Here is a 72089-nt window from a genome sequence, read left to right as displayed (position 1 = left end):
CTAGCGGATAACGTGGCATTAGAGATCTGAAAAGGTTGTGTACATTTCTTACGACCTCAATCATCACACCGTCTACTACTGTTTGTGATCCGTTCTCAATCAACCAATGCCTATAGCCCAGTGGATATATCACTGCCCCTCAGACATGGCATCGAAACAGCATGCAACTAGTTGTTGCGATCGGATTTTTTAACATATGGAAGATTACGTTTCTCTTTCTAAGACACAGTGGTAGCACTGTCAAGAAAAACGTATGAGATATGTCCACCCATCGTTGATTTTCGGTCAGTATTATTTTGTATCGCTAGCGATCAATTATTGATGAAGTATTATACTTCGTAGTAGTAAGGGATGCGTGATAGGTACACCTGGAGCATCAGGTTTATAATGTATCTGTTTTTGTTCCATATGCAAAAGGAAATGGCTATGTCCAGTCATAAGGAATGTATAGATTCGATGTAAAGTGCTGTGATGGCAAAGGGAAGAGTATGTCAGTCACAAGAATGGTACAGATATTTCTATTTACAGAGCCACAACAGGGAGTATTTCTGATACTTCACTCATTCTCGAATGTCATTCAACTGAGACCTCTATCATAACATTTAGTTGTAGGTACAGGGATAAAATATATTTGTGGCCGGTTTCCTAGGGTGATGATTCTATCTGCGCGTGCTTGATGTGCAGTGCTGGTGACCTGTGCGGGCATGATTCACGTTTCCCGTTAACGGTAGAAGCCCTCTAAATGGAGAGACCTATTGGAGTGCAGGAATGTAGGTGAATTACCCGTGTTGTCCTCTAGACAACCGAATAGCGAACTAATACTTAGTATGTGTTGGATAGCTTTGGTGATCACGTGGAAATTTGGTGAGATTCAAAATGGACATGTGTTTGCACTGAGCCATTATCCCTTCCCATGTAAATTGTTCAGTTTACACTTAGTTGAGAAAAGATCGAATGTGGCATGCACATCTAGCAGCTGGAAGACACGTTTGCCAGTTCTCTAGATATGGGAAACTCCTCAGTTGACTTTGTAAACTATAGGGATGATTTGGAATCTGCTACATCACCAACATCGGTATTTGCCAGTGGAAATATCTGTTTCCTCTATTTGTTTCGAGTTCTCTCATAAATGTCTTAGGAGACAGGATGGCTGCCTAGTTACTCAACGGTCTAGAGCACGCTCTACCTAGCTAAAGTTTGGGGTTTGTTGAGAAATAATTCCCAGTCTGCATCTTTGGAATTATGTTGAGTGGGTGATTGGTAGGATACTGCTGTGTGCAAACCATGCGAAAATATATTTATTCTTGTAATCCCAGAGTCTGGAGATGGGTGTAGAAGAAAGCAAGCAGGGATGCAGGTCTGGACCAGAAGCAGTAACATGTTTGTGTAGAGGGGGAAATGAGGCCAAATTTGTAGAACAGTTCTGAGAGTGACTTCAGCCTGCTGAGGGCTCTCTTGTCACCCACCAGGAATGCATGCCTGCCAACCTCACAGGGAAATATCTTGTGCTGTGAGTATACGTGCTGTGCTCTCTGTCTTCACAGTGTATGTATGAATGGTGTGAAAGGAGTGATTTTTGTATGGCGCAAGATACGAATTGCATGTTTACTAGATTGATACAGTATGTGGTGATATAATGATGGGCCAGAGATCAGTTTCACGTTCTAATATTCAAGCTCCTGTCCTTGGTGGGAGAGCAGTGTAATTGAGTAAGAGTGTTTTAGTATTTGATGATATATACGGGCACTTTACAGTGTTTAATTGTCAGTGCAACATGGCTATATGCATAAAATAGTTTTTTGCTGCTGAAAGTCTTGTCTGCAGAAAGAACAAGAGAAGGTAGATGGTGCTTCGACAAAGACGGCGCCAGTAATGCGGACGGTAAATCTGATAAGAGCCAATCATAATCCTCCATTCATTCACAAGACGTCCTTTGTGCTGGGATATAGGAACTTCTACACTGTGGTGAGAACGTTTGTGTATGTTGAAAGCATGAAGGGTAACACGTGATGGATGGGGTGCCACATTAGGGTCTCGGCGTTATTCCGCACTATTTTCGTAAACAAGTTCTGTTAGGGCAATAATTTCAGTGCATAATAGCTGAGACATCAAGAAAGCGAGCATTAACTAATTCTGGGACACTATACAATTTCCGAAAGGTCCAGTTGGCTCTTATTTTACAAAGCCATGTGACATCAGAATAACATTGAGAACCTTCTAGATGGAGAGTCGCCAAGCAGATGTTTCGCAGCAGTATGTCAGTCATTCTGGGGCAGGTATGGATGGCTGGACGCAGCTTGTATGTTCCGTTAGGATTGCTAGGGGGAAAGCAGCCTGTGCTATTCTGGAACAGGTTTCTATAGCGCTGTCTGTGACATCAGTATCCACAGATATAGTGGAGGAAATGGTAAACACATATGTCACCTGGAATCGTATCGCATATGGGGTCGCTGCGAGCATGAATTGGAGTTCTGTGGCAAGGTGGACAGAGGTGTGTGCTGTACCTCACGTAATTGGCTAGGACGTGATGGTAGAGTAGGAGTTGCTGCAGAATCAGACTGTTGCGAGCAGCCTGGTTGCGAGCAGCCTGAATCCGCTAGGCTGGGGGAGGCGACCCATGGACACCAGCACAATGCTGTAGCGGCCGCGGCCTAGGTGGGGTCGGGGATGGTGATAGCAGCGAGGGCAGCTCCGACGGCAGCGGGGGCAGCTGCAGTGTCAGGTGTCGAGTCGCAGGTTGTGTTTTTTATTAACGATCTTTTGTTTAAACTGTATTCCATCGATTTCATGGACCAATAGGATGCTGCAAATTAAAAAAAGTACCCCATACACTGAAAAATATCGATTTAATGAAATTGCTTAAATTTTTATGTCAACATAGTGTTAGCAGTATAATAGTTAAGGGGAGGTTGTGCATGAGTGGGTGACATGGAGCAGAACAGCAGCTTAAGTGAAGAACACTAGTTAAAATGTATAATTTTTATATGAAACACAGTACAAAAGTTTAAGGGGGTGGGTGGCAAAGAAGAATGCATCATAAATGGCGTTCAAGAGCAAGTGAAATTCGGAAAGTGTACCAGAAAATGGTGAGAGGACATAACTAATTACTTAATTTGATATCAATGGCTGTAGAATAGTTTAAGGAAATGTGGGTGACATGGAAAACCACTTAACAGAACAATGGGTTTAATGCCATCAAAGGGCTCAACTTTAGGTTAAGACACCCAGAGTACAGTGCCGAACATTGCGTTATGCGTCATGTTTGCTCAATGTAATTACTTCTTACAAGACCTACATGTTTCCAGACAGCAGAAAATGATGATCAGGAGAAACCCAACCCCAACAAACTGACTTTTTTTTTATAAATAAACAATATACCACTGTATATTTTGTTATGAGGCCCTTCTTCTCCACCACAAGAATGCTATCTTGGATTACGTTATGGAGGGGATGACAGTGCCCTCTGGTGGTGGTACTGTGCACTAGAGCCAGACCTCGTGGTGAACACACTTGATAGTGGTACTGCCTCTAACTGTTTAAATAAATAGTGCATGCAAAATAAAGACTTATGTCCAGCACAGGTCGAGTCCTCTCCCCACCATTTTCTAGGATGAGGTGGTGGTTGGATGACTTAGGTTAGTGGAACTGCCCTATCTTCCTGGCCATTTTCTTAGGTTAGTGGAGGTAGCTCAGTTGACCTTTCTTATTCAAATATCCCGCCTTTTCCAAGGACAAGGTGGCTGTTGGGTGACTTAGGTTAGTGGAGGTAGCTCAAGTGCCCTTTCTTTCCCAGCATTTTCTTAGGTTAGCAGAGATAGCGTAAGTGACCTATCTTCCTGCCAAAATTCATACTTGGCGACAGTTCCTAATATGAGGTGGCGGTTGGATGACTTAGGTTAGTGGTGGTAACCCTAGTGACCTTTCTTTCCCGCCATTTTCTTAGGTTAGTAGAGGTTGCATTGTCCTGACGGAATTTTCAGCTTCCCACCAGGTGGGGGGCGTGGCAGGGGGGGGGGGGGCGTGGCAAGGGGGAGTGGCACTTTCCCGCCATCTTTGATAACAGTACTTGTCTCATCAGCTGATGTCACAGCCTCCATATTGGATAACGTAACGAGCTGTAGCCAAGTGTACACGCTGCCATCTTGGATGAAGTCATTGCCACCATCTTTGATACATCTGGCCACAATGCAGAGTGCGCCAGAACGCAGGTTGCTCCAATAGTTACGTCAGCATCAGCTGTCTCAATAGCTGCCATTATTCTTCCCTTCAAATCAACAGGTTGTGGCTTAGCATTTGGTTTGATTTTCTGTAACAATTGCAGTCTGTACATAAGCAGATAAATTGCGCAGGTCGCACCAGTGTTTAAGAAGGGTAGTAGGAGTAATCCATCGAACTACAGACCTATATAACTGACTGTATTCAAACATTATGAATCACCTCGAAGGGAACGATCTATTGATACGTAATCAGCATGGTTTCAGAAAACATCGTTCTTGTGCAACGCAGCTAGCTCTTTATTCACGCGAAGTAATGGCCGCTATAGACAGGGGATCTCAAGTTGATTGCATATTTATAGATTGAAACTTCCTGGCAGGTTAAAACTGTGTGCCCGACCGAGACTCGAACTCGGGACCTTTGCCTTTCGCGGGCAAGTGCTCTACCATCTGAGCTACCGAAGCACGACTCACGCCCGGTACTCTCAGCTTTACTTCTGCCAGTATTTCGTCTCCTACCTTCCAAACTTTACAGAAGCTCTCCTGCGAACCTTGCAGAACTGGCACTCCTGAAAGAAAGGATATAGCGGAGACATGGCTTAGCCACAGCCTGGAGGATGTTTCCAGAATGTTTCTCATTCTGGAAACATCCCCCAGGCTGTGGCTAAGCTATTCTCCGCTATATCCTTTCTTTCAGGAGTGCTAGTTCTGCAAGTTTCGCAGGAGAGCTTCTGTAAAGTTTGGAAGGTAGGAGACGAGATACTGGCAGAAGTAAAGCTGTGAGTACCGGGCGTGAGTCGTGCTTCGGTAGCTCAGATGGTAGAGCACTTGCCCGCGAAAGGCAAAGGTCCCGAGTTCGAGTCTCGGTCGGGCACACAGTTTTAATCTGCCAGGAAGTTTCATATCAGCGCACACTCCGCTGCAGAGTGAAAATCTCATTCTATTTCTAGATTTCTGGAAAGCTTTTGACACCGTTCCTCACAAGCGACTTCTAATCAAGCTGCGGGCCTGTGGGGTATCGTCTCAGTTGTGCGACTGGATTCGTGATTTCCTGTCAGGAATGTCGCAATTCGTGGTAATAGACGGCAAATCATCGAGTAAAACTGAAGTGATATCAGGTGTTCCCCAGGGAAGCGTCCCGGGACCTCTGCTGTTCCTGATCTATATAAATGACATGCGTGACAATCTGAGCAGTTCTCTTAGGTTGTTCGCAGGTGATGCTGTAATTTACCGTCTAGTAAGGTCATCCGAAGACCAGTATCAGTTGCAAAGCGATTTAGAAAAGATTGCTGTATGGTGTGGCAGGTGGCAGTTGACGCTAAATAACGAAAAGTGTGAGGTGATCCACATGGGTTCCAAAAGAAATCCGTTGGAATTCGATTACTCGATAAATAGTACAATTCTAAACGCTGTCAATTCAACTAAGTACCTGGGTGTAAAAATTACGAACAACTTCAGTTGGAAAGACCACATAGATAATACTGTGGGGAAGGCGAGCCAAAGGTTGCGTTTCATTGGCAGGACACTTAGAAGATGCAACAAGTCCACTAAAGAGACAGCTTACACTACACTCGTTCGTCCTCTGTTAGAATATTGCTGCGCGGTGTGGGATCCTTACCAGGCGGGATTGACGGAGGACATCGAAAGGGTGCAAAAAAGGGCAGCTCGTTTTTTATTATCACGTAACAGGGGAGAGAGTCTGGCAGATATGATACGCGAGTTGGGATGGAAGTCATTAAAGCAAAGACGTTTTTCGTCGCGGTGAGATCTATTTACGAAATTTCAGTCACCAACTTTCTCTTCCGAATGCGAAAGTATTTTGTTGGGCCCAACCTACATCGGTAGGAATGATCATCAAAATAAAATAAGAGAAATCAGAGCTCGAACAGAAAGGTTTAGGGGTTCGTTTTTCCCGCGCGCTGTTCGGGAGTGGAATGGTAGGGAGATGGTATGATTGTGGTTCGATGAACTCTCTGCCAAGTACTTAAATGTGAATTGCAGAGTAATCATGTAGACGTAGATGTAGATGGGAGTACCCAGCGCAGTGTCGTATGATACTTTAAGAACAGACTTCTGTGGTGATCTCTGGAAAGCTTGTCAAACTCTCTCCTTATTTTCGTCACTCCTTCTTGGCTTGCTTGCATGGTACTTCAAATCCACACTCTCCCTTTCCATAACGCCCTTGCTCTTTTTTTTATGAGGAGCCGAGAGGGTGGTGGTTTCCGATATCTCGTTCTGAAAGTTCTCTGAACTTGGCTGTCTGACTTCTGAATAAACCAAGCCACACACTGTGCCTTTTCCTTGCTCCTACCACCGAGCAACAATAAATAAAAAGCTTTTTTCAGTCATGTTGCTCTTTTCACCTGGAAAAGCAAACATTAATTAGTTCCCTTACTTAAAAAATTTTTGAGTCGCTCCATTAGACAAACTATACCCTTTTTCTCTAGGTTAATTGCAAATCGAGTTATACGTCACTGAAGTTGTATTGTGCCTTTTTGTACACGCTGCACTACTTTTGTAAAACGAATTGTATCGCATGGATAGCTTCGTCTGACACTCGCCGAAGTATGTAGACAGCTTTCCTTCTACACATTATTCTGTTATTATTAGCTTCCTGAGGGAACAACACAGAAAAATCTGCCCATTATGTGCTCGTACTCATGATCACGAGACTTATCAAAATGCATTGTCCTTCCTAGATATATGCAGACTGGCTACTGGTACCTCACGCATATAGCCACGGCATCACAGATTTTGATGCAAAAGTTCCACTACCCTATATTATGAGTAAAGATAACAGTTTGAAATTCGCAGGAGAAATATGTCTTCTATAATAACTAATTGCCTCTGTAATACTTTTATTTATTTACTTATTTATTTGAGAACGTACTACGCGGTTGTTGGTGACGAAAGTTCAACAGCAAATGTGCTAGTGAAAGCATGAGAGGATCAACGATGTTGTCAGTGACCATCGATTTGTCAGACAGAGTCGACAGCCGAGAGTGACGAGAAAATGTATCACTCACAATTTTTTAAAAGATACTGCACTTAACCCTTAAGCGTGAATCAAAGTACCGAGAAACTCCACTCTATAGATTTGAGCTAAAAGCCGTGGTACAGAAGTTCTACCTTCATCTGAAATTTGTCTCTATATCTCGTTGATATTGAAGAGGACAGATGCCCTTTACTCCTCAAAAAGTACTCAGAAGTTAGTGAACCTACAAAACTGTAAGACTGAAACGTAGCATCAGGAACTCCCACGAATTGCTGAATAACTCGTAAAATTGCGGCCATTATCTTATAGCAGAATGGTTTTAGATAAACTGAGTTTAGACGATCAATGACGGAACTAAGGTACCTGCTAGAATAAAACATTGTATTTTTCAGTTAAATACGAACGGTGAATAAAGAGAATAAAGAGCGTAAATAATCTTCAAAATCTAAACGCCTGTAGTCACGAACAACCGCGCCTCACGTATCAGTACATGAATTTTGTTTTGCTCTGCACCGATAGATTCGAATCTAATGATAAGCATTAACAGGGGAGATGTAATAGGCATCATTCTTGCGTCATCTTGTGTGATTTATTTTTGCATGACAGACTCTGGAATGATAAGTGTATAGAATATCGAGAGGATCATCCGTGATAATGCAGATATTATTTTTTTCTAATTAAATCCGAATGACAGTAGCTTGCCATCGCCAGGTGTCTTATCTCCCCTTATACAAGACATGTTAAGTTATCTTTGTAATACGTGTGTTCTCCGGAGCCATTCTGGTTTTGTTGGGGCAGCGTGACGAGGTAAGTGACCTACCCCCGCAAAGTGACCTACGTAACGCTCGGGGTTCCAGCTATTGCTATGTTTCGTGTGAGAAGAGCAAAACACCAAATGGAGGCAGCGTATACCAAAAAATGTTCTGATAAAGCTTTTTAAGATATAGTTCTGGCAATGTGGGCTCAGTTTTGGGATCGCACAGCAAATATTTCGGCTGGAAACATGGGCTATTTGCATTTGATAGTTGATCTGTAGGAATGGAAACAAGGACATAGATATCGACATGTTCAAAATGGGCACCATGTATGACAATCCAGCAGTTATTTGTGAAACATGAAAAAAAACAGAAAAACCCAATCAAATGAGTGAGTATGCATGGTATTGCAGCTAACTGAATTCGAATGTGGGCAATTGATGGTGTTCGTATGGTGGGTACTACCGCAATCAAAGTAACCTAAGTATTTTGTGATTCAAGATGCACCGTATCTAAGATCTATACAGCACACAAGGAAAGCGGTAAAACATCATCCGCTAAATCACAATTCGGACGAAAGTGTGTCTCGAGTGTTCGTGAAAGACGGTCGTTGAAGAGGATTGTGATGAAAAATTAGAGGAAGGCAGCTGCAAAAGTCGCTGCTACTCTGAATGTTGCATTCGTGAAACCAACCAGCACCAAAACAACACCAAGTGAGCTCCATAATCTCCATTATTGTAGGACAAGTTGGAATATCAAAACCACACATCGGCATTGCAAATGCTCGTAACAGGAAATCGTTCTGCCGGAGCCATAAAACCTTAACAATGGAGCATTTGGTCGGATGAGTATTGTTTCACAAAATACATTAATATTCCACCATGTGGAGACCCATATCCTATTTCTCTAAAGCGAAGTCAGCAGTTTCCACTCACACAACAAAGCTGCAGATAATAAACTGCCGCTCTACATGACACAGTGCTTCTCTACTAAAGTCACACAAATTATCATAGAATGACTCTTGATAGAATGATGTCTTTCATGAAGCATCTAGAAAAAAATTTCTTGGCAATTAAGCACACAAAACAACCTTATCCAGAAACTGCAGTATTAGCTGAGAAGCACCAGCAGGTACACATCGAACTTCAGCGCTCAGTTTTGTGTTTCTTCTGATGAAAATTGTTCTCCAGAGTGGTTGAGCACTCCTCGCGTAAATGAAATAGATACGCAGCTCAATACAACCATGAAAATCATTTCTGGTTGCATAAGAACTACTCTATTATGCTGACTTCCAACACTCAGCAGCATAACTCCTCTGTCAAGGAAAATAGTCCAAAATAATTAATAATGTTCAAGTTCCAAACGATGAAGACATTCTCAGGTTGAGAACAAACCAACTTCGTTCCGACAACCCACCCCAGCGACTGGCCCAGCAGACTGCTGATTGTAACTTCATCACTGTGAGCGAATGGCATGAAATCTGGAAAAAAATGCGCCACCTGAAGTGCAATACCTTATTGATCCACTATAGGGACCCAAGGGCTTTGAACAGGGCCTTGAACTCCCGCACATTGAGTGGAAGAATATAAATCGCATACGAACACGACACAGAGGGTGTGCATACAGCACGGACAAATGGGATAAGTAGCCCAGCCCAAGCTGTGACTGTGCAGCACCGAACTCTGCCATCCGGCACGGCGCCAACGAGCGTATACTGAGAGCTAACCACGGTAATCCAAACGACTTTTTCATGGCTGCAGCATCAAACCTTGACTATATCAGAAGACTGGACATTAGAAAACAACACAAGTTTTTAATGTATTACTTGTATTTATGTCTGTGTACGTACTTTTTATGTACACTCCTGGAAATTGAAATAAGAACACCGTGAATTCATTGTCCCAGGAAGGGGAAACTTTATTGACACATTCCTGGGGTCAGATACATCACATGATCACACTGACAGAACCACAGGCACATAGACACAGGCAACAGAGCATGCACAATGTCGGCACTAGTACAGTGTATATCCACCTTTCGCAGCAATGCAGGCTGCTATTCTCCCATGGAGACGATCGAAGAGATGCTGGATGTAGTCCTGTGGAACGGCTTGCCATGCCATTTCCACCTGGCGCCTCAGTTGGACCAGCGTTCGTGCTGGACGTGCAGACCGCGTGAGACGACGCTTCATCCAGTCCCAAACATGCTCAATGGGGGACAGATCCGGAGATCTTGCTGGCCAGGGTAGTTGACTTACACCTTCTAGAGCACGTTGGGTGGCACGGGATACATGCGGACGTGCATTGTCCTGTTGGAACAGCAAGTTCCCTTGCCGGTCTAGGAATGGTAGAACGATGGGTTCGATGACGGTTTGGATGTACCGTGCACTATTCAGTGTCCCCTCGACGATCACCAGTGGTGTACGGCCAGTGTAGGAGATCGCTCCCCACACCATGATGCCGGGTGTTGGCCCTGTGTGCCTCGGTCGTATGCAGTCCTGATTGTGGCGCTCACCTGCACGGAGCCAAACACGCATACGACCATCATTGGCACCAAGGCAGAAGCGACTCTCATCGCTGAAGACGACACGTCTCCATTCGTCCCTCCATTCACGCCTGTCGCGACACCACTGCAGGCGGGCTGCACGATGTTGGGGCGTGAGCGGAAGACGGCCTAACGGTGTGCGGGACCGTAGCCCAGCTTCATGGAGACGGTTGCGAATGGTCCTCGCCGATACCCCAGGAGCAACAGTGTCCCTAATTTGCTGGGAAGTGGCGTTGCGGTCCCCTACGGCACTGCATATGATCCTACGGTCTTGGCGCGCATCCGTGCGTCGCTGCGGTCCGGTCCCAGGTCGACGGGCACGTGCACCTTCCGCCGACCACTGGCGACAACATCGATGTACTGTGGAGACCTCACGCCCTACGTGTTGAGCAATTTGGCGGTACGTCCACCCGGCCTCTCGCATGCCCACTATACGCCCTCGCTCAAAGTCCGTCAACTGCACATACGGTTCACGTCCACACTGTCGCGGCATGCTACCAGTGTTAAAGACTGCGATGGAGCTCCATATGCCACGGCAAACTGGCTGACACTGACGGCGGCGGTGCACAAATGCTGCGCAGCTAGCGCCATTCTACGGCCAACACCGCGGTTCCTGGTGTGTCCGCTGTGCCGTGCGTGTGATCATTGCTTGTACAGCCCTCTCGCAGTGTCCGGAGCAAGTATGGTGGGTCTGACACACCGGTGTCAATGTGTTCTTTTTTCCATTTCCAGGAGTGTATTATTGACTGTGTTTCACGTGTAACGCTGTATGCTAAATTAAACAAATAGGATAATAATACAGGAACCTAAATACCTGAGTAATTGTTAAGCTATCACTGCCAGAGCATGATTTAAAATAATATCCCCTGTGCTTTAATCGAAAATGTGCCTGCTCCTACCTCATCACTAACAACTCGCCCCTCCTTGCTGCTAGAACTTATAAACATTAAGAGGCGAAAGTTTGGCTGATACTTCAGTAACTGCAGAACTGCAGATGGTGTCGACACTGCAAGTGCTGCCCACTGCCAGCACAGAGGTTGAATCTCTCTCCACGCTCACCGTTCAGCCGAAGAGTGTTGCTACCGCTCGGTCCCCACCAAGAGTGCTATTGTGCTTCACTTCCTGTTTAAGAGAAGTTTCCTTCTTTGCATCGCAATCAGGAGTATCTCAGGAACGCCGCTCCTCTGAGTTCCCTACGCGAAGACCATCAGAAATTACTGGTAGCCCAATCAGACACAATGATAGAAACACTGCCAACGAGAGGCCGTGTGGCAAACATTTCCCACTCTCTTCCGAAAAGTTTGTTTCTTCCGAGAAGTTTGTTGTTTCTTGATATAATCTCTCAATTTTTCAGTTTAAACAAATTCAACGTTTCTGCCCCTGTGAAAGGCGCCACCAGTTCTGCCAGTCTCGCCAGTTCTTAAGGCGACGCCCAATCATCGAGTGCACTGTTTCCCATCTTAAAAGCTCGGGTCGATAACCTCCAAGTACTGGCACCAGAGTGTCGGTGATGAAATTCATGAGCGATCCACCTCCTTCGCAAGATATTACCTGAAGTCCAAACTATTGGCCAAATTTTAAAATGTGGTTCTCTGCTCACTGGATCGGCACCGTCCGCGATACGGTGGAATTCGTAAGCAAGCACAATGAGTGAGCAACTGCCCTTCTACGGCCTCCGCCAGATATTATCTGCACCCAACACAACTGCCCAAAAACTCTGGACATGTACTGTGTACTCGCCACCGTCCAGATTCTCTGGACACGATCTTTGCACTTGGTAAGGAGGCACCATTCACTATACCGAGAACACTCACGACCACGGCACGCTTCTCAGAAGTCTCCAGGTAAACGCCGGTCCCTGTGCACTTCCGTACACAGGGAAAATTTGCTGCCGAGAGCTGAGTGAAAAGTAGCCAGATACCAAAAGCAAACCAGAACGCAATTAAATACACGGTTCAGTGACATTAATGTGACCATCGCCTAGGTTCTACATCAGCTTGCAATAACCACTCGCCGACGGCAGGTGGGAGCACTAGCAGTGCAGGAGTGGAGGATACATAGTCTGTCGCCGCTATCCAAAACCGACATCGAGGCAACTGCAGTTCAACACAGACCATAGACGACGGGAGTCAACGACCACCGTGGACATGTTTTATGGGCAAATAGGCGTGCAACTGTCGAGCAACTAACTGCCCAGATGAACCAAGAGGCTACCAACAGTGTCTCCTCAGCGTCCATTCAGCGAAAGGTGCTGCGTACGGGTCTCCGCAGCAGGCGCCTGGTTCATGCACCCATGCTGAATGCTATTTTCGGCGAAGAAGGCTGGAATTTGCACCTCAGTACCGCAACTATACTTCCACTGAGAGGAGCCATGTGGTCTTTTCAGGTGAATCACTTTTGATGCTCCATCGGACTGATGGCCGTTAGCGTGCATGGCTGGAAATGTCTGAAAGCGAACACACTGCAACAACCGTGAGAAGGGTCCAGGCCAGAGGAGGGAGTGTTCATCTACATCTACATGGATACTCTGCAAATCACATTTAAGTGCCTGGCAGAGGGTTCATCGAATCACCTTCACAATTCTCTATTATTCCAATCTCGTATGGCGCTCGGAAAGAATGAACACCTATATCTTTCCGTACGAGCTCTGATTTCCATTTTTTATCGTGGTGATCGTTCCTCCCTATGTAGGTCGGTGTCAACAAAATATTTTCGCATTCGGAGGAGAAAGTTGCTGATTGGAATTTCGTGGAAGATTCCGTCGCAACGGAAAACATCTTTCTTTTAATGATGTCAAGCCCAAATCCTGTATCATTTCTGTGACACTCTCTCCCATATTTCGCGATAATGCAAAACGTGCTGCCTTTCTTTGAACTTTCTCAATGTACTCCATCAGTCCTATCTGGTAAGAATCCCACACCGCGCAGCAGTATTCTATAAGAGGACTGACAAGCTTAGTGTAGGCAGTCTCCTTAGTGGCTCTGTTACATTTTCTCTGTGTCTTGCCAATGAAACACAGTCTTTGGTTAGCCTTCCCCACAACATTTTATATCTGTTCCTTCCAATTTAAGTTGTTCGTAATTGTAATATCTAGGTATTTAGTTGAATTTACTGCTTTTAGATTAGACTGATTTATCGTGTAATCGAAGTTTAAGGAGCTCCTTTTAGCACTCATGTGGATGACCACACACTTTTCGTTATTTAGGGTCAACTGCCAATATTCTCACCAATCAGATATCTTTTCTAAATCGTTTTGCAGTTTATTTTGATCTTCTGATGACTTTATTAGTCGATAAACGACAGCGTCATCTGCAAACAACCGAAGACGGCTGCTCAGATTGTCTCTCAAATCGTTTATATAGATAAGGAACAGCAAAGGCCTATAGCACTACCTAGGGGAACGCCAGAAATCACTTCTGTTTTGCTCGATGACTTTCCGTCAATTACTACGAATTGTGACCTCTATGACAGGAAATCACAAATCCAGTCACATAACTGAGACGGACGATATTCCATAAGCACGCAGTGTCACTGAGAGCCGCTTGTGTGGTACAGTGTCAAAAGCCATCCGTAAATCGAGAAATACGGAATCGATCTGAAATCCCTTGTCGATAGCACTCAACAATTCATGTGAATAAAGAGCGAGTTGTATTTTGAGTAGCGCTGACCGACTATATTTATCCTAGATGTTTTCTAAACCCACGTTGATTGTGGTCTGGGGAATGTTTCCTTGGCATTCGCTGAGTGATCTCGTCGTTCTGGAAGGCAAGTGGTTCTACTCAAGTATACATACACCTATCCTTGGGAGCGATCTCCCTTCCGAAAAGTTTGGTATTACCTGAGACAAACTCTTAATTTTTCAGTTTAAACAAATTCACAACAATTCTGTGTGAGACCCTCAGCGGGGAAAACGCTGTAAGTCCTAAACAATGCGAGAGAATCTCTGCTTCTGCCCATATCATCGGGGACCATCTCCAACGTGTCACACGCCTCGCAGTGTATGTGCGTGGTTCGAAGAGCATCAAGACGAGTTGATCAGTTCACCGTACTCCCCTGGGCAACAACCTCCCCTGATTTAAACCCAATCGAGAATCTGTGGAACCATCTCGATCGGTATGTTCGCGCCATGGATCCTAAACAGGGAAACACCGCAGCTGGTATGGCACTCGTGTCGGCATGGCTCCACATCCCTGTCGGTACCTCCCATAACCTCGCTGACTGTCTTTCTGCTCGTCTCGCAGCGGCCTACGCTGCAAAAGACGGTTATTCAGGTTTTTGACAGGTAGGAACATTAATGTCAATGGATAGTATATGTAGTTAGAGGAAAATTGTAACATCTGCAATCACCATGTAATATTTATTTCCGTATCAAACCTGCATTGTGCTAACACAAAAAGGGAAAAAAATCTCTTTAAGTTTTGACTGAGTAACTAGTACCATTAATCAACATGAAACTGATGGGCTGGCTTTATCCTGACGCGTTTCTAATTTTCTTTTAAAGACAACATCACAATGAAAAAAATGCCTTTTGTTTTAATGACAGCCATCCCAACTCGCTTATATACCGGTAACACTCTCTCCCCTTTTTCTGTATCACCATAACACGAAACGAGCCGCCCTTCTTGTACTTTTATTAAGTCTTCCGTCAGTCTTCTCTGGTTCAAAATGGTTCAAATGGCTCTGAGCACTATGGGACTCAACTGCTGAGGTCATTAGTCCCCTAGAACTTAGAACTAGTTAAACCTAACTAACCTAAGGACATCACAAACATCCATGCCCGAGGCAGGATTCGAACCTGCGACCGTAGCGGTCTTGCGGTTCCAGACTGCAGCGCCTTTAACCGCACGGCCACTTCGGCCGGCTCTTCTCTGGTAAGTACCCATTTTGCATACCAATACTCTGACAGTAGGACGAACTAGCATAGTATAAGCAGTTTCTTTAATGAATTTTTTGCGACTTCTGAGAGTTCTGTTAATAAGGCACTCTTGATCCGCCTCCCCTAAATCATTTTGCACATGATTGTTCCAGTTTAAGTTGTTTATAACTGTAGTCCCTAGTGATTAAACTGAATCAACTGCGTCTAAATTTTGTGTCATTCCACATGGAACAGAAACTATGGAATTCTCTCAGCATCAGTCGGGAGAACAATGGTTAAAATCCGCGCCCGGCCATCCAGATTCAGGTTCACCATGGTTTCCCTACATCGCGCCAGGCAAATTCCATGAAATGGGAATGGCACAGCCGATTTCCTTCCCAAAAAGATGTGTGTGAAATCTTATGGGACTTAAGTGCTAAGGTCATCAGTCCCTAAGCTTACAGACTACTTAACCTAAATTATCCTGAAGACAAACACAAACACCCATGCCCGAAGGAGGACTCGAACCTCCGCCGGGACCAGCCGCACAGTCCATGACTGCAGCATCTGAGACCGCTCGGCTAAACCCGAACGGCGGTTTCCTTCCCCATCCTTGATGCAATCAGAGCTTGTGGCCTCGTTGTCAGTGGGCCGTTTTCCTGATCATTCTTCCTTGTCTTATTACGCATGTGAAGGATCTCACCGCCTCTATTGTTCAGATTCAGTTCCCACTTTTCCCAGAATTCAGATGTCTTGGCTAAATATTTTTAATTCGTTGTATTCTCCTGATAAACGACATTATAATCTCAGAGCGTATCCTAAATCATTTATAGATCCAGAAAGCAATGGGGCTATCACACTTCTCTGGGGAAAACCAGATTTATCTTCGGTTCCACTGTAAGCGTTCTCGTCAGTTACTACGTTCTGCGACGTTTATGACAGAAAATCGCGAATCCATTTCAGTAAACAAGCTACCTTGCAATTTTCCTAAATCGCGATAATTCTGAATGTGAGACTACATTTAGTTCCTTTCCCAGTACTCTTTCGATATGAGCAGGTGATCCATCATTGTAAGCCTGCCTGTCAGCCACGGAATGTGTGAGCTGGTGGGAGGGGCAATGAACTACGGACGACGGAAACACTTCCATTAGTTATTAGCTTTCTATTTGCGAATTGCGCTTGGCCACACAAAGACAACATCTGTAGTAAAATGAGTGGAAACAGAAGATAATTCGTGATGGCTAATTTAATGTAGTAAATGCGGGAGTACATGATGCGCATTCTATTTATTGCCTAGAATAAGTAGACAAGTCTGGCAAACTACAAGCCGAAATTATTCAATTCAGTAGTTTATGTAGACACAAAACCATTTTGATGACTGGCTCGAAGGAAAATCTAAGAAAGTCAGCAATATTTCTGCTTAAGAGGCGCAAAAAGAAATTAGGTGCAAATTATTGTAGAGTAAATACCAAGTACTCAACCTCAGGAAGCAGAATGTGGGTAATCGATAGTAGTATATTATAATTCGTAAGCTGATAAAGTTGTGCCAGGAAGATAATGAAAGGACGAAGATACCCATCACGGTTTAGTGACAATTTTAGAAAGTTGCAACGAAAACATAACAGATTCAGGCTTTCCCCACAATAATGCGGTCAACTGAAGCACGAAATTGTCTGCAGCGGCACCAGAGGGATGAAGGTGCGGATCCATCCGATGGCCCATGCCACAACGACGTTTGCCACGGTGGTACTGTAGTTAGAGGATATTGGTCCATCATAGTGAAATACCACTGCTCAGGGGTGATCATGATGTTTTTCACAAATGACAGACTCTTTGTTATACAGGGAGACTCCGTTATGATGTTACAAACTTTCAAGAGTGGTGGAGAAGAGTAAACGTACCAGTTTGACGTAAGGAACCCTACACGGAAGCGACCGACTCGAAAGGTATAAGCGAAATCCTATTTAAGTTCCCTGCAACATTCACTCTAAGGCCCTATCTTTCGAACCGTAATGATGTACAGATTTCCCGTTGGATACTCCCCAATGCCCTCATATAATTTCCGCTGTCGATAGATTGACGACGGCGCTCTAGCTTAACGTCAGAGAGACAGAAAAACCTAAGTCTACAGTGCGCTAATAATGAATTCCGTTTACCTGGGCAGGTTGCATAAACTGCTACATGTACAAAAGTTCTTCAAAAGTGCGCCCACGAGCGTCAAAGCAGGCATAGCATCATCGAGTATAATGACTCTTCTGGAGAATAGAAATCTACTCTGTAGGAATCAGCATGGGTTTCGAAAAAGACGGTCGTGTGAAACCCAGCTCGCGCTATTCGTCCACGAGACTCAGGTGACCATAGACACGGGTTCCCAGGTAGATGCCATGTATCTTGACTTCCGCAAGGCGTTTGATACAGTTCCACACAGTCGTTTAATGGACAAAGTAAGAGCGTATGGACTATTAGACGAATTGTGTTATTGGATTGAAGAGTTCATTCTCAATGGAGAGAAGTCTTCCGAAGTAAGAGTGATTTCAGATGTGCCGCAAGGGAGTGTTGTAGGACCGTTGCTATTCACAATATATATAAATGACCTTGTGCATAACATCGGAAGTTCACTGAGGCTTTTTGCGGTTGATGCTGTAGTATATCGAGAGGTTGTAACAGTGGAAAATTGTACTGAAATGTAGGAGGATCTGCAACGAATTGACGCATGGTGCAGGGAATGACAATTGAATCTCAATGTAGACAAGTGTAATGTTCTGCGAATACGTAGAAATAAAGATCCTTTATCATTTAGCTACAATATAGCAGGTCAACAACTGGAAGCATTTAATTCCATAAATTATCTGGGAGTAGGTATTAGGAGTGATTTAAAATGGAATGACCATATAAAATTAATCGTCGATAAAGCAGATGCCAGACTGAGATTCATTGGATGAATCCTAAGGAAACGCAGTTCAAAAACTAAGGAAGGAGGTTACAGTACACTTGTTCGCCCACTGCTTGAATACTGCTCACCGGTGTGAGATCCGTACCAGATAGGGTTGATAGAAGAGATAGAGAAGATCCAACGGAGAGCAGCGCGCTTCGTTACACTATCATTTAGTAATCGCGAAAGCTTTACGGAGATGACAGATAAACTCCAGTGGAAGACTCTGCAAGAGAGACGCTCAGTAGCTCGGTACGGGCTATTGTCGGTTTCGAGAACATACCTTCAATGAGGAGTCAAGCAGTATATTGCTCCCTCCTACGTATATCTCGCAAAGAGGATAAAATCAGAGAGATTAGAGCCCACACAGAGGCATACCGACTATCGTTCTTTCCACGAACAATACGAGAAGGGAGAACCGATAGAGGTACTCAAGGTACCCTCCGCCACACACCGTCACGTGGCTTGCGGAGTATGGATGTAGATGTAGATGTAGATGTAGATCGCACAAAGTTCTGTCGTACTCATTCTAATAACTCGGGTGTTGTCTGGGTAGTGTAGCAGGTAGCAAAAATACTTGCCAGGAGATCATCTTCAGTCTCGATAGGCGTCTCGTACACACGATTTTTTTGCGTGGCCTCACACGAAGAAATCAAGTGGGATGAGATTATGTGAATATGCTGGCCCTGAAACAGAACCTCCTCCTCTGCCTATCCAGTTTTCAGGGAATGTCTAACCGATGTGTTCACGAATCCTCAGTCCGAAGGGAAGTGGGGCTCCGTACGTTGAAACCACATCGGCTGACGAATAGAAAGAGGGATATGTTTCAGTAACCTCTGTAGTATCTCCGATAAAGACTGTGTATACTGTTCCACTGTCAGAGGTGCCAGAACAATTTTCGCTTATAACTTTCGACTCACTTGTTTCCGGAACAGGGTCTATTACCTCAGATTGATACATTTACTCTTCTCCATCATCCTGAAAGCCTGCAACATCATCACGCCTGGCAGAGCCTGAGGGTTCGTCCTCTTGGCTGCAATAGACACCAGAGGTAGTTGTTGTTGTCTGGACGACAGTGGACTGTGTCCTGTCTGCAGATGTCTGCCGGTCTTCCTAATTCATCTAAAGGTGTTGGAGTTGGGAGCTTCCTTCATTGGCTAGTGACTTTCCCGTGATACAGGTGTTTTACAAGACCTCTTGGTAATAAGCTTTAGGACAGACCTGGTGGCAAGCAGTAGTTTCCTGAGCAGTTCTAATACCGGGAGCGGGAATTCACCAATGAAAGGTCAAAATTTCTGTTCATGAGGTTGACATAGTAGAAAAATCTAAATGTTAAAATTGGTCGGATGGTTTAGAGCTCGCAAAATGGAGGATTCATCTGCGTGAAGCAGAAGTTTCATAGGTCCTGTGGGCGAAAGCAGTGTTCTAAGTGTGTTAAGAATATCAAGTTGAAGTGAAAGATCCTTAGTGATCCACAAAATTATTCTGTTGGTGCCCCCAAGCGTCCGTGGCCGTGAAATGTCGATTAGCCAAATCCGATGTTATAGGAGAGTAATGTCTTACTACGTGCGAAGGAGATTGGGCAGAACAGATTTCGCACGAAGCGAATGGCGTTGTAGCTAGCTGGAGGTGGCGTTGATGAAAAAAGAGTCGGACTTTCGCGAAATTAAATTGTAGCCAACAAAGTACGATTGTTCCCAAGGTAACTTGAAGAGTCGTGTTTTTGTGTGTTGCTTGACGTATTGACTTTCAATTATTATGCTACTTTGTGTGGGTGGAAACTGCTGGTATGAGGCAGGTGGAGGAAGTGTATCGACAGCTAACAGTGTGCGCTGTTCGTTCCAGTTCAAATGGTTCAAATGGCTCTGAGCACTATGGGACTTAACATCTGAGGTCATCAGTCCCCTAGGCTTAGAACTACTTAAACTTAACCAACTTAAGGACATCACACACATCCATGCCCGAGGCAGGATTCGAGCCTGCGACCGTAGCAGCAGCGCGGTTCCGGACTGAAGTGCCTAGAACCGCACGGCCACATCGGCCGGCGTTCGTTCCAGTGGTCAGGCAGCGGAACCTTGCTGTACGCAGCTACAGTGTGTAAATCTCTACTCACTGTTAAACGTCTTTTAATGCTTGTTTTGCTGCTGTCGGATTGTCGTACTCACGTATGAGAGCTTTGCATCGAGAACGCGCATCGTTACCAAATTAAACCTGTCCATGTGCCTTATACGAACACATGTCTCTTATACTTCTCGAATATGTTTCTCCACGACAGTTACTGATTCACAAATACAGCACTGTTTCAAGCACAAATCTCATAACCAACCCCCCACTTCTTTCCTCGAGTTAACTGAATTCCTGAACCCTTTTCTTCTACTATGCGACTTTCGTCTGTTAGCTATTTTCTACATCTACATCTACATCCATACTCCGCAAGCCACCTGACGGTGTGTGGCGGAGGGTACCTTGAGTACCTCTATCGGTTCTCCCTTCTATTCCAGTCTCGTACTGTTCGTGGAAAGAAGGATTGTCGGTATGCCTCTGTGTGGGCTCTAATCTCTCTGATTTTATCCTCATGGTCTCTTCGCGAGATATACGTAGGAGGGAGCAATATACCGCTTGACTCTTCGGTGAAGGTATGTTCTCAAAACTTTGACAAAAGCCCGTACCGAGCTACTGAGCGTCTCTCCTGCAGAGTCTTCCACTGGAGTTTATCTATCATCTCCGTAACGCATCGCGATTACTAAATGATCCTGTAACGAAGCGCGCTGCTCTCCGTTGGATCTTCTCTGTATCTTCTATCAACCCTATCTGGTACGGATCCCACACTGCTGAGCAGTATTCTAGCAGTGGGCGAACAAGAGTGCTGTAACCTACTTCCTTTGTTTTCGGATGCATTTCCTTAGGATTCTTCCAATGAATCTCAGTCTGGCGTCTGCTTTACCGACGATCAACATTATACGCTCCTGGAAATTGAAATAAGAACACCGTGAATTCATTGTCCCAGGAAGGGGAAACTTTATTGACACATTCCTGGGGTCAGATACATCACATGATCACACTGACAGAACCACAGGCACATAGACACAGGCAACAGAGCATGCACAATGTCGGCACTAGTACAGTGTATATCCACCTTTCGCAGCAATGCAGGCTGCTATTCTCCCATGGAGACGATCGTAGAGATGCTGGATGTAGTCCTGTGGAACGGCTTGCCATGCCATTTCCACCTGGCGCCTCAGTTGGACCAGCGTTCGTGCTGGACGTGCAGACCGCGTGAGACGACGCTTCATCCAGTCCCAAACATGCTCAATGGGGGACAGATCCGGAGATCTTGCTGGCCAGGGTAGTTGACTTACACCTTCTAGAGCACGTTGGGTGGCACGGGATACATGCGGACGTGCATTGTCCTGTTGGAGCAGCAAGTTCCCTTGCCGGTCTAGGAATGGTAGAACGATGGGTTCGATGACGGTTTGGATGTACCGTGCACTATTCAGTGTCCCCTCGACGATCACCAGTGGTGTACGGCCAGTGTAGGAGATCGCTCCCCACACCATGATGCCGGGTGTTGGCCCTGTGTGCCTCGGTCGTATGCAGTCCTGATTGTGGCGCTCACCTGCACGGAGCCAAACACGCATACGACCATCATTGGCACCAAAGCAGAAGCGACTCTCATCGCTGAAGACGACACGTCTCCATTCGTCCCTCCATTCACGCCTGTCGCGACACCACTGGAGGCGGGCTGCACGATGTTGGGGCGTGAGCGGAAGACGGCCTAACGGTGTGCGGGACCGTAGCCCAGCTTCATGGAGACGGTTGCGAATGGTCCTCGCCGATACCCCAGGAGCAACAGTGTCCCTAATTTGATGGGAAGTGGCGGTGCGGTCCCCTACGGCACTGCGTAGGATCCTACGGTCTTGGCGTGCATCCGTGCGTCGCTGCGGTCCGGTCCCAGGTCGACGGACACGTGCACCTTCCGCCGACCACTCGCGACAACATCGATGTACTGTGGAGACCTCACGCCCCACGTGTTGAGCAATTCGGCGGTACGTCCACCCGACCTCCCGCATGCCCACTATACGCCCTCGCTCAAAGTCCGTCAACTGCACATACGGTTCACGTCCACGCTGTCGCGGCATGCTACCAGTGTTAAAGACTGCGATGGAGCTCCGTATGCCACGGCAAACTGGCTGACACTGACGGCGGCGGTGCACAAATGCTGCGCAGCTAGCGCCATTCGACGGCCAACACCGCGGTTCCTGGTATGTCCGCTGTGCCGTGCGTGTGATCATTGCTTGTACAGCCCTCTCGCAGTGTCCGGAGCAAGTATGGTGGGTCTGACACACCGGTGTCAATGTGTTCTTTTTTCCATTTCCAGGAGTGTATGATCATTCCATTTTAAATCACCCCGAATGCGTACTCCCAGATAATTTATGGTATTAACTGCTTCCAGTTGCTGACCTGCTATTTTGTAGCTAAATGATAAAGGATCCATCTTTCTGTGTATTCGCAGCACATTACACTTGTCTACATTGAGATTCAATTGCCATTCCCTGCACCATGCGTCAATTCGCTGCAGATCCTCCTGCATTTCAGTACAATTTTCCGTTGTTACAACCTGTCGATACACCACAGCATCATCCGCAAAAAGCCTCAATGAGCTTCCGATGTCATCCACAAGGTCATTTATGTATATTGTGAATAGCAACGGTCCTATGACACTCCCCTGCGGCACACCTGAAATCACTCTTACTTCGGAAGACTTCTCTCCATTGAGAATGACATGCTGCGTCCTGTTATCTAGGAACTCCTCATTCTAATCACACAATTGGTCTGATAGTCCATATGCTCTTACTTTGTTCATTAAACGACTGTGGGGAACTGTATCGAACGCCTTGCGGAAGTCAAGAAACACGGCATCTACCTGTGAACCCGTGTCTATGGCCCTCTGAGTCTCGTGGACGAATAGCGCGAGCTGGGTTTCACATGACAGTCTTTTTCGAAACCCATGCTGATTCCTACAGAGTAGATTTCTAGTCTCCAGAAAAGTCATTATCCTCGAACACAATACGTGTTCCAAAATTCTACAACTGATCGACGTTAGAGATATAGGTCTATAGTTCTGCACATCTGCTCGACGTCCCTTCTTGAAAACGGGGATGACCTGTGCCCTTTTCCAATCCTTTGGAACGCTACGCTCTTCTAGAGACCTACGGTACACCGGTGCAAGAAGAGGGGCAAGTTCCTTCGCGTACTCTGTGTAAAATTGAACTGGTATTCCATCAGGTCCAGAGGCCTTTCCTCTTTTGAGCGATTTTAATTGTTTCTCTATCGCTCTGTCGTCTATTTCGATATCTACCATTTTGTCATCTGTGCGACAATCTAGAGAAGGAACTACAGTGAAATCTTCCTCTGTGAAACAACTTTGGAAAAAGACATTTAGTATTTCGGCCTTTAGTCTGTCATCCTCTGTTTCAGTACCATTTTGGTCGCAGAGTGTCTGGACATTTTGTTTTGATCCACCTACCGCTTTGACATAAGACCAAAATTTCTTAGGATTTTCTGCCAAGTCAGTACATAGAACTTTACTTTCGAATTCATTGAACGCCTCTCGCATAGCCCTCCTCACACTACATTTCGCTTCGCGTAATTTTTGTTTGTCTGCATAGCTTTGGCTATGTTTATGTTTGCTGTGAAGTTCCCTTTGCTTCCGCAGCAGTTTTCTAACTCGGTTGTTGTACCACGGTGGCTCTTTTTCATCTCTTACGATCTTGCTTGGCACATACTCATCTAACGCATTATGTACGACGGTTTTGAACTTTGGCCACTGATCCTCAACACTATCTGTACTTGAGACAAAACTTTTGTGTTGAGCCAACAGGTACTCTGGCCGAGTCCTTCTCGCTGTTTATCCCCTAAGTGGCTGCGTGACGCCGCTCAATGTGGGAACTCAACTACGACGACTACTTCACACTAAGGATGTTGGATATCGCTGAAACAACCTGTTTTCGGTTGAATCGTGTTTTCTTCCACGCCAGTTTAAACCGACTCTTAAAACTGCTCAAAATAACCTATTTCTGAAATAAACAATTTTCTGTTCTTTTTTTTCTATTGTTTCTTAAAAAAACGGAGAACTCCAAAAAAGATTGAAAAAAATAGGCTCTCCAAGTTTCAAGATACAAAGCATAAAAATATCAAATTAATAGTCAAATAAACCGAAACTTTGGTCGTCCACCATTCCTTCTCTTCTGGAAAACTAATAATTGAATCGCCATTGTTCTCCAAATCCTTTCCAATTTTTTGAATCTCTGCTCAAAAATCGGGTATCATACGACTGGCACTATTTAGGTATTACGAATAGTTAATGCTAGAGGCTAAAACTGGGGTTGAAGAATTCCGTTTTTTGTGTTAATTTGTGCGTTTTCAAGGGCTACAAGCAGATAAAGGCGTATTATGTAGACTCAGACAGCAGATTAGTTACTTTCTATTTTTGTTGCAAGCTATGAATGAACTGTTAATTTTTAATTTCTTAGACTTTCACGGTGATTTTGTGACATCTCGTTGAATCGGGTGTACTGCGGTGTTCTGCGTTTTTCTAACACAATATTTCGACGTCGTACCTCAGCGTCTTCATCAGGTGCTTCCTGTGACCCCGATTCAACGAGGCGTTAATTTTTAATTTATTAGTTACCATAATTTCCTTCTCCTTTTATTATTTCATAGAAATATCTGACAAAGTTTGAATCATGACACACGGCAACAGGGACACTATTGTTTCAGTAATGCTGTACCAATTCTTATGCCACGTGTTTGTTGCTCGTTTCTGTCGGTATTGTTATTAAAATACTGCTGATACCTTTTCCCAGTCTCTGTGGTAATCCAAAACTGCAAACCAATGCAGATTTTACGAATAAAAATTGCTCCATTTTTTTGGTGCACCCACTTGTAACCTGGTGAAGTATTTAACCTCTGTTCTCAGTCCACATGTTGGCAAGTGTGAACATCATGTCTCTAATTTGGTGGATTCTATTCGACGATTGAAATCTTTGAGGCTGAGTTCTTCAGATTTATTCCTGAGTTTTGATGAAGTATATCTGTTTACACGAGTCCCTCTGGAAGAGTCCCTGAGTTTGATTAGTGAAAAACTGGATGAAGAGTTGGTGAAGCTTTGTCGTCATGTGCTGACGTCCACGTAGTTTTCATTTAACGCCAGCATTTTTGAGCAGAGTGACGGAGTGGTTGTGGATAGTCTTTTATCACTCACAGTCGCCGATTTATTTAAGGAAGACTTCGAGGAAATGGCACGGAGGACTTCAGCTTTGCAACCAACGTGCTTCTGAAGGTATGTAGATGATATGTTTTCGCCTGGCCACATGGATATGATGCTCTCATTTTTGGACCATTTCAACTTTTTCATTCTGACATTAGATTTGCCATAAAGATTGAAAGTGATTGGATGCTTCCATTCTTGGAAGTGATGGTTTACAAAAAAACAGACCGTTCTGTGGGACATGGTGTTCACCAAAAGCCGAGCACTGATCGGTATCTGCATGCTAAGAGTTGTCATCCACTATATCAACGCAGTGGGGCGCCCTTAGGACCCTGGTACACAGAGAATATGCCACTTCCGACGCAGACAGTTTAGTACAAGAACTTGCTCATTTGATGGCTGTTTTTAAGGAAAATGGATACACTGAGAAGCAGATTCGTCGGGCCATGCAGTTTGGATCATACCCCGAGTTGCATGAAGAGGAGCATAGATTGGTGGCCTTTATTCCTTTTTCTGGGGGCATTTCGTTTAAGACTGGAAGAAGTTTAAGGAGTTTTAACATTAAGAGTGTGTTCCATCCACCTTCCAAGATTAGGCCACTACTCGGCTCCGTGAAAGATGATTTGGGGCTCAATAAGACTGGCATACACAAAATTCCGTGTCTATGTGGGAAGGCTTACATCGAATGTTCGATTCATACAGTTCAGGACAGGTGCGTGGAACATTGTCGTCGTACGAGGCTACAACACCCGGGAAAATCGGCGGCAGCATAACATTGCGGAACATGGGATGAAATTTGACGAAACTGTGATAGTTTTCCACACTTCCTGATTTTAGAACATTATTTATAAAGAGGCACTTGAAATTAGGTTGGCGAATAATTTGATTAATAAAGACAATGGGTTGGCTCTTGACAGGAAGTGAAAACCTATACTGTCACGCATCAGACTAGAACTTTCGTCGGTGCCGCTAGTCCAAGAGTTCGAAAATAGTTTTTTAGTGCTGTAGCCGCCGGTATTCTACTAGGGGCAGCGCCACATGCCCTGCCTTGGAGGGAAGCAACTATTGTGGGCGGCGCATGCGCCGTGTAGGGTACGGAGGCCTATATAAGACGTCGATTTGCAGCCTTGGCATCACATCTCGAGGGTGGGATACCCTTACTTCCAAATACACTACTGGGCAATAAAACTGCTACACCACGAAGATGACGTGCTACAGACGCGAAATTTAACCGACATGAAGAAGATGCTGTGATACGCAAATGACTAGCTTTTCAGAGCATTCACACAAGATTGCCGCCGGTGGCGACACCTACAACGTGCTGACATGAGGAAAGTTTCCCACCGATTTCTCATATACAAACAGCAGTTGACCGGTGTTGCCTGGTGAAACGTTGTTGTGATGCCTCGTGTAAGGAGGAGAAATGCGTACCATCACGTTTCCGCCGTTGAAAGGTCGGATTGTAGCCTATCGTGACTGCGGTTTATCGTATCGCGACATTGCTGCTCGAGTTGGTCGAGATCCAATGACTGTTAGCAGAAAATGGTATCAGTGTGTTCAGGAGGGTAATACGGAACGCCGTGCTGGATCTCAACGGCCTCGTATCACTAGCAGTCGAGATGACAGGCATCTTATCCGCCAGGCTGTAACGGATCGTGCAGCCACGTCTCGATCCCTGAATCAACAGATGAGGACGTTTGCAAGACAACAACCATCTGCACGAACAGTTCGACGACGTTTGCAACAGCATGGACTATCAGTTCGGAGACCATGGTTGCAGTTACCCTTGACGCTGCATCACGGACAGGAGTGCCTGAAATGGTGTACAACGACGAACCTGGTTTCACGAATGGCAAAACGTCTTTTTTTTCAGATGAATCCAGGTTCTGTTTACAGCATCATGATGGTCGCATCCGTGTTTGGCGACATCGCGGTGAACGCACATTGGAAGCGTGTATTCGTCATCGCCATACTGGCGTATCAGCCGGCGTGGTGGTATGGGGTGCAATTGGTTGCACGTCTCGGTCACTTCTTGTTCGCATTGACGGCACTTTGAACAGTGGACATTACATTTCAGATGTGTTGCGACCCGTGGCTCTACCCTTCATTCGATCTCTGCGAAACCCTACATTTCAGTAGGATAATGCACGACTGCATGTTGCAAGTCCTGTATGGGCCTTTCTGGATACAGAAAATGTTCGACTGCTGCCCTGACCAGCACATTCTCCACATCTCTCACCAGTTGAAAACGTCTGGTCAATGGTGGCCGAGCAACTGGCTCGTCACAATATGCCGGTCACTACTCTTGATGAACTGTGGTATCGTGTTGCAGCTTCATGGGCAGCTGTACCTCTACACGTCATCCAACTCCGTTCGACTCAATGCCCAGGCGTATCAAGGCCTTTTTTACGGCCAGAGGTAGTTGTTTTAGGTACTGATTTCTCAGGATCTATACACCCAAATTGCGTGAAAATGCAATCACATGTCAGTTCTGGTATAATATATTTGTCCAGTGAATACCCGTTTATCATCTGCATTTCTTGTTGGTGTAGCAATTTTAATGGCCAGTAGTGTAGTAAGATTCCTCAGCCTGGGCTACTCTCAGGGTGCAATCAACGTTTTTGGAAAAGCCCCTCCCCACCATCAGCCACTGCCATCTGTCCGTCCGTCCATCCACCGGCCGCCGCTCAGTGCTTGACACCGCCCCCGTCCTCCACCGCCCGGTTCTTGTTGCTGCCGCCACCATCCGTCCACCCGTCCACCAGCCGCCGCCACCCCACCAGCCGCCGCTGCCCGGTGTTCGCCGCCGTCGCCGTCCGCTGCTCTCCGTCGCCTGGTGCTCGCAGCAGCCGCCACCCAGTAATCGTCACTGCTGCCCCACATTTTAGTTATTTTCCCACTTCGGCGACTCCTCTCACCAGTGAACAATGCATTCCATCTTGGACACCCCTCCCACTACCACCATCATTTACACCTCCCCTTCGCCTGCACCCACTGTTACCTCATGCAATGCCTCCTCTGGGCTAAACCCGTCTACTCCACCTCCCCTCCTCACGGTCCCATCCACTTCTATCTCTGCCTGATTCCTGTATCCCCACCTGCTCCTGCCCCTGCACCTGCTCCTGCCACTGCCTTTGCTCCTGCTCCTGCTCCTGCCCCCTCCCCCCCCAACTGTCACCTGCCAGGAAGACTCTCCCCTCCTCTCCACTTACCCTGCTACAGCTGTTCCTGCTTCCCCCACCAGAGTAACCACCCACTGCACCATACAGTGCCCCACCTCCGTTCACAGTGCTGCTGCCTCACAAGAGGGGCCTGTCTCCCACCACCTACCAATCCATCGAATCCCTCACCCCTCCTCCCAGGCCTCATCCGCAAAACACCCTCCCAAGCCCCCAAGCAGTGACCTCACCTCCACCCCTCTCCTTCTTTCCACACTGATATCCTCCGGCACCTTCACCACATCACCTTTGGCTGCAATGCATCCCTCACCCCTTTCCTTACATCCCCCTCTCCTCGTCGACCCAAACCCCTCGGCATCCGCCAACCCTCACTGCCACAAAACTCAGCCCTGTGATCACGGAGGCAGAGGTGTTGGTGGAACTCACCACCCACCCCGCCGTTGAAATCAGCTCAGTCCGCTATATTTTCAACTCCTCTGGCCCTACCATCTCATGCATGCCTTTAGCGAGTCCACCTCCTCCATAGATCACCTCCACATTCAGGGAGCCCCGATTTTCAACCACTGCCACCTGTCCTGTTACCCTCCTCAACCCTACTGCTGCCAGTGCTGTCTCCTGTACAGTGACCACCTCACCCAAAAATGCAAGAACCCCCCCCCCCCACCTGCCCAATTATAAATCCTCCCAATTCCCTTAAACAGTGTCCTAACCTCACCTCTTCTCTTTCCTGCAAGACCTGCGCTGAACCCCATCGCACCCACTCCTCCAAATGCGAAGGCAAGGCCCCTCCAACCAACCCTTAGCTCACTATCCCCATTCGCCCCATCGACCAGCCTATCCACCTCAACAATTCCCTTTGCCCTCCCCCTACAGCTGAAGACATCAACTGGTTCCTAACCATCAGTCTGCAGCGTATCTGCCCCTTCTCACACCCCCACACCCCCACACCCTCCAGCATATCTCCCTTGCTGCCTGCTTGATCTTCCGTTTGAATACCTATGACACCTACGACTGCAACCAGGCCACCCTTTCCCTTCACCCACCTACACACCCTCGTATAAGCCACTCTCCTCAAAAAAATGGTACAAATGGCTCTGAGCACTATGGGACTTAACTTCTAAGGTCATCAGTCCCCTAGAACTTAGAACTACTTAAACCTAACCAACCTAAAGACATCACACACATTCATGCCCGAGGCAGGATTCGAACCTGCGAACGTAGCGGTGACGCGGTTCCAGGCTGTAGCGCCTAGAACAGCACGGCCACCCTGCTGGCCCACTCTCTCCTCCCACCACTTCCTTCCCCCCTCCCACCTCTTGGTGCATCGACAGTATCATCTTCTCAACCTAAACATTCACTCACTCCGTGTCACAAAATACTTCTTCATGCATATCCTGTCCCAGCACCAAGTCCACCCCTTTATCCTTAATGAAACTTTCCTCCAACATCATCATGTTGTCCACACCTCTCCCTATCTCCTTCACTGCACTGACAACCCCCTTCCTCTTGCACAAGACGGGGTCGTTATTAGCCACCTGAAGCAGTCAGCCACAGCCCCTGCTCAACTATCTGACTGAACACCTTGTCCTCAGCACCTTTTCTCCCTCCCTCACCATCACCTGTGCCACTATCTATATCCATCCTGCAGCTCTTCCCCCCTATGACTTCATTTCCCATGTTGACTGTACCTTCCCCACCTATGTGATTGCTACTGACCTCACCATCCACAGCTATGACCGTGCCACCCTCTGGCAGTGGCATCAGTTCCTTTCCACCCTCCATGGTGACCTTGTTCCTCTCGCACAGCGCACCTGTCTTGAAAGTAACTCCACCCCAGATGTCACTTTAATTTCCCCCACCCTCTTTGGTCACATCGCCACAGACATCCTTGTCCCATTGGTAGTGACCACCTCCCCACCCTTCTCACCATCTCCTCTGCCCATGGCCCCCCTCCTGCCCCTGTCCTGCTGCCCTTCTGAAGTCCGTCCACAATTACCGCCGTGCTGACTGGGATGCCTACCAGGAATCCATTGCCTCACAGGTCGAAAGATGCCCCCTTACCTTTCACCATCCCACTGACATCACCCATCCCACTTCCTTCCTCCAGATGACCATCACTGACGATGTGGTGGCCCATGTTAATACCAAACTCATCCGCCCTCACTGCCCTATGCTGTCTCCTCAGGCTGTCCTTCTTATCCATGAATCCCTTAGGCTCTACTGCTCCTTCCTCCACACCCATTACTGGGATACACTCCTCCACCACCAGCAATTACAACAACACATCCACAACCTCCTCACATCAAAGAAATGCTGGGACTGGCGCCAGACATATACATGCCTCAACTCAACCTTCCCTGTCAACTCCTCCAAGCACTGGTCTGCTTTCCACCACTTTACTGGTAGCCATCCCGCCCCACATTACCCGCTTCTCCATGACAGCTGCTCCTTCCCTGACAACCTCAGTGAGGCTAACTATTTTGCTCCCTACCTCTCAAAGGTCTCCACCATTCCTGACAATACCCATTTTGATTACTCCCTCTTCCCCACCATTCTTGAATGCACTGATATATCTCTCCTGCCACTTTCCCCCAGTTTTCTGTACTTGGATCAGTCACCTTCTTTTAACATAAACATTCACATTACCGCACATGACATCAAACATGTCCTCTGTTCCAAATGCAACACCGTGCCTGGTCATGATGGAATCACCTACTGCCACCGCAAGGAATCCTCTCTGTTCTTCCTGGCTGCCCTTGCTACCCTGTACAACATCCCCCTCTCCATGGGCTTTTACCCTGACCTGTGGAAGACTTCCCGTGTCCTGCTGTTCCCTAAACCCAACAAACCCCCCCTCTGACACCTCTTATTATCGTCCCATCTTCCTCTCCTCCATGTTCAATAAGGTCTTGGAGTCCATTCTCTCCCACCAAATCAACACCACTTTAACCAGCACCACTTTCTTCCTCTTACCCAGTGTGGCTTCTTGCCCTCCTTCTCAGCCAGCGACCAATCTCCTGTCCCTCCAACTTAACTCCCATTGCTCTGCTATCTTTGTGTACCTCGACCTCCAGAACGCCTATGACTGTTTCTGGCATCCCATGCTCCTCTTCAAACTCCAGACCAATGCTTACCCCATGAATTTCGTCCATCTTGTTGCTTCCTTCCTCTCCCATCGTCCCTTGTATGTCACTATCCACAATACCAACTCCCATACTTTCTATCCCACTGCCAGCATGCCCAAGGCTCCAACCTTTCCCTCTCCTCTATCTCGTGTGTATACTGCCGATATGCCCAAACCTCCCCCACATCTTCATCTCCTCCAATTTGCTGATGACACCGCCTTCCTGGCCCTTTATTCTACACTCCGACAATCCCAACGTACCCTTCAGAGCCACCTTGACCAGTTCTCTGCCTGGTGCAAGCAATGGCTTCTTTGCATCAATCCTTCCAAGATCCAGGCAATAATCATAGGTTGTACCACCCACTTCTTCTGGCTTCAAGATTTTTACATCACCATTTATGGTCATCCTATCCACCTCACTCCTACCCTGAAAAACCTTTGCCTCACTCTTGACTGTCACCTCACCTTGGCTCCCCATCTCTTTATGATCCAAAACAAAGCCCACAATAGACTCCATCTCCTGAAACTCCTGTCCAGCCAGACATGGGGACTGCATCCTTCCACCATCCTTCACACCTACAAATGCTTGATCTGCCCCATCCTTTTTTATGTCAGCATCACTTGGATTTACACCCCTCCTAGATTCGATAAAGCCCTTCAAATCCTAGAGTGCTATGCACTCTGCCTTGCCTTCCGTGTCACCTTCTGTCCCCCATGCACATCCTCTACGACCTCATCCCTTTCCCTCACCTCCTTCTTTTCCTCGAACAAATCTGCACCCTATACATATCCAACTGACTCGATCCCCCTTCCTCGCCAATCCTAGCCCATTGTCACGCCTGTACCATTGTGTTCTGCCCTCTCTTCATCTTCACACCCTCCACCTCCTTTCCCAATGCAACTTTCAGCACCTACCTCTCCTGAATGATAAGCTACCAACTCTAACCCCACCTTCCTCCTCCTCTTCTTCCGCAGGGCTCTCTCTCCCGTCCCCTTCCCTTTCCCTGAGCAGTTTTCCTCCCTCCTACGCCCTCCCCTTTGCCATGGCCTGTTTCTGTGTCTCTACTCCCTACTGCCTTGGCTACCCTCTTCATATTCCACCCTGCTTGCCTCCTGGTGTGCCCCCTGCCACCCCTCCCCACCTCCAGCACCCCCCCCCCCCCCCACTGCACCTTCCTCTCCCCTCCTTTTCCCTCCTCTCAGGCCTACAGGCCTACCATCCCTCGGCAGGTCCCTACTAGAGGATTTTATTCTTCGTGTGTGTTCCATTGCTTGTAGTGGTTTTTTAAGTGTCTCTCGCTCTGTGTGTTTTTATACTGTGGCCTACTTCTAACTTGTGTGTGCGACTTCAGTGTATTTTAAGTGCTTCACAAATCGCCGACTGTGTTATTTTATCTGTATGTAACCTTTTTATCTGTCTCCCAATAAACTTCCACGTGTTAATGTATATTTTAACTTCCATTGTCTCCACTTACTATGTATTTATATCCCCCTTTTTCCTCCTTTTTTATGTATCAATTTACTCTTTGATTATTTGTATGCCACTTGACTGAAGAGCGGATTACAATAAAGAAAAAAAAAAAAAAACATGGCATCAGTTCTCAGCTGGACTCAGCAGCAGAAGCAGCATTCTCCCGAAGATGGCGAAAGTTGGATCGCCGAAATATTGAATGCAGTTGATTTTAGGATCCAGCAACAAACCCGAAGAGACTTTCAAGCACTGATAACTTTACCTATTTTCTGTAGTAATGTCTGATGGCATAAATGCAATTGCTGGTTTTATAATGTTACTTATAATCTGTCTTGATTGCAAAAAATTTTTATTCACATGACCGGTTTCGGTTCCTCTAGAACCATCTTCAGATCTGCAATTTCGGTTACAGGAGTAACCTGTCCAACCACAGAAAAAACAGCATGTGAAGTTTGCTGTGGTTGGATGGGCTACTCCTGTAACCGAAATTGCAGATCTGAAGGTGGTTCTAGAGGAACCAAAACCGGTCATGTGAATAAACATTCTTGCAATCAAGACGGATTATAAGTAACATTACAACGCAAATTTTACGAATAAAAATTACTCGTTTTTTAAAAAACGATTTGTGAAATTAAGAGCAAGTTTAGCGCTGCTGCTATGGCTAATTGATACTTCAATTTTTTACTCGGTTGTTGGTAAAAATAAAAAAACACTTGTTCTAACTGAGACCAAACAAATACCGAAAATACCGTTTATTTGAAACTAAAATACGCGTATCGATTTTAACCAGTCCGTTTTTCCCATTCCAAATTTTACACATCAAGATGGCGTGTGAATTGGGTTGCCGTATCTAACACTCTGAGATGGGGTTGCAGAAATGAAGTAACAAATTATTTAGTATATTAACTTTTTATTCAGAACACAATTACATGAAACTTGTTGCGGCAGAAGTACTTAGTACACCATAGTTTTCGGAAATTTCACCATTCCCAGCACGTCTTTTTTCCCTCTTATGTATTTCTAAAACTCTTTGCAAGTCAGCTTGTAGTTAAACTAGCACTGTAAGACTGATTCCACAGTCCCTGCAGCAGTCTATATCTTTCATAAGTCCACTTGGTCGACATCAACGAAAATACTCTATCCACAGTGGCGTTGTGTGCGGGAATAGGAAAGAGATATTCACATTATTTTAGCATTTGGCATTTGTCTTCAGGATTTTTGGCCAACGGCCTTGCCGCAGTGGTAACACCAGTTCTCGTCAGATCACCGAAGTTAAGCGCTGTCGGACTTGGCTAGCACTTGGATGGGTGACCGTTCGGTCTGCCGAGCGCTGTTGGCAAGCGGGGTGCACTCAGACCTTGTGAGGCAAACTGAGGAGCTACTTGATTGAGAAGTAGCGGCTCCGGTCTCGTAAACTGACATACGGCCGGGAGAGCGGTGTGCTGACCACATGCTCCTCCATATCCACATCCAGTGACGCCTTTGGCCTGAGGATGACACTGCGACCGGTGGGTGCCATTGGGCCTTCCAAGGTCTGTTCCGACGGAATAGTAGTAGTTTAGGATTTTCGATTTCCTTAAGAAAGTAGATTCATCTTCCTTTCACAGAGTGTTTGGACTCCCACTCTTCCAAGTCAGGCTTAGTTTTTAAAAAAAACTCTTCAGATCCTAACATTCCTGAGAACAATTGTCACATAAAATCTTCACACCATTTTTAGTCGGGTATATAATAGTGTTTTCAATATCACCCAATATTGGGTTTTAGATAGTGTCATTCAATCAAGTACTTGACTTTTATTAAAGAAATAACCCATTTCTCTAAGTAATCAAATGCTGTGGAATAGATAGCCATTGTCTATTCCTCAAATTTCGAAATGTAATTAATTATTTCGTGGTTAGGGTTCTCATTTCTTAACTTAATCAAATTCATCTTGGTTTTTATGTCAATAAAATTGGCAGACTTCCTTTCATTCAGCTATCTCTGAGTGTCAGTTAACATATTTCTTATTTCAATTATCGACACTTTATTCTTCTCCGTGACTTTCATATTTTTTTTCAAATAGAGCCAAGTTCACTGTAAAAACATGAAGTACATATCACTGATCAGACTACTGAAAAAAAATCTGGAATTATTGTATGTGGCCTGTCTTCGGCGACAAAAAATTGTTTTAATGGAATCCAAAGCTTAAGAATTCCCTCAACTACGGGCATTAACGACAGCCATCTTGTTTTTGAGAGAGACAGAAGAGTCTAATGATCGAAATCAACGTATAAGCAGGATTCTTTTAGCTTCTCTGTGCTAATCATGTATACTGAAAGATAATCAAATATTTTCGTGACGATTGTTTCAATTTCAACATTTAAGACTCCAGCAGTGCTTCATGTAATATTGTGTAGAATATGGGCAGGGCATCCAATTACCTCCACATTTATTCCTGGTTCTACTTTAATTCAGTGAAACACATTCCACTGGCCGCGTCGATTAAGTCCTCTGAAGTTGATATTGGTACTGTCTCCAAAAAAAGGCGATTAATTTATCTAATGTAATCTGCAGTTATCTTAAAGAGCTTAGACAGAACTTTGCAATTGTCTCAGATGTTTCGCTATTCAGGGAATCAAGCTTCAACAGCTTCTGTTAGTTTCCGTCAGTTTCAGTAAAGTACTGAACAACTAACGGAAACATCTTTTCACCCTTATGGTTCGATGCGTCAGTGCCTATACCGTAAAACGAAACTTGTTGCAGTCGTTTTATGCATTTTGACACGGAATGTGGTGCGAGAATATTTTTAACAATCGCTGTAGCTTTGGCCCTAGTTGCAGATTGCTCTGCGGCGAATTTGGAGTCACGGGACATTGTGGCATTCAGTTTTATGATGCAGTCAAGGGAACTGAAGGATTCATAATACCTGACAACTTTATAAGCTGCTGTTAGTTCTGCAGCAGCAACGAACAATTCTTCCTGGATATCTACTTCAGCCATGAATGTAGAAATAGGCTTTGATGTCGGTGCTTTCACTAATCTGTTTGTATTATTCTTTGCGGAAATGTGACGTCTCACATCTGCTTTACCTCTGTGAGTTACTGATATGAAACAGCTACAAATCTCACACAACGCTTCCTGATCCATACGTCCTTCTTGACAAAAGGCCACACTCTTTTATAATCATCCGAAAAGTGACACATTCTTTTTTCATCCTTAGGTATTTTCGTAAGCTATGATAAGGTATGATAAGGTTATTACACGGTAAACAATCGACAATAACACTTAAGTCTTCGAAGTACACGTCACTATACACTTCACGGCCTGTATAGTAACTTGCACTCGTTGTTCATATTATGTTTTGAAAGAATCGTCTCATCAGATTGCTATTCAAATGGGGACTGCCAGATTCTTCTTTTTTTTCGTTTATTGAATTTCGATTCCTGCCGAAATGGGCGGGCTGGCAGCAGCTTAGTACGCTGCTCTTCAGCCTAAAGAATTTTTAAAACATAAGAAGAATATAAGAAACAATATAACTAGGCTATAAAACGGTGACTTACATTGTGGAAAGTTAAAACATAAAACAAAGGGTTGGCGATGCCAATAAAATACAAAGGAAGCAGACAGGTAAAATAGTAGACAGACAATTTAAAAAACAGGGCGACAGTCTGTTTTCTGTTCGCAAGAGATATAAAAATCACACCCAGCGACAGTATGATGTCCGTTCACAACACTTCAGAAAAGACACACAACACTTAACACTCACTGGAAACACTGCACTAAAAAGTCGGCACGAAGATGACACACCACAGCTAAGGGCAGATGGAGGGGGGGGGGGGTGCTGGACAGGTGAGGGGAAAAAAGGGGGAGGAGAGGAAAAACGAAGGGGGAGGGGAACCGTCGGAGGGAAAGTACTCAGAAGGAGGGGGGGAAGGGCAGATGCGAGAGGGAAAGGGGAAAGGCAGAGGAGGGAAATGCAAAAGGACTTGGCGGAGAGAGGGGAGGCAGAGAAAGGGTAGGTGGGGAAAAAACAGGATGGAAGCGAGGGGAGAGGGAGCCCATGGAAAGGAGAGAGGAAGGGAGGTGAGGATCAGAGTTGAGAGGAGGGATAAATGGAGGGAGAGAGGGCAATATCCAGGAGGGGGAGTCGACAGAAGAAGGAGATGAAGGGTGTAGAGATAGAGGGTAGGGGGGACACAACGGTGAAGGTGCGGCAGAGGGCGGGGGTTGGAGAGGAGAGGAGCAACCAGGGGATGAGGGGGATAAAGGCGGCGGGAGGTGTAGAGTATGCGGATGTGTTCAAGGAATAGGAGCAGGTGGGGGAGAGGAATCAGGTCGTAGAGGATCCGCGTGGGGGTCGCTAGATTCTTCCACATGGTGCTGCTTAAATAGTTCCAGCACCGTACCACTGGAGAAACCTGGCATTTTCTCGAATGACAACTCTCAGTCTACAAGACGCTTGCATCGTCGATACAGAATACACAACACGCAACGCCATCTATGAGACGATCTTGTCAACATAGACTTGTTCACGTAAATAATACTAACTGCTACATTTCGATGCTCCACTAACAGATGGTGTTACTGCAGTACTTCAGCCAAGTTCGTAACATTATTTTGCAAAATAGGGACAAATTTGGGTCTAGTTGGGATGTCGGGCAAGAAGGTTAATAACGGTGACGGTACCGATACATCGGGACGGATGGCAACGCTGCGTTTGACCACTAGCGCTGGGGCATTGTTGTCATAATGCAGCAAGACAAGGCTCCCTCAGAGAGAAGGCGCGCTCGGCTTCGAAGTTCCAGAATCCATTAATACGTAACGGGTGCAATATCGATACCTTACAACATCAAAGATACCAGTGCTCTTTACAAGAGTTAGAGGACATTTTTAGGCTGCATTCATAGTGGCACTCAGAACGGTCGTCAGACGCTGTCGCCTGAGGTTGCCCGATGACGTCGACCGACAGCATGGTCGCGATGCATCCGATCTCCGTCAGTATTTGGCGTGGTCGAGGTGGTTGGATTAGGTTGCAATTTATTCCATGTATGCTGTAAGTTAACTTTTCATCTCCAAGGGTGGGGCGGACACGACAGCGCCTCTGTGCTCGGAGACGAGTGCTGCAATGCGGCGTTTACAATTAAAAAGATGCCGAATGAATGTAAATGAGCTACGTCTGTCTTGAAAAGAACGTGAAGAATACTGTACACTCTGACCTCAGTTTTTGGAATTAACAGACAGATCTACGAATATATGATATGAAGTGGCAAATGCCACACTACAAAAATTAAAAACTTTTTAACTTTGTGACTCCACCTTCCTCCTCCCACCACCGATTAGCGTCAGAAGAGACCTCTACCTTTGAATCTAACCTACCGCATTTGAGGTTTTTCAAATATATACATATGTATTACGAAAATATGTAGTTTCAATGAGTCACCGCATCAAGGATCTCTCCCAAACACGTCGTTCCGAATGCGGTTTACTATACTACAATGGTGTAAAGCTTTTGTCATTGAGGTTATGAACACATAATTTTCAATTTACGTGGCAAAATTAGGTGATGTTACCATCATACGATGCATGTGGGTAAGCAAGTACTATGTTGGCGCATAAGTTCGTAGAGTTTTTGTTTTGGATGTTGGTATACGGGTTGCCATAGGTTCATTTATCGACTGTCGTTTTTTTATTTGTAGTTCACTGTTGTTATTTGAGTTTACGTATTGTCATTTTGTCATATGGAGATAGTGAGTGGAGCAGTGGATGCTAGAAAATGGAGTACCAAGTGGAGAAATCGGAACATTTCCGACATATTCTTCTGTCTGAGTTGAATAGAGGGGTGACAGTAGCAGAGGTAGCCAGAAACATTTTCGCCTTGGATAGAGCACGGCGAGAAAAAGATTTTCTCGTTTAAGAAGGATCGTTTTGGCATTAGTGACTCTACTTTCAGGAAGGCATTCAGGGTTTCATGAAGATCGTTTAAACACATTAACTCACAATGATCACTTCAGCATACCCGAGAATTGGCAAGTGTGATACACTGTCATCATTCCACCATCATGAGACGTTTGCTTGTTATGGGAAAGGTCCAAATATCGTGTGTATGTATATCGCATGCTCTAAGCTAAAATCACAAAAATCAGCAGGTAGCCATACGTGTATCTCTGCTTGCTCGTCATCCATGGGCTTGTGAACAACACAGAGATCAGCGTCGGTGCGATGCACTACGAACTCCTTACCCTAGGTGTAAACATCACGGTTGAAATTTAATATCAACAACTGAGACGTCTTGCAAACGCAGTCGAAGAACAACGACCAGAAAAGACTACATGAAGTGATGCTACTCCACGATAAAGCGCGCCCACTTTCTGCCAGACCGACAAAAAACATTATACAGGCACTAGATTGGAAAGTGACTCTGCACCCACCTTATTCAACTGATCTTGCACCCACGGATTTTCACCTTTTTCGCCCTCTAATGAATAAACTAAAGGAACTCCCTTTCCGGATCAATATGTACTCTAATCGTGGCTCAACGAGTTCTTCGTCTCAAAACCTCTTGATTTCTACAGTCGCAGAATCGAAAAGTGAACCCAGCGTTGGCAGACAGTTGTAAATAGTGAAGGAGAGTATATTATTGATGACTCAAGTCTCTGTTGTGTGCCTCTGTCGTGTTCATTAAATTTGCGGAAAAACACTACGAAATTACGCACCAACCTAATATTATTTAATTAATGAAAGGTAGATTTGTGGTTTCACAGCAGCTCACTTTATTCTAAAAATCGTGAAAATTAGTGCAATACTGCCAGTATACTCAGATAGTCGGATTCTAGTACTGGAAACATCAACGCTCTTCAAACACTTGCCCAGTGGGTTTGAGGAAGGAAGTAACAAGGTTTCTGGTGCAAATATTACTTCAGATTGAGTGTAACTTTTAATAAACGAAATCAACTCTATTACAGTGTCTCTTAGTGCATTCGCACGAAGCATAACTCCAAAACTCTGTGTAGAGTGCATTTAACATTTCGTAGCATCTTGGGCCCAAAACAGCAAGAGTGAAAATACTATCTTTTAAGTTCATCTTTACGTCATCAGCGATATCCAAATATACAGGCGGATGTAATATCGCCTTTTTTTTTTTTTTTTTTTTTTCCTCGCGAGTCATCAGTCTTCCGATTGGTTTGATGCGATCCGCCAGGAATTCCTCAACCGTGCCAACCTCTTCATCTCTACATCCTCACTTACTTACTCGATGTATTCCAATCTCGGTTTTCCTCTGAAGTTTTTCCCTCTACAGTTCCTGGTATTACCATGGAAGTTATTATGTAATGTCTTAACAAATGTCCTTATATCCTGTCCCTTCTTCCTGTCAATGTTTACCATATATTCCTGTCCTCGCCGATTCTCTAAAGAACCTACTCATTCCTTACCTTACCAGCTCACCTAATTTTCAACATTCTTCGGTAGCACCACACCTCAAATGCTTCGATTCTCTTCTTTTCTATTTTACACAGCAACTTCCCCCCGTGATTTTAGTATAGCGTACACAAACTATAACACGGTAGTAAATTGATGGAGCTGACTTTAGTACTCAGCTGATTCATGTGAAAAGGTTACCGACTTGATTATGCACGCACGACAGGAGTTAACAGACCTTGAAGACGGAATGGTTGTTCGAGCTAGACACATGGGACATTCCAGGAAAGACAAACCAGACTCCAGTTGATGGCGACAATGCACTCGTGCCGACTGAACAGAAGGCAGATTCTGGTACGGAAATGTCAGGATCTGGAGTAGAAAATGTAAATGCCTTATCTCAGGGAGTACATGTACAATCGTAAATTAGCGAACCGGTCTTGCCGCCAGCACACTCAGCTTCCCATTAGACGATGTGATTGCGAGAATTATTGCGAGTTTTACGCAAATTGTCAAAGAACATAGTTTTGATATGGCCAAAGATGCAATCTGAATATTTTCGGCAACAAAGTTAAGCTATTGCGAAAGAAATATCGGATAGAATCGAAAATAAACTTCAACGGCAATCTGATGACTGGTAATAAATTCAGAGAACAATGTGAAAATTTAAAACAGCGAAATATCTCAATCACGAAATACCAGTGTAAAATAATGGATACAAAGTTCGTTGCCCTAATGGAAGATATAAAAACACGGATCACTACGACATTGGACGAAGTCAAACAGAAATTTCAAATTTACTAAGACGTACAGCGTGGTAGCCAGTGTCGTAAATAAATTATCAGATGATGTCACATAAAACACAAGCAATATGAAATAGAGACTAGTCTCGAACCTCACTAGCTAGTGAAAGTTGGGCAGGGTCAGAAGGCGACAAGATCTAACTGCTCAGGGAGAAAAATGGGTTTCCAAAAAGAGATACGGAAACAACGAACAACGCTAACAAGAAATAGATCCTGCAGTGCAATGCGTAAGCGCGGAAGTTGTCTCCGAGCCAGGAACCGCAAGCGAAATTATTTGCACAGAACTTGCCGAAATGCGAAAAATTTTAGCAGCTAATGGCGAGACGATGTTAACGCACAAGTATCCGATCTCAAAGAACAGGCCGAAAGAGTTGTTAACACACCGCGTGACACAATAGACGCCCATGCACATGCCGCAAACATACGGGAATGTACCGATGTACAGCTCGCAAGTACAAAATGAAATAGGATATCATGGGGCATGTGCTGGATGCATTTAGCGATTCTACGGGCGCTTTTGGAGGAAAGCCTTCTTAAGCACAGGCACTGTCAGGTGTTTATTCCAGGAAAAAAGTTTCCACATCAGGTGATATTTGTACGCAAGGTTCAAATGGTTCAAATGGCTTTGAGCACTATGGGACTTAACTTCTGAGGTCATCAGTCCCCTAGAACTTAGAACTACTTAAACCTAACTAACCTAAAGACATCACACACATCCATGCCCGAAGCAGGATTCGAACCTGCGGCCGTAGCGGTCGCGGGGCTCCAGACTGTAGCGCCAAGAACCGCTCGGCCACTGTACGCAAGGGCATGTTAACAAAGACGTGCAACTAACGACATAAAATTCAGTTTGCCACCTCGTACATGCAGGGTGAATCCGCATTATGGACCGTGGCAACGGCAAAAATTCTGTTCGACGCGTGAACAATTCGAACAGACATTCTTAAACAAATAATGGTCAGCAAATTCAAGCGCGTCTAAGAAGTGAAGTATTCAACCTGAAGACTTGCAATGCCAAGCAAGAAAGTCTTCGGAAATATTTTGAGAAGTACATTGGAAAGAAACGGTATTATGATAGTCTCATGCCGAACAAAGATGTGATGGGAATTGTAAAAGACAAATTGCCAATCAATATTCTGGAAAAGCTAACACACGCACCCGAAGACACCTTGGAAAACTTTTTGTCTCTCGAGCATTCGCTTGATTTAATTTAAGAAGCGTGGAAAGTCTGAATGGCAACCGCAATGACAGCCCAACATAACGCGAACCATTACCAACAATGGTAGCAATCACGGTGGAAACGGCAACTGTGCCACGCCCACTGGCGAGCGCAGGAATGACAGTGCGCACGCAGGAAACCAGAATGGTTCTCGATTTGGGCGTTGAAATAATAATAACCACAGATATCACCACGGGTGTAAAAATAACAGGCACTCGCAAAATCAGGCATACTGGGGTAAAACCAAAACCAAACCCATGTTCAGTGGCAGCCTAATTTTCAGGGGCCACTGCTGGTAAATTTTTCACTGCCGCCTCCCGGGTGGCAAGAACAGCAGCATCGAGCCAAATATAATAACAAACCAATACAAGTAGTTGAGGTTACGGATCAGCAGTCAGGCGTCAAACTAAAAGCGGCCCTATACTGCTGCCGGATATCGACCGCGCAATGGAATGGCGGGGAAATGAATAATGTTATAACGAACAAGTTTCGTTATAACGAAGGAACTGACATAAGGGATCACTTACATAACGGTCCAGTATCGAATACAGAATGTTATCAAGAGCAAGTTCAGGCAGCAGTAAACGAAGCAGTAGATGAAATATGAACCACCGTCATTATAGATACAGGGGCGAAATTATATGTACTTGCTTCAAATTTTTTTAAGAATACTTGTGAGACCAGAAAGGTTCCGATTTTGCTTGTGCAGAATTGTGTTATCTCCGGAGCCATTGCTGCACGGACACAAAGGATTGAAAAGCAGGCACAGATTGAAGTATTATTTGAAAGCGGAGCCATATATTGCACGTTTTACTCGTTATGGTCTTGGCAGTGTTCTGCCTGTTAGTTATGGAATTTATACGAAGGGGGGATGCACAGATCGACCTCAGGAGTGGAGTCTGCCAAATAGGAGTTGGAGGCAACGCATTTACTTTGAATTTGCTGCGCACTAAGGTATGTTAAGCTAATTTTTTTCCAGAACCTTAAATTGAAGACTACTGGTAGCAAAGTGTTGTGGACAGACAATCATCTTTGTGACTACATAGCAAGGCCATATCTAATCAAGTTAATGACGATATACCTTTCTAATAAGATCTTCACTAAGACACGAGAGTCAGAATACCTTAGCGAACAGCAGAAAGCTGAGCTGTCTGATTTGTTATTATCTTTCATAAATATGTTCTCTTGTAAACCTGGAGTCATATGAGGATACGTTTACAAGATGAATGTTGTTCCACATGAAACATTTTCACGTCAACCTTATTCTATTCCACGGTCGAGAAGGGAGGCAGTTAAACGGAAAATGCTAAAAAACGCTGGGCTAGAATATTATAGAAACATCCATGTCACCTTACAGTACGCCAGTAAATAAAGGAGGTGGAAGAGTGCATCCTGTGCTTGACGCTCGAAACATAAACAAAATTATTGAAACAGTGATAACGCGGGCTGAAGTTTTGGAAGAACAACTACAGAAGTTTCAAGGAGTAAAATATCTATCCACGATTGATTTACCAAGATCAAATGATTGTACCACCATCGCGATCTGTAAAGATTTAGCCAGTAAAGATATATGTTTAAGCATTTTGAAAATCTTGTGAATAACCTGTTCTTGTATAATTATTTTGCCATGTACGTATCTGTATGTTTTACTGTTTTTTTAATCTTATATTAGGTGTATTTCGTGTGGTCATAAATTGAAAAGATACTATTATTAATAATGCATAAAAGATTGCATGGCTATGCTATGTTGACGAAGTGTGTCTCATCAGCAGAAAGCTGAAAATCTTTAGTATGAAGTGTCATAATGAAGGAAAATATTCATGTCATAAACATTAACCAAAATGTAAGTCTTTTATTCTTATCAGATGAAATAATTTTGATAAACCTGGACTAATGAGAGGAACCTAGAACATGCCTAATACTGACAATTCTTTCATTGTACAAAAACGAGGTGCTAGGCACGAAACAAAACGAAAGACTTCTGTGAAATGCTGATTCCAAATAATAGTATGTTCATATGACAGTGCACAGTATGCACAGAATTTCATGGTTAGCTTTAGAAGCTAGGAAGCAGGTGCTATATTTACGATAGAAAATGTATAACTTGCTTCTCATTTTTGTGATTTGTATTAAAAATAAGATGTTACTGTATTTTTCTTTGTATATTTATTGCATTTTTGTGAGATGTATATGTATGTCATGGTATCTAAGCAGGGATGAGCCACGCTTTATTTAAGTGAAGGATGAAATCGATTAGGATTTTATTCTTTGCCATGAACGTTTGTGTCACTAGCGTTTTGCTGACGCTTTGTCGCTTAATTTTTCGTCTTCTAGTGTTAGGAGCCTTGTGTCGCCTATTAGGCGATGTTACATAAATCTGTGTCCTACCCTTTTTTTTCGAATTAGCTCAATATGTAAGACAGTGGAGCAAGAAAAACTATCTGACCGTAGGATCATACACAGGAGAAAACGAATATTCCAAAACCAGAGCAAAAAAAAATTGTAAATTTTTGTATCCAAGTTTCACGACACGAAGTAATGCAAGGACGAAACTAAGTTCTCTGCGAACAATTGTGTAAGTGAAGTTGCACAGACTAAATAGCCGTGAGAAACGCAGCTTCGGAATGCAGAACAGACTGTCAAAGAAACTTAAATGTGACGATCTGCTACGCGAAGTGAAATAAACCAAGATGTGACGCGAAGAGATAGTGATGAAAAAGTAAACTCAGTATCCCGGTATCGACGGTACGATAAAAAACACGCACACATTCATGAAACACTCTTACGTATGCAAACGTAGTGCTTCTATAAACGTTCTCCGGTCAATTTTGCCGCCGACAACACTGTCTAGTGCTACAGAGACTATACTCCATTCATCATAAGAACAACCTGATGTAAACAAACACAAACGCAATGATTATATGAAGATGGTATCTGTTTCTTTTTTCAGATCATGTATCATACAATATATATATATATATATATATATATACATATATTTGTTGAGATCACATAGGACGCCTTCCAGGTGAAAAACAGTCATGTGTAATTACCATCAATAACAAACAAAATGAAAAGGGAATTACAGAAATTAAATAAAACGCCCTCCTGGCAGTACAAAATGGCATCCGCGTCCCGCCAACTTGTGGGTAGGCTCACACTGAATCTCAAGCCAGTCAGGCGTGTTCCAGGCACGTCTTCACGAAGAATATTGCATTTGCCGGTACATTGGACTGAGTCCTGGTATGACACAATCTCACTGAAATCACCTTCTCGTACCTGGGACACCCCAGCTGCAGGGGGGGGGGATCGAAGAAGGCACTACCCAAAAAGTTGGCATAGTACTGACGGTATCGCGGACGGTGCACGAGAAAAGTAAAGCTATCTTGCAGGAACGTCCAAAAGTCAAGAACACTCTTATCACCTTCACAGAACAAATAAGAGATGGAGAGGCCTTTTATCCAGATCACAGCATTGGTCTTCGTACGTGGGAAGTATGTCTCGTCTGGGAACAGAAGAGATTTCGGTGTAATGACATGGGGAGCCGTACGTAGAAAAAAGGCAAAAATCTTCTGAATCAGCTGCCACACCTCTGCAGAAGATCCACACATCAGTCAATGTTCGTCCGTATCAAGCGTGTGTTCTTTCGGACATGTCTTGATATACATCAACGGGAACAGTTGAAAATGTGTGCCCTGACCGGGACTCGAACCCGGAACCTCCTGCATACATGGCACACACTCTATCCAGCTGAGCCACCGAGGGCACAGAGAATAGTGCGACTGCAGGTATTTATCCCTTGCACACTCCCCGTGAGACCCACATTCCCAACTTAATGTCCACACACTACGTTCGTAGTGCCTCTGCTCATTACACTCATTACTCGCGGCAGACAATCTTACCGAGTCCAGTAAGAGTTCGGGCAATGCGTGTGCATCCAGCACAAAAGAAGAAGGTCAATGGCCAGTTAGCCTTAACTATATGAACGCCTGTCGACAGCTTAAGGTCTTGATTTAATTATCATTTCATTCTAAGAGAGCTGCATGGTATCTGTTCTTTCGGACATGTCCGAAAGAACAGATACCATCTTCATATAGTTAAGGCTAATCGCACATTGACCTCGGGAATGTGGGTCTCACGGGGTGCGTGCAAGAAGTAAATTCCTGTAGCCGGAGTACCATCTGTGCCCTTGGTGGGTCAGATGGATAGAGCGTCTGCCACGTAAGCCAAAGATCCCGGGTTAGAGTCCCGGTCGGGGCACACGTTTTCACCTGTCCCCGTTGATGTATATCAACGCCTGTCGACAGCTTAAGGTCTTTATTTAATTATGATTTCAACGCGATGATTTGTCAGAAGCCGTAGCACACGTACACTGGTGCTGTTACGCTCTTGGATGGAGGTCCTACTTCTGTACTGGATATATTATTACTAAGTTATGTTCAATGAAACTTTAAGATATTCTACTGTATTAACGTTCATCAACGTTTTTCTAAATAACGCTTTAGTTATGTAGCTTTTATTTCAAAAGTCGTACATAGTCACAGCCCCTACTCTGTTGTGCTCCGATTGTCGTTCTGTTAATACGCAGTATGAAAATGGCTGAGGCTGCTTCCTGTTCCGTAGTGGAAAACGCGTGTGGAACACGATTAAAAAATGCCGAGAGATAGGTTGTTCTAATGTTTGTCGTTACATTTACAGAGATAATCGGCTTTGAAGTTTTCCGAGATACTGTGCTGCATACAGCTGAGAAAGAATTAGTTATTCGTGTGTAGCGGAGTGGATAGTGAAGTAGTTTGATGACTCAAGTACATGGTTCACTAGCTCAACTATCGCCTAAGTCAATTATTTTTCTCCTTCAATCTGAAATACCTACATCTTCTATTTGTAAAATTGATCACTTTTTATGAATAATGTACGCCTTCTTATTTTTAATTACATATCGCTCGCGAAATTCCTGTTTTCATTTCAAATATAAATTCTCAATTATCGATATTTTATGAAAGACGGTTAATAAAGGTTGCTTAAATTAAGAAAACATTTTTTCAGGCAAAAATGAACTAAATCCTCTTTAGTGGACTATGTCCATTGTTTTATACCACAGATGTAGATACGTGTCGTAGGAACATGAAAAACAATCATTTTTACAGCATCGAGCACACCATACAAATCCTGCATTTTAACACTTGCCACTGTACCATTACAATACGAAACCAACATAACTGATCTTGGACCGAAAAATAACAAGACTGTTAAGCTGCCAGGCGTACTGGAACTAACGCACGCAGCTTTTTCACAAGTCATTGCTGAACGTTGGTGGGATATAGAATGACACGTCAAAAAAGAAGACAATAAAATTCGGCGCCTAGGTGTCTTCGTGGATTCTGTTGTTGGTCGATCTCGTTATCAGTGTAGCAGATGACAGTTTCAGTACTGAAATGTATTAATCGAATTCGGATAAGGAATGAGCTAAAAGATTACGAAACGACTGACTGTAATTAATACCTTCAGTGGCTTCAGTATTCAACGCTACAGTGAAATACCTGCAGCATGCTTTTGCATCACACTCAGCTCCTTCAGAAACATTAACCTGTGATTAAGTTAGGAATTTTCACCGCTCTTGTTTGTAATTAGTATACTATGTCAGGTGAGAACGAGTGCATTTTATGCTTTCCGTCTGGTCACCTAAGAGGAGCGCGGTAATGCTGGAGTTTTGGCGAATATTATTTGATTCTCTTTAAAGATTAAATGACTTTCGAAGCTATATCGTTTCTTTGCCCGTCTCTTTTTACGTCTGAACTGCAACTAATCACATCATTGCAGGCTAGTTGGACAGCTGGCTGGCCAGTGCTGTCCAAATTTAATGCCCCAGTAAAGCTATTGTCCCGCGAATTATCGCTCAGTCCATAAAACGTATCCTTATATCGTACTTGACTGTACTGGTCACAACTAAGGTTCCGCTCCACGTGAAACAAAATCCAATGAGATTCAAGCAAAAGCGGAAAAATACATAGCGTAATGTTTACATCAGCTTTATTCTTATGATGAACAGAATATAATTGTTAGCGTGCGGTTTTGAGTGTGCATTTTAAATTTAAAACTGTTACCGAGCGCGAGTGACTAAATGAACACATAATAAGACACTCTTGTGCGCACTGTAAATATTAGGTTAGTGCAACGTATGAACTGCAAAAAACGAGCTCCTGCGGCAGTGAACAAAACTTTGGTACGTGCTATTTGGTGTCACTAGCCACAGACATATGCTGTACCAACTTTAGAAAAATGAACAAAGAAAATTTACGTAAAGTTCGAAATAGTGATCCATAAACTAACTTCCGTGCCAATGCAGATGCAAACTTTCCATCAGAAGGGGGCGGGCGCTTACCGCGCCTTAACGACTTGCCCACGCCTGGGGTCGCGAAGCGTCAAAACACAACAGATCTTTATAATTCCATCTACCAATAGAATAACGAGTCTACATAGAATTATATCAATTCATATCGTCGAAATTCTAGGGTTCTACACCTGCAATCGCCGAACACCAAACCTTTGTAGTTACATCTACCAGCAGAACAATGAGTCTACATAGCAGTCCCTCCGCCGTCCGCGCCCCGCGCCACGGTCGCGCCGTGGAACAGATTGCGACGGCGTCTGAGATGACGTCGGAGTGATGGCTCTGTCCGCCGTGGTCGTCACAACTATAGGTTTGCTCGATTTACTCTTGATTAACCCAATCGCTGGTTCCCAAGCCATGCTAAGATTATAGCCACAGTCACGGTTTATGAGGTCGTCATTGGTGCGAATTTCGATTGCCTCTCTAACAACGCTGTCCCAGTATCTCGACGTCTGTACCAGAATCCTCGTGCGTTCATACTCCATAGCGTGATTTTCCGACAAACAATGTTCAGCGACCGCCGACTTGCTCGGATACATCAGTCGAGTGTGTCTCTGGGGTACCATTACGCCCCATTGTCAGCAACATCAGGGCACCTACATATTTGTTGGCCAAATACCTGACGGGAATATTAAGTCCTTATGTGGGTAAATGCCCTCATCACATCCGTAATTCCGTGGATTTTGTTAAACGCCTTGATAGCTTCAGGTTGGATGAGTCAGATATCATGGTGAGTTTTGACGTCGTTTCCTTGTTTACGAGGGAACCCCTGCGAGAGTCACTAGAATTGATTAATCAGAAGTTTGACGAGAAGACCACTGAACTTTTTAGGCATGTCTTGACTTCCACGTATTTTCTTTTTAATGGAGAATACTACGAACAAACGGAGGGAGTCGCCATGGGTAGCCCACTCTCACCGGTGGTAGCAAATTTGTACATGGAGAAGTTCGAGGAGGAAGCCCTGTCGTCATCCGAATGGAAACCTACTTGCTTTTTCCGTTACGTGGACGACACGTTCGTCATCTGGCCACATGGAATGGATAAACTCCTTGACTTCCTTACACATCTAAACTCCATACACCCCAACATCAAAATCACTATGGAGACTGAAACGGAGGGTAAATTACCTTTCCTTGACGTCTTGGTTAAGAGAAGGGCTGGCGGCACCCTAGGTCATGGGGTGTATCGCAAGACAACGCACACTGATCTGTATTTCTGTATTTGCACGCAGACAGCTGCCGCCACCCTTCACAGAGGAATGGGGTACTTAAAACTCTAGTGCATAGGGCGCGCACTATCTCTGACGCAGAGAGTCTACCCCAGGAATTGGAACATCTGAGAACTGTATTTCGAAAAAATGGGTACTCAGAGTGTCAGATTCAACGTGCTCTCCGCCCAACCACTACAGCACAACCTGTGGACATGGATGAAATCACAAGGGAGGAGGTAGGCACTGCGTTTATTCCATATACAGGCGCACTCTCGGGGAAAATTGCCCGCATTTTGAAGAAACACCGGGTCGGAACTGTGTTTTGTCCTCCGAATAAAACTCGTGAGTTGGTGGGGAGCGCCAAAGATGAACTCGGTTTGAGGAAGGCCGGCGTGTACCAGATTCGGTGTTAATGTGGCAAGTCGTATATTGGTCAGACGATGCGTACCGTCGAGGATCGATGCCGTGAACACCAGAGGCACACCCGACTGATGTATCCGAGCAAGTCGGCGGTCGCTGAACATTGTTTGTCGGAAAATCACGCTATGGAGTATGAACGCACGAGGATTCTGGTACAGACGTCGAGATACTGGGACATCGTTGTTAGAGAGGCCATCGAAATTCGCACCAATGACTATCTCATAAACCGTGACTGTGGCTATAATCTTAGCAAGGCTTAGGAACCAGCGATTGGGTTAATCAAGAGTAAATCGAGCAAACGTACAGTTGTGACGACCACGGCGGACAGAGCCATCACACCGACGTCATCTCAGACGCCGTCTCAATCTGTTCCACGGCGCGACCGTGGCGCGGGGCGCGGACGGCGGAGGGACTGCGCCGCGGGCGGGGGGTATTTAAATCGGCTGCCGCCGCGACCGAACCCAGTTCCCCCTGAGCAGCCATGGCGTACGGATCTCCGTACCGGCACGTTCACAGGAGCTCAGTCCGTCAGTTCACCTGATGATGGCGACATGTATGATCGCCGAAATATTGTGCCCGTTGGACACTGTAGACCGGCAGTACACCCGTGAATATTTTGATTATCAAATACGCCGGGAGAAACTCAAGAATCACAGCTTTTGGATCGTTTGAATGGTCAGTTCATTATGTTCTTCATTTACAGTTCTTCGGTTCGTTGCTCCGCTGTGATTTGCTACACGACAACTTTGACACACTACGGCCGCACGTCCACTACGTAACACAGCCTGCTAACAACTCACAGATCGAATAGACATGTGCTATCTATTGTTGTTAGCTGAAGCTACTACAGCAATTACTGTGCTGGTGTCGTTTATTAACCAGAAATAAAATCAGTCTCGGAACTTTTCAGATTGACTGTGTCTGTTCAAAAACTTCCCACTTCTAGTGCGAGAGCCCACGATCGTCTTACTGCCAAAATGGTATAAAATCTTTAGAGCAGATAATTTTGAACACGACTAGTTGGGCAGTAACAGTCAAAAACATCACAGCTACACGGGTGTCCATTTCTGCTAAGTCAAAAAAAAAAAAAATAAAATAAAATAGGCAGATGGTGTTAACACAATACTTCTGGCACTAAAAACTTTCATATATCGTGTAATTTTACTAGAGAAATGTTTGTTTTCAGGCATTTTCGACGTTAAAAACAGCTACTTACTTGTTACGCTCTTGTCCCCCGATTCATATCTCACGAACACTACAAGTTAGATCGCTGCATTTCGCAAAAGAATTGAAAATTATAAAATTTAAAATTTCTCTGGTTGAAATTTTAGTTACCAATCGGTCACAACAGGACCTGGCGCAGCCCCAGGTTGCAACCTGTGGCGGCACAGGTATGAGCAGTCCTTAGAGGCTCGCCTTTACACATTTCTTTCGAATATTTTGTGACTGAAGCCCTTCTGGCCTGTTATTTATTTTATACGTGACACGTAAGTACTGTCTTGTATTGTCAGTCAGTACTTACACTTTTTTACATAAAAATATTTTTTCTTCCCATAAATTTGTTATGTTATAGATCACTTTAAATGTCTAAATTCTGATGAAAGCACTCTCCGAAGTGTTGAAACCTGGTAAATATCACTGAAAATTGTGACCGAGAGCCCATTTGTTTCAGTTTTAATTTGTAAACAGTCACTGAACCAAGCAGCCATGTTCAAAACTTTGACCTTCATAATTCTGTATTATTCCAGTCCTGTAGAGAGCACGTAAAAAACGAACGCCTATATCTTTCCGTGCGAGCTGTGATTTCCCTTATTTAGTTACGGCTATCGTTTCACCCACGCCGGAGTCAACAAAATATTTTCGCATTCGGAGCAGGGAGTTGGTGATAGAAATTTCGTGAGAAGATTCTATTATTTCTCCATCGTTGTCGTCAAACACGGGGTGTCTAGGAATCCTTCGTACAAGGTTCGCTAGACAACCAAATAAAACAAGTCGTATTAATGAGTTTTATTACTTAATGCAAAGAGATAATACTTAACTTTGCAATAACAAACTTGTATCGCAAGCAAAGGGTGACATATAAAATAAGCAAGTTTCTTCAGTATAAACAGTTCCAAGTCTGTGCTACATAGATAGTACAAGCAAAGTAACGAGTGTCGACGCTGCTACAGAACTCGCTAATCTTGAAGCTACTATTCGACTGTGACGTCTCCAGTCGGTCGCGGCGAATTTGATTGTGATGTCGGAGCTGCAGTCCGTCTAGGCCTGAAATGAGATACCTGCATGCGCCAAGTCGACGAAGGATGTCGCCTAGCGCCCACAGTCTGCTGCCGCTACACACCCTGAAAAACACAATATAACGCAGCATGAAGCGATACTTGCGGCGCCGGATGCTGAGGAGGCTGGAGCAGGTGGAGCAGTGTCCGATGCCGGCGACCGTAAAGCAATTCCCCCGGCGATAGTCCATATCGTCGATGCGAACGATGGGGGGGGTGAGGGGGGGGGCGGGGGGGGGGGGGGGGGCGAGAAACAGTTGCAATGCTCGATCCCCGGTGTGTGCAGTGCGAAGTTAGGCCATCTGCTGCTTGAAGGTTCTGACAAAAAGTTCCGTTTCGCCGTTTGACTGTGGTTGTAACGGTGCACTTCAAATGGTTCAAATGGCTCTGAGCACTATGGGACATAACATCTAAGGTCGTCAGTCCCCTAGAACTTAGAACTACTTAAACCTAACTAACCTAAGGACATCACACACATCCATGCCCGAGGCAGGATTCGAACCTGCGACCGTAGCCATGGCGCAGTTCCAGACTGAAGCTAAGCGCCTAGAACCGCTCGGCCACACTGGCTGGCGGAACAGTGCACTAGTGATGCTGTGTGCCACTGCGTTCACAGAATGTCTCAAATTCTTTTGACGTGACCTGAAGGCCGTTGTCCGACACTATGACTTCAAGTAAACCTACGAGGCAAAAAATAGAGGACAACTTCTTAATTCTGCTGTCGAGTTCATTGACACAGCGAAAGGAAACTTGCTATAAGAGTCTACCACGATCAACCAAAGAGTGTTCCATAAACGCCCCGCAAAGTCTGTGTGCACACGTTCCGACTTAGGCCAAGCAGAGAATTTTTGTGGCGGAGCAGACTGGTTTTCTGCACATGCGTGACACTATGACGTCATGTGTGGGTGTCCGTACCATGCCAAGTACAGTGTCGACAGGCTAACTGTTTCGTACGAACAGTCCACCAATGTCCTCGGCGAAGTAACTGCAACACTTCTTCTTGCAGATCTCTCTGGATCAACGCACGTGACTGTCCATTGTAATTTTGAACAAGAATCACACCTTGCTGTATAGGGGGGCTATGTCGGTGTGCGAAGTATTGGCGCACTACAGAGTTCTTTATATTGTCCAGAGAGCGAGGGCAAGATGTGTGAATGTAATCTTGGGTTGTCGGGTGTTCTGCCGGATATCAGCGTCGTACTTGCACGATATTTCGGTCACGTAGCTCGTGACCTTCATCAGGTGCGACCTGAGACTGCTCCTCGAGTGGACCTGGTCCAGTATTTATGCCTATGGCCTTCCCCCTCCACCAACGGCTGCAGGCGCTTCCTCTGTGGTCCGCGCCCATTCCCTGCGACCTGCTGGAGCGTTGCTGCTCCGTTTTCCGTCCGCTGTGGTTCTAGGTGTTCCCTCTGCGGTCCGCGCCCACCAAACCCTCTCCTGGGGGTTTCATCTACGGTCTGGGGTACCAAGCGTTCCCCCTGCGGTCCGCGCCCGCTCACCACGACCTGTTGGAGCGTTGTGAATGTATTCTAGCAAAATGTTTAAATCGGAATCAGCTTCCGTGGCCTGTGCAGTTTTTTTACAGTTCAGAGGAAAAGATTGAAGTAATTCAGAATCGTGAGCATTGATGTGACAACAAGGTGCAGCAGAAGCTTGAAAGTCTGTATCAGGGCCAATTAGAAGATGTAAAATTGCGTCTGCATTACCATGTTGAACTGTCGGACTATACACAATCTCGTACTGATACTGAGACAACAAAGCCCATCTTTGAAATTGTTTGGCAGATCGTACAGGAACCGGCTTCATCGGATGAAACAAGGACAGCAATGGCTTATGATCTGTTACTAAGTAGAATTTTCTGTCATACAAATAGTGGTGGAATTTTGTGACATCATACACAATAGACAATGCCTCTTTCTCTAATTTTGAAGAGTTAACACTGAGCTTTGGACAACACCTTTGATGCGAAAGCAATAGGCCTGTCTTTATAACCAAATCTGTGCGAAAGCACTGCACCGATATCGTAAGAGGAAGCGTCAACTTTCAACAGAACTGGTTTGTCAGGATCAAACTGAACCAAGCTTCGATCACCGAGCAATGCATCTTGAAGTTTTTGAAAAGCTTATCGGCATACATCTGTCCAAACAAAGACAGCAAGCGATGCAATGGAGCTGCGATTTGTGCAGGATTCGTTATGAACCGAATAGAATAGTTAATTTTTCCCTAAGACTGACTGCAATTCTGTGACATTGCGTGGAACTGGCAGGTCCCCTGTGGCTACCAAATGTGACTTAAGAGGATGTACACCTTGACTGTTTATGGCAGGGCCAAGATACTGCTACTAGGGCTTAAAAAAATGACAATTGTTCAGTCTACACTTTAGTCCTGCATCAGATAACACATGAAATAAAGAACACAAATTTGCAATGTGTTCTTCAGGTGTACGACCTGGTACAACAATATCGTCCAAATAGTATGAATAGTTTGGTACTCGAGCAGTCAGCTGTTCCAAATACCGTCGGAAAAGGGCGGGTGCGGAGGCACTGCCAAAAGGCAAACGCAAATATTTAAACGAGCCCAAATGAATATTCACAACACGCTCTTTTTAAGATTCTTCATCTTTTGCTGTTTGAAGATATGCATTGCGCAAATCAATTTTAGAAAAGTATCGACAAGCGCCTAATCTGTCCATGAGATCCTCTGGGCATGGCAATGGGTAAGTATCAATCACAGTTTGTGGGTTGACTGTACACTTCAAGTCAACACAGAGGCGAATGCGACCTGAAGGATTGGGGAGCAAAACCAGTGGACTTCCTCATTGACTAGTTTGTATGGGCGCAATTGTTCCGCTATCCTGCAATTCTTTATGTTTAGTTGCTACCTTGTCCCGTAATGCAATGGGAACAGTTCTGGCCCGGAAAAATTTCGACTGAGCATTGTCTTTTATAGTAATATGTCCAACAAAATTTTTAGCCTTGCCTAAATCTTCAGGAAAGAGTTCAGGGGATCCTTTCAGCAAGCCAGCTACAATGTCTTTTGCATTGAATGCTGTCACTTACAACATATTGTCCTGAATTCTAAAGCCGAACAAATCGAACAAATCAAGGCCAAATATATTCGCACAATCGCATGGGTGTAGCACAGTGAGAGTCATAGTTCGCGTATGCGAGTGCTACATGGCAGGCAAAATACATTTTCCTAGAACGGGAATGTCTTATCATTATAAGCCGTCAGGTGCATGCTAGTTTTAGGCAGGCATGGGGAGCGTAACAGTTCATACACGTATATCTTACGTCTCAGCAATGTAACAGAGGCACCCATTTCGAACTGAAATTTCACACGTTTTCCACTAATATGCAAATGTACAAAAAGTTTGTTGGGTTGTCATAGCACTGAAGAAACTGTTTGCTTGCTAGTTTTGCTAATGCCTGCAGCTGGCTTGAATACACTACATTGGTTACATGGGCATTGTAATTAGAATTTTGAGAGTGGGCAGAATTTTTAGGTTCGTTTGTTATCACATGGATTAGACGTGGCTTTTATTGCCACAAGCGTAACATTGTCTTTGCGGGACGGGCAGTCTTCGCTATTGTGCCGTGAAAGCATCGAGGGCGTGACTTAACTCTGTTCGCCTGTGTAGAGAGCTGTTTACGCAGCTTGGTGCGCGTGGGCCGTTGCTGCCTACCGTGCTGGTCGGGAGCAAGGGACGACTTAACCCGACAAATTGTTGGTTGCTCAAATTTATCGGCCACTACGGCGCCTGAATCACACTGATCTGGAATTTGCACTACGTGATGAAATGATGGATCGGAGTGTATCAAAATCTGTTCTCTAACTCTGACTTCAGTGACATTGTACACGATCGCATCACGCAACATAACATTTGAATATAAAGCACCACAAGCACATTTGAAATTGCATTTCCTCGTCACACCCTGCAAATCTGACTCACTCCGGATAAGTTTCTTCCGACCTTTTCTTGCAACGAAACATTAGATACCTAACTGCCAACACATTCACTTGTTAGCCGGCCGGTGTGGCCGTGCGGTTAAAGGCGCTTCAGTCTGGAACCGCGTGACCGCTGCGGTCGCAGGTTCGAATCCTGCCTCGGGCATGGATGTGTGTGATGTCCTTAGGTTGGTTAGGTTTAATTAGTTCTAAGTTCTAGGCGACTGATGACCTCAGAAGTTAAGTCGCATAGTGCTCCGAGCCCAAGTGACATTCACTTGTTGGTCATACTCGTTAGTTAGTGAATGTACAACCTGATCATATGAAAGTTCACTCGGAGTGATGTTAGTGAAGAGTTTGCAGGCCGGGGTGGCCGAGCGGTTCTAGGCGCTACAGACTAGAACCGCGCGACCGCTACGGTCGCAGGTTCGAATCCTGCCTCGGGCATGGATGTGTGTGATGTTCTTAGGTTAGTTAGGTTTAAGTAGTTCTAAGTTCTAAGGGACTGATGACATCAGAAGTTAAGTCCCATAGTGCTCAGAGCCATTTGAACCATTTTTGAAGAGTTTCTGAATGAAGCGAAAGACTGTTCTTCCTACTGTTTGACGAAAAGTAGTGCAGTTTCACAGTAACTGATACTTTGTGAGCAATGATGTGGGCTTCACACTGTTGCAACCACTCGAGCTATTCCTCTTCTTTCGCATTGCAATGGCGTAAAGGCGCTATGGCACTCAGAGCTACAGTTGTTGCTTGTAGCGCAGTGTTAGTAGCGTGATTCACCAGTAGCTGCTGTACCATATCTATTATGGTGGAAATCTGCTGCGTCTGAAACTGAAACATCTCTGTTAGCTGCGTTGCATCTACCGCTTGCAGCTGTGCCGCCTGAGCAAGGGGTGGAAGAGGTGGGTTGCTCATTCTGGAATGGGCAAATGCAATAAACAGACAAGGCAAGCTAGAAAAATAAGCACACAAGCAAAGAAAATTTCCGCAATGCCCACCTGAAAACACTGATTAGCAACATAAGACACACTGTTAAAACATGTAAACACACCCCTGAAAAGAAAAGACAAAGTAGAATTAAGGTGCCACCAAAACACAAAGACACATGACAAAACAAAATTTTGGCAGCTTGGCACTGGGTTGCCGCTATGGGAATCGTTGACCTCTCGTCGCTAAATATTGTGTTCAAATGGTTCAAATGGCTCTGAGCACTATGGCACTTAACATCTATGGTCATCAGTCCCCTAGAACTTAGAACTACTTAAACCTAACTAACCTAAGGACAGCACACAACACCCAGCCATCACGAGGCAGAGAAAATCCCTGACCCCGCCGGGAATCGAACCCGGGAACCCGGGCATGGGAAGCGAGAACGCTACCGCCGACCACGAGATGCGGGCAAAATATTATGTCACAGCCTTGTCGTCATATCTGGGGTGTCTAGGAATCCTTTGTACTCGGTTCGCTAGACAATCAAATCAAACAAGGCGTATTAATGAGTTTTAATACAAAATGAAAAGAGACAATACTTAATTTAGCAATCACACAGAGGCATTGCAAGACCAAAGGGCGACATACAGAATAAGCAAGTTTCTTCAATATACACAATTCTGTGCTACATAGATAGTACAAACAAAGTAACTAGTTTCGTAGCTGCTACAGAACTCGCTGATCTTGAAGCTACTATTCAACTGTGACGTCTCCAGTCGGTCGCGGCGCTTATGTCTTCTTCACACAGGGGTCACTGCTGTCGCGTTGTCGTCCTGGACAGGTATATATACTAAGATGGTATCTGTTCTTTCGGACATGTCCGAAAGAACAGGTACCATCTTATATATATATATATATATATATATATATATATATATATATATATATATATATATATATATATATAAGGCTCACCGGCCACTCGACCATCTTCTTCTTCTGTGCGAATGCTCAAACAGTACCCTAACTGTTACGGGAATCGGCAACGCGCCGCGAGTAATGAGTATAATGGGAGGGAGCATTACGAATGTAGTGCGGGACAATACATTGAGAATGTGGGTTTCGCGGGAGGCGTGCCGGAGATAAATCCCTGCAGTCGCGCTATCCTCTGTATCCTCGGTGGCTCAGGTGGATAGAGCGTCTGCCATGTAAGCAGGAGATCCCGGGTTCGAGTCCCGGTCGGGGCACACATTTTCATCTGTCCCCGTTGACGTATGTCAACGCCTGTAAGCAGCTAAGGGTGTTCATTTCATGGTAATTTCGTCCTGGATAGGGGTCGGTCAACGTGCGACTGGCTGACGTCTTCTCACAGCCATCTCTTCTCTGTCGTGCCCGACTGGCGTGCCGGCGCTTGACGTTACGTTGAAACAGACTCGCCCGCAACGGAAAAAGTCTTTGTTTTAATCATGTCCGCCCCAGATCCTGCATCATTTCAGTGACACTCTCTCCCCTATTTCGCGATAATACAAAACATGCAGTCCTACTTTGAATTTTTTCGATGTACTTTATCAGTCTTATCTTGTGAGGATCCCTCACCGCCCAGCAGTATTCTAAAAGAGGACGGACAAGCATAGTGTGGTCAGTTTCTTTAACAGATCTGTTACATTTTCTAAGTGTCCTGCCGATAAAACGCAGTCTTTGGATAGCCTTCCCTACAACATTTTCTATGTGTTCCTTCCAATTTAAGTTGTTCGTAATTGTAATTTCTGGGTATTTAGTTGACTTTACGGCCTTTAGATTAGAGGAGTTTGTGGCACAACTTGACTAGAAGAAGGGATCGGTTGGTAGGACATGTTATGAGGCATCAAGGGATCACCAATTTAGTACTGGAGGGCAGCGTGGAGGGTAAAAATCGTAGAGGGAGACCAAGAGATGAATACACTAAGCAGATTCAGAAGGACGTAGGCTGCATTAGGTACTGGGAGATGAAGAGATCTTGCACAGGATAGAGTAGCATGGAGAGCTGCATCAAACCAGTCTCAGGACTGAAGACCACAACAACGACAACAGATTTAACCTAAGTTTAACGGATTTCTTTTAGCACTCATGTGGAGGCCTTACACTTTCCATTATTTAGAGTCAATTGCCAATTTTTGCACCATACAGATATCTTTTCTAAATGGTTTTGCAACTTGTTTTGATCGTCTGATGACTTTACTAGTCGATAAACGACAGTGTCATCTGCAAACTCGGCTGCTCAGCTTGTCTCACAAATCGTTTATGTAGATAAGGAACAGCAAAGGGCTTGTAACACTAGCTTGGGGAACGCCAGAAATCACTTCTGTTTTACTCAATGACTCTCCGCCAGTTACAACGAACTGTGACCTCTCTCACTGGAAATCACGTATTCAGTCATATAACTGGAATGATATTCCACCCACGCCCGGGTTCCCGGGTTCGATTCCCGTCGGGGTCAGGGATTTTCTCTGCCTCGTGATGACTGGGTGTTGTGTGCTGTCCTTAGGTTAGTTAGGTTTAAGTAGTTCTAAGTTCTAGGGGACTGATGACCATAGATGTTAAGTCCCATAGTGCTCAGAGCCATTTGAACCATTTTTTGACATTCCATAAGAACGCAATTTCACTCCAAGCCGCTTGTGTGGTACAGTATCCGGAACTACGGAATCATTTTGAAATCCCTTGTCAATAGCACTGAACACTTTGTGCGAGCAGAGAGCAAGTTGTGTCTCGCAAGCACGATGTTTTCTAAATCCATGTTGACTGTGTGTCAATAGACCGTTTTCTTCTAGGTGATTCATAATGTTCAAACTCAATATAAGTTCCAGAATCCTGCTGCATATCAACGTTAATAATATGGGCATGTAGTTTAGTAGATTACTCCTACTACCATTCTTGAATGCTAGTGTGACATGTGCAACTTTCCAATCTCCGGGTACGATCTTTCGTAGAGCGAACGGTTGTACATGATTGTTAAGTATGGAGCTATTGTATCTGAAAGAAATCTAACAGGTGTACAGTCTGGGCCGTAGGACTTGCTTTTGTTAAGTGATTTAAGTTGGTTCACTAATCTGAGGATATTTGCTTCTGTGTTACTCATGTTGGCAGCTGTTCTTGATTCGAATTCTGGAATATTTGTTTCGTCTTCTTTGGTGAAAGGATTTCGGAAGACTGTGTTTTGTAACTCTGCTGTGGCAGCACTGTCTTCGATGATATCTATCGCGCAGAGGAGGCATCGATTGTGTCTTGCCGGTAGCATACTTCACATACGACCAGAATCTCTTTGGATTTTCTTCCAGATTTCGAGACAAAATTTCGTTGCTGAAATAAACATCTCTCACTGAAGTCCGAGCCAAATTTCGAGCTTCTGTAAAAGAACGAAACATTATCGGTATGGTCTCTCGAAGCCGAAGACACACTCGTGTACCCTTGATCACTGCACGACACGATGTTTTACGCCTCGCCTGGGCCCATCGACACCGACATTGGACTGCTGATGACTGGAAATATGTTACCTGGCCGGACGAGTCTCGTCTCAAATTATATCGAGTAGATGGACGTGTACGGGTATGGAGACAAACTCTTGAATCCATGGACCCTGCATGTCAGCAGGGAACTGTTCAAGCTGGTGGAGGCTCTGTAATGGTGTGGGACGTGTGCAGTTGGAGTGATATGTCTAGATACGACTCTAACAGGTGACACTTACGTTAACATCCTGTCTGATCACCTGCATCCATCCATGTCCATTGTCCATTCCGACGGACTTGGACAATTCTAGCAGGACAATGCGACACCCCATACGTCCAGAATTGCTACAGAGTGGCTCAAGGAACACTCTTCTGAGTTTAAAAACTTCCGCTGGCCACCAAACTCCCCAGACATGAATATCATTGAGCATATCTGGGGTGCCTTGCAAAGTACTGTTCAGAAGAGCTCACCACTTCCTCGTATTCTAACCGATTTATGGACAGCCCTGCAGGATTCATGGTGTGAATTCCTTCCAGCACAACTTCAGACATTAATCGAGTCCCTGCCACGTTGTGTTGTGGCACTTCTGCGTGCCGGCGGGGCCCTACACGGTATTAGGCAAGTGTACCAGTTTCTTTGGCTCTTCAGTGTAAATGATAATTTTGTGACAGATGATTCACAGGTTGAAAGTACCTCTAAACAATAATTTTTTAAATGGTAGCAGCAAAAGCAGGAGTAAATGGTGCAGTTGAAGTAGCAGAAGAATAAATTAAAAATGTCATTTCACAAAAATTTAAGCAGCTAGTAGTAGCGCCAACATCCTTCACCGAAATTAATAGAATTGTAAAAATTCTAAAATACAAAGACTACTGTGGTGCTGATGGTCTTTCAAAAAGATTTCTGAAAAGTTGTTGTTACATAATAAGTAATGTCTTTAGTAACACTGTAATGTATGAATAACACAGGAAATTTTTCCAGACAGGTTAAAATATGCAGTCGGTAATCCTATTTATAAGGAAGGAGATAAACAAAATCTTAAATAATTGTCATCCAGTTTGCTGACGTTTTTCTGTAAAATATTCTAAAACGTAATGAACTCAAGTGTAGTTACACATTTAAGTAGAAGAAGTTTACTTAGCACATTACAGTTAGGATTCTGGAAGTGTTACTCGACTAATAACGCTATTTTCACACTCACTCACCAAATATTAAAAGCCTTAAATAATGAAATATCGTTATTTAGTACTTTTTTATCTTTTCATGGAGTTTCATTGTGAATATCACGTTTCACTCTTAGAAAAACTGAAGTTTTATTGAATTGATGGCTTTACACAAAACTGGTCTAGATTGTACTCAACGAACAAATTGCAAAAAGTAGTGCTGAATAATTCAGTCAGTTTTGGAAAGTTACAAAATTTTAGTGACTGAGAGAAATCACAAAGGGAGTCTCACAAGAGTCAATTTTGGGGCCACTCCGTTTTGATGTATGTGTGAATGACCTTCCACATAACATTCGACAAGCAAAATTGGCACTTTTTGCACATGGTACTGGCATTATCCCATCAGAGAGAACGCAGTAGAAAAGATTGTTAACCTATGTTTTACAAAGAATTATTAAGTGGTTCTCTGAAATGGACTACTCCTAAATTTTGAGAAAACGCCCTATATTCTTATATACTTGTTTTGTTAATAGAACCACCTTTTCCTGCTGCCACTTAATTTATTTTTCCCATACGCGTTTCGTCTTCTCTTGTTTTAAGGCATCATCAATGGGATCTATAACGATACAGTTTTTTTTTTTATTTTTAGATTATCAAACAATTCACACAACGATTTTTTTTGTAAAAAAGTAATTACTTCCGAGTTTTTGTAATCTTCGTTTCCTCTCATCTGGTCTGGAGGTCGCACTACCACTTTATTACCGACATATAAGCACAATTTGTTCACCTGATGGCAAACGTGCAGTTCTTCCGAGCTGTTAGTACTGCCAGTCAGTATTATGTGTCACAGGAGGCTTCTCTAGCGCCTGTACGTTACATAATAGGAATGCTTCCCATATCATTCCTTAATACCGCGAACGTTTTATCTTACATAGCTATATGGTAACACGTTGTTCACAAGGTGTGTTACACATCCCTAAGGACTGTTTGATCGTGGTGATGTTTAGATTTGGCTTATTTATCTTTGGGACTTGGAAGATTGATTTCACTCCATACTTCCATTATGTTATCCTGATATCCCTGGATACACCTGAGACACAGGAGACACTACATTGATCTCAAGTGGTAATGTCAAATTTCTGTTTCCATTTTAAGTACAGAGTAGATTTCGTAGAACCTATACCCATTTCTTCTAAAGAGCTTCATATATTTTAACTTGTCCTGAAGATTTTGTTTCTCTTATATCCTGTGCACCAAAATGTTCAAAACAAAGTTCTTCTACCATGGAGGATGGAAACAATTAAGTATCGTGCTGGCTAAGACGATTTCCGTCCTGTAGATTTTGCTGTTGCGAGATATCCTGTTCTTGGGCACCAAAGAATTCAAAACAGGGCTCAAAAACTAAATACCGTGGCGTGGACGGTGGTTTACTCTATAGTTTTAAAATTGGTATAGTAGGTTAGGAAATACGCAGCGTTTTAAAAATAGCTGTTTTGTGTAATATTTCGTCGGTTTTTGGAGAAATATAGACATATTAAAAACCTGATGACGCAGTGGTAATGTTCCACAATATTATTTACTTAATAGTTCGTTATGAACCGACTTTCGGGGTCATAGGCCATCGCAGACTGTTAACGCCAGTCTCGTAGCAATGAACCGTTGTCTACCACTTAATTTATCTACCACTGAGCCTATATAATCACTCCATTTCTTATCCATTGCTTCCGGGTATTTGTAAGCTGTTAAAACCGCTAGAAATAACCTGTTTCTGAACTAACCGATTTTCGGTGTTCTATTCCTATTTTTATCTGTGATAAACGTGGAAATCGTACAAAGATTAAACAGTTTTGACTATCTCAGTTTCAATATAAATAGAATCAAAATATTAAATAGCCAAATAAACGGAAAATTTGCGTGTCCACTGTTCGCTGCTTTTCTAGAAAAGTGGTAAGTGGTTAATACAACCAAAAAAATCACCGGATTTCTCCTACTGATTTTAATTTTATGAAATTCTGTTCAAAGATCATGTTGCAATCGAGGATCATGCCACTGTTTGGCCATTACCAATAGTCAGTGCCAAATGGTGAAAACTGATATTGAATAACTGTTTTTCGTGTTAATTTGTCCATGTTCAAGGGATACAAGCAGATACAGACATATTATGAAGACACAGGCAGCAGATCAGCTATTTTCTTTTTCTGTTGTATTTATGCTTTGAGTTATTGTTAACCATTTAATTTATTGCTGGTACCATAATTTTCTTCCTCTTTTATTATTTCATAGAAGCGGTAGCCTAATCTTTAATCTTTTACAAAAATTAAGCATTAAACTTCGTTGCTATGTCACTTTATAAAAGTATTTCCAGACTAAGGTTGGTACCGTTCTGCAATAAAACGGTTATCCGGCGACAACAGAGAGGGACTACTGTCTAAAACAAATGGGGGCAACTCATTTTCGACCACATCCCTACACGACGTCTGAAAAGTACCTACGTTCACCTTGAAAGTCCCTACAGGCGCAACAAATTCTAGACTGACGACAAAAAAAAAAAAAAAAAAAAAAAGGTAATCACTTACTGGGTAGTAACATTTCCCCTCTATTTACGATTTTGTACTCTGCACGGTCACTGTTCTCAAACTAAATGTTCACATTGTTACTTGCGAAGCTTACTACTGTCAGTCTCTACGGCGTATGTGGCAGTACATCATTTCGTGCTTTCTACTCAGAATGCCACAGAGGCAGTAAAATAAAGTTTTTCTTTTGGAATGACGCACTATTTCCACTTATTCTCCACTAGCAGTGTCTGAAAAGAAATGAATCGTTTTTAATTTTTACTTTTAATTTTTTTGAATTTTTTTGTTTGCTCCCTTTATCTAAGGCTGTCGGCCGCCAGGTATTTTCGAAGTGTAGGGATACAGGTAGGGGTGCGATGAGGAATAGATGGTCCGAATTATACAAAGAAAAAAAGTTAGTTTCCCGATGCAAATTTTTATTTCTTCAATGCAAAGTTTCGTTATTTCAGAAAGCCCCAATCTTCAGATTATTGTGAAACCCCAAAACGCATTTTTCAAGAAAAAAAAATTGCGCCAGGAAGCTAACCTTTTTTTTATAATGGTGAAACAAAACAGCTGCAGGGTAAGCGTTGAAACCAGTTCCACTGCCAAGATTCTCGATGTTCCGCAGTTCTAATTACTTTCGCAGCTCGTGGTTCTTACCGAACACTTGCTGTAATTGAAACGGCGCAGAGTGATGCAGAGATGAGAGTGGACGCGCTAAAACTGCGGGATGGGCTCATGGTTTCGGACGTCGCATGTCGACCCCATTCGGAGCTCTTCGTGTTGATTGTCATACATTGACAATTGTTCCTAGGGCCGGGGTTAACTCAACAGTGGCATTTTTCTAATCATTGCGTTGTACTGCACCAACTTTAGTTTAATTTATGTTCTTTGCTACAAGTAAATACCGCATTTGAAACTGATGTTTCCTAATGCGCATTTCTGAATCTATGTTACTTCCGCGCGAAATTTTCTATCTCAGGTGGAAGCACCTCATCAGCACGAGGAGAGCTAAGCAACAAACACTTCAGTATTTCCCCCGTCACGTACCATCTCCAGACAGTGACTAAGATGCTTACCTTCTGCATTTTGTCTCGACCCTGAGGTAGAATCTTAGAACCACCTTTTCGTACGGAATGATGACAGATGTATACAATGTTTAAAATTTGTACAGTTTGACAACTTCTTCTTTTTTAATATCTTATTTTGTAATTTTTATTTCTTCCTCAGAAAGTCCCTACGTTTTACAGAGGGACCGGAAATCCGTCCCTACATTTTGGAAAAATGCCAGAAGTCCCTACGTGTAGGGACATGCCGCTACAGTTGTCAACTATTGTTACACGTACACGCGTACCTGCAGCTACGAAACACGCAAGAGGGACATTATTGTCTCAGCAGTATTGTACCAATTCTTACGGCTTGTGTTTGTAGCTCGTTTCCGTTGGCACTGTTATTAAAATAGCACTGATCGCTTCTCCCATTTTCTATAATGGCCCAATATTTTAAACTAATGGAAATTTTACGATTAAAAATTACTTCTTTTTATAAAAAGGCTTACTTAAAAACGAAAAAATTAGCACTGCTGCTGTAGTAATTGATACTGTCTTTCGGTTTTATTACTCGTTTATTAGTAAAATCTGAAAAAAAAACAACTGCTATAAGCGAGACCAAAGAAATTCCGAAAAACACCAGGTATTCAGAACTGAAGCAGCGGTATCGGTTTTAAACGGTCTTTTTTCCCCATCCCTAGTCTGAGATCTCTACGAAGTCATCATTATCAACTTCCTGCGTCCTCCCTGACTATAAATCCTCGAAGTGTGTTACAAATTTAGTTAACGCCCGATATGCTCACGCTTTCGTTAATTAACGTTGGTGCAGTACTGAGTCAAAACTTTTCGTGGGTCGAGAAATACAGCACTTTCCTGACACCTTTGACCCATGCCTTTCAAAATACCAAATTATGTACGAAAAAGCACGATCTGAATTTCGCAAGACCGATATTTTCGAATGTCAGGCTGGTTGGCATGGAGAAGGACATCGTTTGAAATACCCATTGGGTTGGGGCTGAGAACATCTTCAAAGATTCTATAGCAAATGAAAGTCGACAATATTGGATGATAGCTCTGTATATTGCGTCTGCTACCATTCTTTGTTGATAGATCTGAGATTGTGACCTGCGCTTTCTTCCAGCTACTGGGCAACAGTTTATGTTCATGGGGTTTACGGTGTATTATGGTTAAAGGATGGACTAACTCAGCCGCAAATTATTTATAGTACCTGGTAGGGATTCCGAGGGGTATTTCGGCTGTGTTCATTTTTAACGATTTCCGATGTTTCTCAATGCTACTAATATCTACAGACCTTATCATTCATCTTTACAGTGGTGCGAGATTTACACTGGAGCACTACTCGTGCATTTTCCTCTGTAAAGGAACATTTGAAAGTAGTTCAGCATTTCTGATTTAGCTTTGATACCACTAATTTCAATTCCTGCGATATTCTTGAGCATGTTGACACCGTCTTTGGTGCCTCTGGGTTTTGTGAATATGGTAATGCTATGCTAATCATTGAAATCTACTTTGCTCTTTACACAGTCAAATGCTTTGATCAACCATCTGTCTATATATAGCCATCAACTCTGGTGTATGACTAGTGCACAGTAGTCGCTGTTTCTTTGTAAGTTTCTGTACAGAGTGTGCATGCCACAGATGGCTCCTCCATAACTAACTGTTCTAAGATAGGTACGTATCTTTCCAGTGCTTTCTAAATTTGAGCCACAGTTCTCCGAGATTCTCCCGTCCAGAGTTTATTGTTTCAAGTTTCTGTTTGAGATATTAGCCTACACTACTGCCTCTATATATAGTCTACTTAACATGTAAAGTAGTCTATTTGTTTTCGTTGTCTCTTTGCTTTGCTCATCGTTGTTGTACAATCACCACCTACGATTATTTGGTGATAGAAGTTTCAATGCGGACATCTTCAAGGAGGTCTGGCCTGTTTGTTCCATAAGATCTAACATGTTTTCATCATGAATGGGGCTCCGAACTATTTGTTCTAGATAGTTACTGCTTTAGGCTATGCAAGTAGACCAGTGAAAGATTAGTAGGTGTCATAGAAAGCACTGGCTGTTTATTTTTTAAAACTTCAAAACTATTGATCAGTATTATAGATCTCTCCTTAGGCAGTCTGACAATTATTCGATTTACCAGAATCATGTAACTGTACATTTTATACCACTGAAAAAAAATGAAATGGGCTAGCCTTCATCCAAGCAAGTTCCACTCGGACTGACTTCGTGCCCCATATAGCAGTGTATGTCAACGGTCAATAAACCTCATTTTCTATTTTCAAGGAAATGTGTTCCCTCTGTGACAGCGTGAGACTATTGGATTTGAATGACTTACGGCAGCAGCGCTGAAATCGCAAGAACGCGTATGCGCCGTAGTTTACTCAAGGAGACTACACAGCACACAATGGTGCCTAAATCTCCTGCAGATCCCAGTACTAGTACCGTGCGTCCGCATCTGGCATGTTATATCCAGCGAATACCAGAATTCTGTCCTTGGACTGAGCTGGACGACGGACTTCGCCTCGTGCAGAACACTTTATTGAGTCAGAGGATCATGTTCACGAAGGGCAGCCTCCGATTATCCTTTCTTGTGTTGGTGGGAACCTCGACATTGTCGCAACAGAGGGCATGTTTCTTCATCCCCCTATTATAATAACCTCGGTGTTTACAACGATTTCGCTGTAATTACTTTGTGTAGTGAAGGATTTGCATTCCAGCTAATGATGTAATTGTAAGATACAGAGTAATCCAGTCTGTCGATTTTCCTATCGTCTTGAGACGGTGAGCCGCTTTAAAATAATAAATAATAATAAATATAATCACTACGACGATGGTGGTTGTGAAGAGAAGATTCTATCTCTAATCTCTGTCTCAGGCTGCAAAGGGGGTCTCACAAGTGACGAGAAAGAAGAAGAACGAACGAGCATTTTAAATCTTTAATAGGAGTTGCGCAAGATGACACTCTGAATACACCCGAAAAGATAATCTCAAAAACGACTAGGGTGATATAGTTAAATTTTAGACTATTTACTCTGCAGATTCAAAACACTTAATATTAGCCTGCCCATTTTTGATGAATAAGTGGTTTCCTAAAAGAACTCTGTCAGGTGTTTTCATAGTTTTATAAACTCTACAATACAACCGCACACAAGAGCCCGTAAGAAAGGTTAGATACAAAACTACTAAGGGATGATGGCTCTATAACAGATACCTAGTGTGGCACTGTTTAACTCCAAATAAATAAACAAAAAGCTAGTTCTCTCTGCAGATGTTTCTGTTCATTGTGGTAGGATTGTCAATAATATAATAATCAAGAACAAAGTACAGCAGAACTACGAGGATACTGAAATCAGCCATAAGTCTTGTGAGACGTGTATATTTCTATTGTCAAACCACAATTTATGAAAGATGTTTATATTTCGCTAATAGGATTAAGTAGGAATAATTAATATTTGTCCTGTTGGAAATAATTGTGGTAGCAGGGAATGTCTGCACCAAAGTATTGTTGGCAGGAAAGACCACATATTGATATAATTTTAAAAACGGTCGGGAGAGACCGCGTATGGATACATTTTAAGAAAAGAGCGGGAAAGACCGCACATTGATGTATTTTGTAATGGTAGCAGGGATTGTCTGCACCAGAAAGCATTGTTAACAACAGTGAAAGCACTTAAGCGTTCGTAGGAAGTCAGTAGTAAGCGAGATGTGAAGCGAGTCGGTAGCAGGTCTGAAGCGGGAGGTTGAGAGGAGCGGTGTGTCTGCCAGCCACCAGCTATGATTTGCAAGAGATTATAAACGGATGTACAGACACATCAGTTAACTATTATCATAAGAGGAACTAATATTATTGTATTATTTTTTTGAGAAACTCAAGACTACTGAAGGTATGTTTGCAGAATGCTAGTTGTAAGATTATTGTAAAATGTAAGTCCCATTTGAACGTTTATAAAAACATTTCATCCAGAATATAATCAATTTTTGCCAGCAATATTGCATTACTGATTATAATCTATCCCAAGAACCATCAACGTAAAACTTTGCAAAATTTTGTTGTTGTCAAGAAAAAGTTTAACTATGAATTACGTAACTTCAGTCAAATTAATTGAAGAATAACGTCAGCTTTGGTAATAAATACAGCCACTTATTATGACAGCCCACCAGCAGCTAATAGAGTATAGTAAAACAGAGTAAGCATATTCATGTCGCAGTTCAATGTAGCAGTCAGATGGCGATCCAGTAGCAATAAAAAAGGTAAGGAACAGTTTTGGGTTATTGCAGTTAACGACTCAGGGCCACGACGACGACACATTCTATGTTTCGTCGAAATAATCAGAAAATTACTGTTAATAAGCAGCAATTAAATTTGTATGCGAAGATTGAGAAAGAGAATAAATTTCAAAGGGAAGATTTCATTCGTTAATTATTAAGCAAGATATAGAAATCCTAAGGGAAGGTTTCATAGCTTATGGTATAAGGGAAGGTTGCGTAACAAAGAAGATATAGAGGAGACGGGAAGGTTTCAGTCTATATGCAGCAAAATGATGTCAATCCTGCCATCATATTCGCTGGTGTGCGAAAACATTATGACCACATATTTAATATTTAGTTTGTCAGTCTTTGCAAAGAAATACATCACTAATTCTGCATATTACGGATTCGACAGTTTGTTGGCGGATTTGTGGAGGTATGTGACTTTAAACGCCTACGCACAGGTCACGTAATTCGCGTAAATAACGGGCCCCTGATTTGTGTACGCGGTGATGGCGCCCGATAGCGACCCAGACGGGTTCCATAGGATTTACATCAGGTGTATTTGGAAAGCGAGACATCAACGTGAATTCACTATACTGCACCTCAAACCACGGTAGCACGGTAAAAACCTCTTCTCGTAGATGCTCAAGACAGCAGTAGGTGAACATTCGACCACTTTCGCCATATTCGAGATACTCGTTCGCAGGCTTTGCGTAACAATAATTTGTCCTTTGGCAAAGTCGCCTATCTCAGCGGATTGCCCCATTTACGGTCCGTATTTTCGCTAGGGTGATCCCACACCTTTCTCTGCTGCGCTTACATACCTTTCATAGCGTGTCACGTGTCTGAAACGTCACTAGACGGCATCCAAACTCGCGGTGGGCAGTGGTCATAACTTCTGGCTTATCAGGGTATCCAAGAATCTGAAATACCTTTCTTTGCTGACGATACAAGTACTGTAATCAATAATAACTGAAAAATTTCAGCACATGAAAATGTAAAAATTTTCTTGAAAATTAATAACTAGTTCAATGAACTTCGATTATACACAGTACACCTAAGTACATGCTGCAGGAAGCCTGTATCAATAAGTGAACAAAATACTTTTAAGTCTTAGGTGTTTATATTGATAAGAAACTGAGATGGAAATTACATGTTACAGATCATCTTAAACGTCGAAGCTGTACAGTTTCTGAGTTGCAGATAATATCACATATTGGAGATGAAAATGTCGAAAAGGTGACTTAAATTTCCTATTTTATTTCTCTAATATCTAATGACATCATATTCAGGGCTAGTTCATCGCTGAGGACGAAAGTGTTCGTTCCACACAAGTGTGTAACATTGATAATATGTGGTGGCAACTCTATAACGGTAGTAGACAGCTCTTTAAACAGATGGAAGTGCTAACAAGAGCCCAGAATGAAATCTGTTGTCAACAAACACCGTCAGTTCAAAAACAACAGTAACATTCATAGATATAACATTGATCTAGAGATGATTTGCGCTATCCCTTAGTGAGCCTTAGTGCGTCACAAAAATGAACGAGTTATTAAGAAATAAAAATCTCTGACCGCTACCCAGTGATGTAAAGAATTTAATAGATGGTAAAATTATCTTATAATCCAAAATGAAAC

At 44.0% G+C, this 72089-nt stretch overlaps 1 non-coding gene and 1 pseudogene across 1 annotated transcript; both read left to right on the top strand.

Moving 5' to 3' along the window:
- The first annotated feature begins 34560 nt into the window (after positions 1–34560).
- On the top strand, positions 34561–34678 carry LOC124778640 (annotated as a pseudogene).
- A 24429-nt stretch (positions 34679–59107) lies between these two features.
- On the top strand, positions 59108–59181 carry Trnat-ugu. Its single transcript has one exon. It is a non-coding gene; the product is annotated as a tRNA-Thr (tRNA).
- The last annotated feature ends 12908 nt before the right edge of the window (positions 59182–72089 follow it).

The sequence above is a fragment of the Schistocerca piceifrons genome, chromosome 2 (genome assembly GCF_021461385.2).
Source record: "Schistocerca piceifrons isolate TAMUIC-IGC-003096 chromosome 2, iqSchPice1.1, whole genome shotgun sequence".
NCBI classification, from domain to species: Eukaryota; Metazoa; Arthropoda; class Insecta; order Orthoptera; family Acrididae; genus Schistocerca; species Schistocerca piceifrons.
This window is presented reverse-complemented; position numbering and strand designations above follow the sequence as displayed.